We start from the raw sequence: 63,820 nt of genomic DNA on the forward strand, positions 1-63,820 counted from the left end.
CAGGGGGTCACCATTCAACCAAATCAAATGTTATTGGTCGCATACACATATTTATTTAAATGTTATTGCGGGTTTAGCGAAATGCTTATGTTCCTAGCTCCAAAAGTGCAGTAATATCTAACAAAACACAACAATACACACAAATCTAAAAGTTAAATAATGGAATTAATAAATATATACATATTAGGACGAGCAATGTCAGATTCCATTCACTCACTGCCAGCTGCCAGCCAGGTACCGCAGGCCCGTATACAAGTGGTCCTTCTGGGCCTCTGGCTGTCCTCACAGGCCAGATCCAGCTTAGTCTCAGAGAGCAGTATCGTTCTCCTTACAGTACTCCAGAGCCTCCTCCCACGTCTTATTCTCCTTCACCAGACTGAACCAGGTTTTCCTCTAGGATTTTGTCTGTGCTTACATGCAGCTCTATTTAGATCATTTTTTTATCAACAACAACAAAAAACTCCCTAGTCCTTGCCGATAAGAAGCATACCCATAACATTACGCAGCCACCACTATGCTTAAAAATATGAAAAGTGGTACTTAGTGATGTGTTGTGTTGGATTTGTCCCAAACATAACTCTTTGTATTCAAGACTAAATGTAATTTCTTTGCCACATTTTTTGCAGTATTACTTTAGTGCCTTATTGCTAACAGCATGCTTGTTTAGGGATATGTTTTATTCTGTACAGGCTTCCTTCTTTTCACTGTCATTTAGATTAGTATTGTGGAGTAACTACAATGTTGTTGATCCATCCTCAGTTTTCTCCTATCACAGCCATTAAACTATGTAACTGTTTATGTACAAAAGTCAACAAGAAGCAGCAGCAAAGAAATTCTTTTGATGAAACACTCATCATGATCATGCCAATATGTAAATGAGAGACTGTTCATTTTTCCTGTGTGTGTTTTGTACGTGTGTGTGTGTGTGTGTGTGTGTGTGTTTTGTACGTGTGTGTTTTTGGAATAGACTGAGAGGAGTATTTTTGGTGTTTTGTACGTGTGTGTTTTTGGAATAGACTGAGAGGAGTATTTTTGGTTATTTATTTTTTGACCGGGGGTGTCCTCGGATGGGGCCACAGTGTCTCCTGACCCCTCCTGTCTCAGCCTCCAGTATTTATGCTGCAGTAGTTTATGTGTCGGGGGGCTGGGGTCAGTTTGTTATATCTGGAGTACTTCTCCTGTCCTATTCGGTGTCCTGTGTGAATCTAAGTGTGCGTTCTCTAATTCTCTCCTTCTCTCTTTCTTTCTCTCTCTCGGAGGACCTGAGCCCTAGGACCATGCCCCAGGACTACCTGACATGATGACTCCTTGCTGTCCCCAGTCCACCTGGCCATGCTGCTGTTCCAGTTTCAACTGACCTGAGCCCTAGGACCATGCCCCAGGACTACCTGACATGATGACTCCTTGCTGTCCCCAGTCTACCTGGCCATGCTGCTGCTCCAGTTTCAACTTCCACCTGACTGTGCTGCTGCTCTAGTTTCAACTGTTCTGCCTTATTATTATTCGACCATGCTGGTCATTTATGAACATTGAACATCTTGACCATGTTCTGTTATAATCTCCACCCGGCACAGCCAGAAGAGGACTGGCCACCCCACATAGCCTGGTTCCTCTCTAGGTTTCTTCCTAGGTATTGGCCTTTCTAGGGAGTTTTTCCTAGCCACCGTGCTTCTCCACCTGCATTGCTTGCTGTTTGGGGTTTTAGGCTGGGTTTCTGTACAGCACTTTGAGATATCAGCTGATGTACGAAGGGCTATATAAATAAATTTGATTTGATTTGATTTGATTTAAAATCACCATTGGCCTCAAGGTGGAATCCCCGAGCAGTTTCCTTCTTCTCTGGTAACTGAGTTAGGAAAGACCCCTGTATATTTGTAGTGAGTGACTGGATGTATTACTACACCATCCAAAGCATTTTTAATTACTTCACCATGCTCAAAGGATATTCAATGTCTACTAATAGGTGCCCTTATTTGCGAGGAATTGGAAAACTTCCCTTGTCTTTGTTGTTAAATCTGTGCTTGAAATTCATTGCTTGACTGCAGAGGGACCTTACAGATAATTGTGTGTGGGGTACAGAGATTGGATAGTCATTCAAAAATCATGTTAAACACTTTTATTGCACACATAATCCATGAAAATGTATGTGACTTAAGCAACATTTTACTCCTGAACTTATTTAAGCTTGCCATAACAAAGGGCTTGAATACTTATTGACTCAAGATATTTCAGCTTTTCATTTTTAATTAATTAGTTAAAATTTCTAAAAACATAATTTCACCTTGACATTTTGGGGTATGATGTGTAGGCCAAAATCTAAATGTAATCCATTTGAAATTCAGGCAGTAACACAACAAAATATGGAAAAAGTAAAGGGGTGTTTGTGTTCTTTTGCCCATCTTAATCTTTTATTTTTATTGGCCAGTCTGAGATATGGACTTTTCTTTGCAACTCTGCCTAGAAGGCCAGCATCATAAAGTCAACTCTTTTCTGTTGACGTTGAGACTGGTGTTTTGCGGATACTATTTAATGAAGCTGCCAGTCGAGGACTTGTAAGGCATTGTCACGCCCTGACCATATTAAGCTGTTTATTCTCTGTGTTGGTTGGGGCGTGATAGTGACTAGGGTGGGTCATCTAGGTTTTTTGTATGTCTATTTTGGCCTGATATGGTTCCCAATCAGAGACAGCTGTTTATCGTTGTCTCTGATTGGGGATCATATTTAGGTAGCCATTTCCTCATTTGTGTTTGTGGGATCTTGTCTACATTGAGTTGCCTGAGTGCACACCAGTAGCGGCACAGTTCGTCTATGCGTTATTGTTTTGGTGAGTTTCAGTTTATTAAAAATATGTGGAACTCTATTCACGCTGCGCCTTGGTCTACTCATTATGACGAACTTGACAGGCGTCTGTTTCTCAAACTAGACACTTTAAAGTACGTGTCTTCTGTGAGCAAAATTTAACGATTACGTTATAATACTTTTATTGCATGGTTGTTTTATGCATAAGAATAGAGGGTTCTTACAACTCTTGTGTCTGTGTGAACTGAAAGTGGGCCTTTGGGAGATGACTGACAGGAGATTTACGATGTCCTTTGGGTGTTAAAACCTAAAGAGACCGCATCCCAGAGCATGAGTAAATGTTTTTGTTGTATAAGGTACCAGGGAGAGATGACCCCAGGGCCAGACCTTAGTCTCTACACAAAGAGAACTGTTTTTACAGCAGATACTGTCTGCTGTGAATTATAAGTATCTTTCATACAAATCTTAACCTTGGGGGGGCCTCCCGGGTGGTTAAGGGCGCTGTACTGCAGCGCCAGTTGTGCCACCAGAGACTCTGGGTTCGCGCCCAGGCTCTGTCATAACCGGCTGCGACCGGGAGGTCTGTGGGGCGACGCACAATTGGCCTAGCGTCGTCCGGGTTAGGGAGGGGTTGGCCGGTAGGGATATCCTTGTCTCATCGTGCACCAGCGACTCCTGTGGTGGGCCGGGTGCAGTGCGCGCTAACCAAGGTTGCCAGGTGCACGGTGTTTCCTCTGACACATTGGTGCGGCTGGCTTCCGGGTTGGATGCGCACTGTGTTAAGAAGCAGTGCGGCTTGGTTGGGTTGTATATCTGAGGACGCATGACTTTCAACCTTCGTCTCTCCCGAGCCCGTACTGGAGTTGTAGCGATGAGACAAGAGAGTAGCTACTAAACATTTGGATACCATGAAAATGGGATAAAATTTAAAAAGATAAAAATCTTAACCTTGTGACCCACTCCATACATCTGTTGTTCATCATGTAGACTGAAAGGGGTGTATCTTGGCTCTAAAAGACCTTTGTCTCGGGGCTCTCAATGACTCATCTGAGGGTGATTCATCGACCAGCCATCATTATCGTAGAGCACTCAATCGATGTGTGTGTTGTATTGACCTGCTCCTTTATTAATAAGTGAATAAAGATTTTGTTTAAATATTACTCTGACGTGTGATACGTTTGTCTCCTCATTTGATTGTAAAGAAATTAACCACCACACCTCTTGCTCAGTTGTGCACCGGGTCCTCCCACTCTTTCTGTTCTGGTTAAAGCCAGTTTGAACTGTTCTGTGAAGGGTGTAATACACAGCGTTGTACGAGATCTTCAGTTTCTTGGCAATTTCTCGCATGGAATTTCTCAGAACAAGAATGGACTGACGAGTTTCAGAAAGTTCTTTGTTTCTGGCCATTTTGAGCCTGTAATCGAACCCACAAATGCTGATGCTCCAGATACTCAACTAGTCTAAATAATTGCTTCTTTAATCAGAACAAAAGTTTCCAGCTGTGCTAACATAATTGCAAAAGGGTTTTCTAATCAATTAGCCTATTAAAATTATAAACTCTGTGCCATTGGAACACAGGAGTGATGGTTGCTGATAATCGGCCTCTGTGTGCCTATGTAGATGTTCCATAACAAAATCATCTGTTTCCAGCTACAATAGTAATTTACAACATTTACAATGTCTGCACTGTATTTCTGATCAATTTGATATGTTAATGGGGGAAAAAAATGCTTTTTTTTTCAAAAACAAGGACATTTCTAAGTGACTCAACTTTTGAGCGGTAGTATATAAAGAAAATGGCAAGCATCCAATCAGTATTAGCCATGGTACAAGGCCTATTGTAATTTTTAGAAGACAAAATAAGAACATACTTTTGTATATATAGTGTATGTGGACAACCCTTCAAATTGGTGGATTTGGCTATTTCGGCCACCTGTTTTAAATATATTTCACCTTTATTTAACCAGGTAAGCTAGTCGAGAACAAGTTCTCATTTGCAACTGCGGCCTGGCCAAGATAAAGCATAGCAGTTTGACACAACAACCCAGAGTTACACATGGAATAAACAAAACATACAGTCAATAATAAAGTAGAAAAAATAAAGTCTACAGTGAGGTCAAATAGGGGAGTTAAGGCAATAAATAGGCCATGGTAGCGACGTAATTACAATATGGCAATTAAACTCTTGAATGGTAGATGTGCAAAAGATGGATGTGCTAGTTGAGATACTGTGGTGCAAAATAAATACAGTATGGGAATGAGGTAGATGGGCTGTATACAGATGGGCTATGAACAGGTGAAGTGATCTGTGAGCTGCTCTGGCAGCTGGTTCTTAAAGCTAGTGAGGGAGATGGGAATCTCCAGCTTCAGTGATTTTTGCAGTTCGTTCCAGTCAGTGGCAGCAGAGAACTGGAAGGAAAGGCGACCAAAGGAGGATTTGGCTTTGGGGGTGACTAGTGAGATATACCTGCTGGAGCGTGTGCTAGCAGAGACTTGTAGATAACCTGTAACCAGTGGGTTTAGCATTGATTATGAAGCGAGGGCCAGCCAATGAGAGCGGACAGGTCGCAGTGGTGGATAGTATATGGGGGTTTGGTGACAAAACGGATGGCACTGTGACAGACTACATCCAGTTTGCTGAGTAGAGTGTTGGAGGCTATTTTATAGATGACATCGCCGAAGTCAAGGATCGGTAGGATGGTCAGTTTTACGAGGGTATGTTTGGCAGCATGAGTGAAGGAAGCTTTGTTGCGAAATAGGAAGCCGATTCTAGATTTAATTTTGGATTGGAAATGCTTAATGTGAGTCTGGAAGAGAGTTTACAGTCTAGCCAGACACCTAGGTATTTGTAGTTATCCACGTAAGTCAGAGCCGTCCAGAGTAGTGATGCTGGATGGGCGGGCAGGTGCGGGCAATGATCGGTTGAATAGCATGCATTTAGTTTTATTTGCGTTTAAGAGCAGTTGGAGGCCACGGAAGGACAGTTGTATGGCATTGAAGCTTGTCTGGAGGCCAGAAGTATACAGAATGGTGTCGTCTGCGTAGAGGTGGATTGGAGAATCACCAGCAGCAAGAGCGACATCATTGATGTATACAGAGAAGAGAGTCGGCCTGAGAATTGAACCCTGTGGCACCCCCATAGACTGCCAGAGGTCCGGACAACAGGCCCTCCGATTTGACACACTGAGCTCTATCAGAGAAGTAGTTGGTGAGCCAGGCGAGGCAATCATTTGAGAAACCAAGGCTGTTGAGTCTGCCAATAAGAATGTGGTGATTGACAGAGTCGAAAGCCTTGAACAGGTCAATGAATACAGCTGCACAGTAATGTCTCTTATCAATGGCGGTTATGATATCGTTAAGGACCTTGAGCGTGGCTGAGGTGCACCCATGACCAGCTCTGAAACCAGATTGCATAGCGGAGAAGGTAGGGTGGGATTCGAAATGGTCGGTCATCTGTTTGTTAACTTGGCTTTCGAAGACCTTAGAGATGAAGGGTAGGATAGATATAGGTCTGCAGCAGTTTGGGTCTAGAGTGTCTCCCCCTTTGAAGAGGGGGATGACCGCTGCAGCTTTCCAATCTTTGGGAATCTCAGACGATACGAAAGAGAGGTTGGAAAGGCTAGTAATAGGGGTTGCAACAATTTCGGCAGATAATTTAAGAAAGAAAGGGTCCAGATTTAGCCCGGCTGATTTGTAGGGGTACAGATTTTGCAGCTCTTTCAGAAAATCAGCTATCTGGATATGGGTTAAGGAGAAATGGTGGGGGCTTGGGCGGGTTGCTGTGGAGGGTGCCGGGCAGTTGACCGGGGTAGGGGTAGCCAGGTGGAAAGCATGGCCAGCCGTAGAGAAATGCTTATTGAAATTCTCTATTCTCGTGGATTTGTCGGTTGTAACAGTGTTTCCTAACCTCAGAGCAGTGGGTAGCTGGGATGAGGTGCTCCTATTCTCCATGGACTTTACAGTGTCCCAGAACTTTTTTGATTTTGTACTGAAGGATGCAAATTTCTGTTTAAAAAAGCTAGCCGTAGCTTTCCTAACTGCCTGTGTATATTGGTTCCTAACTTCCCTGAAAAATTACATATCACGGGGGCTATTCGATGCTAATGTAGAACGCCACAGGATGTTTTTGTGCTGGTTAAGGGCAGACAGGTCTGGAGTGAACCAAGGGCTATATCTATTCCTGGTTCTAAATTTTTTGAATGGGGCATGCCTATTTAAGATGGTGAGGAAGGCACTTTTAAAGAATAACCAGGCATCCTCTACTGTCGGGATGAGGTCAATGTCGGTCCAGGATACCCCGGCCAGGTCGACTAGAAAGGCCTGCTCACAGAAGTGTTTTAGGGAGCGTTTGACAGTGATGAGGGGTGGTCGTTTGCTCGCAAACCCATTACGGATGCTGTTGCTGACAGGTGTATAAAATCGAGCACACCGCCATGCAATCTCCATAGACAAACATTGGCAGTAGAATGGCCTTACTTAAGAGCTCAATGACTTTCAATGTGGCACTCCCAAACTGCCTCTGGAAGCAATGTCAGCACAACAATTGTTCATCGGGAGCATCATTCAATGGGTTTCCATGGCCGAGCAGCCGCCCACAAGCCTACGATCACCATGAGCAATGCCAAGCGTCGGCTGGAGTGATGTAAAGTTTGCCACCATTGGACTTTGGAGCAATGGAAACGCGTTCTCTGGAGTGATACATCACACTTCACCATCTAGAAGTCTGACAGACTAATCTTGGTTTGGCGGATTCCAGGACACTGATGTTGGCCGATTAGGCCTGGCTTGCAGTCAGCGTTCCAATTCAACCCAAAGATGTTTAATGGGCTTGAGGTCAGGGCTCTGTGCAGGCCAGTCAAGTTTTTCCACACCGATCTCAACAAACCTTTTCTGTAAGTACCTTGCTTTGTGCATGGGGGCATTGTCATGCTGAATCAGGAAAGGGCCTTCCCCAAACTGTTGCCACAACGTTGTAAGCACAGAATTGTCTGGAATGTCATTGTATGCTGTAGTGTTAGGATTTCCCTTCCCTGGAACTAAGGGGCCCAGCCCAAACAATGAAAAACAGTCCAAGACCATTATTCCTCCTCCACCAAACTTTACAGTTGACACTATGCATTCGGGCAGGTAGCGTTCTCCTGGCATCTGAATAAACGTCCGTCGGACTGCCAGATGGTGAAGTATGATTCATCACTCCAAAGAACACATTTCCACTGCTCCAGAGTCCAATGGTAGCGAGCTTTACAGCACTCCAGCCGACACTTGGCATTGCTCATGGTGATCTTAGGCTTGTGTGCGTCTGCTCAGCCATGGAAACCAATTTCATGAAGCTGGCGAACAGTTCTTGTGCTGATGTTCTGTGAGCTTGTGTGGCCTACCACTTTGCGGCTGATCCGTTCTTGCTCCTAGAGGTTTCCACTTCACGATGAAAGCATTTACAGTGGACTGGGGCAGATCTAGCAGGGCAGAAATTTGGTGAAGTGACTTGTTGGAAAGGTGGCATCCTATGACAGTGCCCCGTTGAAAGTCACTGAACTCTTCATTAAGGCCATTCTGCTGCTAATGTTTGTCATTGAGATTGCATGGCTGTGTGTTCGATGTTATACACCTGTCAGCAACGGGTGTGGCTGAAATAGCCAAATCCACAAATTTGTCCACATACTTTTGTGTATATAGTGTACCATCTGTGCATAATTGGCTATACTCTACATATAAGCATCTTATGGCGATGACTATCTCAGATGACCATGAAAGTGTGTGTGTGTGTGTATTGGCATGCTTAAACTACAAAGGGATATTGTAGATGATGCCTAATTAGGTAGTTAGGTGTCAGAGCTGTGACCTGAGTTATGAGAGGGAGACTCCTCTGCCCTCCTCGGGGTGACTTTGGCACCTCTACTCCACAGAGCCCACAATGCTCAGTAGAGTGACAGGTAACCCGCCTAACCCCAACACACACACCCCAGGACAGGAACCGATGTCAGCCATGTGGGAGTCTCCTTCCAGTCCCCAACACGTTTTTTTTCTGACCTTAAAGTTATAAGTTGAATTCACATCCCATGGCATTGGTATGGTATTTCTGCCTAAACCTCAAATGAATAGAAAAGATCAGAGCTGAATAAAATCCTGAATTTGCACTGCTTATCTTTACCATTCTCTTTGGATTGAATCATATGGATCTACATAACAGGTTGCCTGGGACATGGACTTATTTCATAAGTACACTACAGTTTTGATGTTGAAAACATCTCAAAGTGAGCAGCACCTCCAACGTTTGGTAAGGCACCTCAGTTTGGTAAGGCACCTCAGCACCTCTCCGACTCTGTCCAAGCACAGTTCAACAGTGACACCTGTCGGGAAAAGTCTAATCTGTTGCCCAGAAATTGTTTTTACTTTCCTGCGTTTAGTAAGTGCGCACAATTGTACAAACCGCATATGTAACAACTTTGTGACATAATATTATTAAATATAAATATAATTTAATATATATATTTTTTAAATAACGAATTATGTGACTGAAAGTCCAATAAAGATACAGCAACCTTTCGTATCATATACCAGTGTGTTTTTACATGGCACATTTTACACAACAGCTAATTTCATAATATACTATGAAACCGCTTAGCTATTATTATCTTCTGTGTATATTATCTGTCTAATCGGATCACAAGGAACTGCATGTTGCACGGGTGTTCTGCACGGCCATAGTTATCTTCCGTACACAGACACAGACCGGCAGAGCGATGTGGGCAGCGTCTTGTTGTAACGAAGTTCGGCATCTGCAAGGCATATGACGGATTCTGCTTCATAAACAACACACGTAAGTGCAATGAATATGCGCCTCGAATAACAAACTATTGGCATAAAATACTTATATTATTCCCTTGTCGTCAGTGGCGATTTTAGAATGGAAATCTTGGTGGGGCACAAAACAACAACATGTGGGTTGCAATTCCAGCAAAGCCACTACACAACCCAAAACAACACTAAACAATACATGAATTGCACTATAATGGTGACAAATGTTTCCCACAAACTGTTAGAGCCTACATACAGCTGTCCCAACAGCAGAGTCCCAACAGCAGAGTCCCAAAACCTCACAACTGCTACACCTGGCTATCAACGGAGCCTTGTCTTGGAGCGAAATAATTAATTCTGTCTCTTTTGCGGCCTTTAAAAAAAACATAACTGATATGTCTGACTTGGTTAATCCTCCTGTTGTGTTCGTTTCATGTTAATTAATTCTGTGTTCCCGGTCGAAATTGCCGCCCAATTATAGCTGTTTATAAATCCATAATAATACATATATGATCACCTAATGTTGTGTTAGATATTTTTATAAACTTAAGTTCTTGTGAACATTACACGTTTACAAGAACATTACAACTTCTATTTGCTATTTATGGCCTGTAGGCCTCATTGACCTGAGCTCATACAACTCGTTTTTGAATAAAAGAAACACATAATGTATGGACTATTTTGACTTTAACAAATTCTCAGATGAAACATATTGTGATATTTATCACAGACTACTTTGTGTCCAAGTTTAACAAGGACTCTCCTCTTCTCCAGTGTCATGATCAAAGATATGATCAAGAGCCTCACATACAGTATATCGTTTGGTCATTGTGTTGCCACAGAATGAATTGTGAGCAAGACCCCCCAAAAAGCTTTATATACAATAGCTGCAAGAAAAGTTCTATACATTGTTGAAACAATGTTGCGATTGCTTGTGAGAATGCCATAGGTGTGTTTCCCTGGGGGAAAGATTCTATTGGGAAAAGGTTCCCCTGGGGGTTGCCATGGAAGCCAAGAAGGGGAGTGTGTGTGCTCAAACACATCCATGTGGGGGCTGGGAGGAGAAGTGTGTCCATCTGATGAATGGGCATGTGCCAGAACTAAATGTTATACACTAATTGTAGTCTCACCCATCTAATGACTGGGAACACCATAGGTGTACAAAGGTTAAATAAAACACCCCGAATTTGATAAATCATCCAAATGTGTTTTGTGTGTTCAGATGCCCTGTGTGGACAAAGTCATGGAACCATATGACAATTAAATTAACTACATTTTTCAGAGAGAGAACTTTAAATCGGTCCAATTAGACTGGAACACAGCAGGAGGGTTAAACAAGTGTGGTTTCTACTGACAATTGATATACAAACTATGGCATAAGTGGACGACAAGCAGAAAAGAGGCAATCTGTCATTTCGATTAAGACATTAATGAGCGAGCTAGGACGGACGTAGTAAATATAACTGTTTGTTCAGCACTTTTGAAATGTACAACAACAGAATTCAGAACATGGGCCATTCTTACAGTGTTCTCCCTGTACACCAAGTCAGAACCATAGGATAAATAAAGGTGGCATGTAAACAATGAAAGCGCTTAGAAGTTTCAATGATTACATTTCTCTTAAACAGGTTATAGGCTACATGTGCACCACCAAGTCAGAACAGTAGGCAAAATTAAGAGGGGAAAATATACCAAATTATTAGGGTGAGGCACATGGGCTACTAAAAGCTTACTACACAACATACACTTAGTATACATATCTCCCTGGCATATTACATCATTTATGCAGCAGCATACAAGACATTAGACTCACCTTGTTGTGCTGTGCTCACTTGAACAGGAAGGTGGCGTGGCGGTCCTTCGTGGGCAAATTTGATCATCAAACTTTGTCATCAATGTCTGGCATTCTCTGGATTTATGGTGCTTTCAAGACAACTGGGAACTCAGGGGAAGAAATGGTAGAATCATAATGACGTCAGTAATGTTCAGGTTGTAGCTCTAGAAAGAGGCCCGAGTTCCGAATGTACAATTCCGAGTTGGATGAAAGTTCAAAACGTTTTTCCCCGAGTTTCCAATTGTCTTAAACTCACAAAAGTCTGATTTTGCAGTTCAGAGTTAACAGTTGTTTTGAGCGCGGCACAAATCATGCTTCATTGACAGCATGGCCAATGTTGAATGTTTATAATTTTAAAACTAGGGAAAGAGCCACTCCACCACACAGCCACTCCACTCAATAGCAGGCTAATGATTGCTTTGTAATAATTGCAGTTAGCCACTGATTCCTTCCAAACCACTCATTGTTGAATTTGAGATTTCCAACATTTCCAATGTTTATGTCCGATGGCCAATGAGCCCCAATACATTTTATCTATAATTTCTCTTCATATGACAAGGATTAAAAATCATTTGCCAGTAGATTGTCGACTTGATTCATTGATTCATGATGATGACGGCTAGCGTTTAATGCCAAAATAACATGCAAAACAGGAAGGGCCCCCTCCCCCCAAAAACATACTAAAATGCAGGGCTCAAAACAGGTGTGACTCTGCTCTGAATGACAAGTCGCCACTGCTTGTCGTGCTGTTTGGCAGTGTTAAATAAATGCATTTCTTACACATAAGTATGTGGACACCTTCAAATAAGTGGATTCGGCTATTTCAGCCACACCCATTGCTGACAGGCGTATAAAATCAAGCACACAGCCATGCAATCTCTATAGACAAACATTGGCAGTAGAATGGCCTTATGGAAGAGCTCCATGACTTTCAACGTGGCACCGTTGTAGGATGCCACCTTTCCAACAAGTCAGTTCGTTGAATTTCTACTCTGCAAGAGCTTCAGTATGACAATGCCCCTGTGCACAAAGCGAGGTCCATACAGAAATGGTTTGTCTAGATCGGTGTGGAAGGAGTTGACTGGCCTGTGTAACAGTATAACTTTAGACCGTCCCCTCGCCCATACCCGGGCGCGAACCAGGGACCCTCTGCACACGTCAACAACAGTCACCCACGAAGCATCGTTACCCATCGCTCCACAAAAGCCGCGGCCCTTGCAGGGCAAGGGGAACCACTACTTCAAGGTCTCAGAGCAAGTGGCGTCACCGACTGAAACGCTATTTAGCGCGCACCACCGCTAACTAGCTAGCTATTTCACATCCGTTACACCTGCACAGAGCCCTGACCTCAACCCCATCAAAAACCTTTGGAATGAATTGGAACGCCGACTGAGCCAGAACTAATCGCCCAACATCAGTGCCCAACCTCACTAATGCTCTTTTGGCTGAATGGAATAAAGTCCCCGCAGCAGTGTTGCAACATATAATGGAAAGCCTTCCCAGAAGAGTGGAGGCTGTTATAGCAGCAAAGGGGAGACCAACTCCATATTAATGGTCATGATTTTGGAATGAGATGTTTGACAATCAGGTGTCCACATAGTTTTGGCCTCAGTCTATAAAAAAGTGGTCAGATGAAGCAGATGCTAAACTACAGGACTGTTTTGCTAGCACAGACTGGAACATGTTCCGGGACTCTTCCGATGGCATTGAGGAGTACATCACATCAGTTAACCAGAAGCCATGGATTACAGGCAACATTCGCACTGAGCTAAAGGGTAGAGCTGCCGCCTTCAAGGTGCGGGAAGCCCCGGAAGCTTACAAGAAATCCTGCGAAGAACCATCAAACAGGCAAAGCATCAATACGGGACTAAGATTGAATCATACTACACCGGCTCCAACGCTCGTCTTATGTGGCAGGGCTTGCAAACTATTAAAGACTACAAAGAGAAGCACAGCCGCGAGCTGACCAGTGACACGAGCCAAATCACTTCTTTGCTCGCTTTGAGGCAAGCAACCCTGAGGCATGCATGAGAGTATCAGCTGTAGCACTCACATCCGTAGCCATGAAGTGCTTTGAAAGGTTGGTAATGGCTCACATCAACACCATTATCCCAGAAACCCTAGACCCACTCCCATTTGCACACCGCCCAAACAGATCCACAGATGATACAATCTCTATTGCACTCCACACTGCCCTTTCCCACCTGGACAAAAGGAACACTTATGTGAGAATGCTATTCATTGATTACAGCTCAGTGTTCAACACCATAGTACCCTCAAAGCTCATTACTAAGCTAAGGATCCTGGGACTAAACACCTCCCTCTGCAACTGGATCCTGGACATCCTGACAGGCCTCCCCCAGGTGGTGAGGGTAGGTAGCAACACATCTGCCACACTGATCCTCAACACTGGAGCTCCCCAGGGGTGCGTGCTCAGTCCCCTCCTGTACTCCCTGTTCACCCACAACTGCATGTCCAGGCACGACTCCAACACCATCATTAAGTTTGCAGACGACACAACAGTGGTAGGCCTGATCACCGACAACTACGAGACAGCCTATAGAGAGGAGGTCAGAGACCTGGCCAGGTGGTGCCAGAATAGCAACCTATCCCTCAACGTAACCAAGACTAAGGAGATGATTGCGGACTACAGAAAAAGGAGGACCGAGCACGCCCCCATTCTCATCGACGGGGCTGTAGTGGAGCAGGTCGGGAGCTTCAAGTTCCTTGGTGTCCACATAAACTAGAATGGTCCAAACAAACCAAGACAGTCGTGAAGAGGGCACGACAACGCCTATTCCCCCTCAGGAAACTAAAAAGATTTGGCATGGGTCCTGAGATCCTCAAAAGGTTCTACAGCTGCAACATCGAGAGCATGGTTGCTGGTTGCATCACTGCCTGGTACGGCAATTGCTCGGCCTCCAACCGCAAGGCACTACAGAGGGTAGTGCGTACGGCCCAGTACATCACTGGGGCTAAGCTGCCTGCCATCCAGGACCTCTACACCAGGCGGTGTCAGAGGAAGGCCCTAAAAATTGTCAAAGAACCCAGCCACCTCAGTCATAGACTGTTCTCTCTTCTACCGCATGGCAAGCGGTACCGAAGTGTCAAGTCTAGGACAAAAAGGCTTCTCAACAGTTATTACCCCAAAGCCATAAGACTCCTGAACAGGTAATCAAATGGCTACCTGGACTATTTACATTGTGTGCCCCTCCCCCCACCCCTCTACTTAAACTGCTGCTACTCTCTGTTTATCATATATGCATAGTCACTTTAACTATATGTTCATGTACATACTACCTCAATTGGGCCGACCAACCAGTGCTCCCGCACATTGGCTAACTGGGCTATCTGCATTGTGTCCCACCCACCAACCCCTCTATTACGCTACTGCTACTCTCTGTTCATCATATATGCATAGTCACTTAAACCATATCTACATGTACATACTACCTCAATCAGCCTGACTAACCGGTGTCTGTATGGAGCCTCGCTACATTTATAGCCTTGCTACTTTTATAGCCTCGCTACTGTATATAGCCTGTCTTTTTACTGTTGTTTTATTTCTTTACCTACCTACCTATTGTTCACCTAATACCTTTTTTGCACTATTGGTTAGAGCCTGTAAGTAAGCATTTCACTGTTGCATACACCTGTTGTATTCGGCGCACGTGACATAAACTTTGATTTGATGTTGTGTAGTTAGCAGAGGACACTACATCATTTGATATTTGGACAGGGAAAAGGGCATGTGATATTTGAATGGTTGCATGATGAAAATGTAAGGCCATTCCAGAATTTAGTGGCAGTATTACAGCAGAGATGTAGGCTACAAGTAGTACTCATATATTCAATTTGTCAAATCAAATATTATTTGTCACATACACATGGTTAGCAGATGTTAATGCGAGTGTAATGAGCATAATGTGAAATGCTCCAAGAATGATATGGCTATTTCATGTGGATATGGCTCTTGTTTGCATTATAGTGCCATAGTTGAACTTAATATAGTTACTATGAATATATGAATATATGAAAAAACTATGTAATTACAATGTGTAGTATTAATAGTATGTAATAACAGCCTCAGCCCCCCTATCCCCCTATCCACATCGATGGAACAGTAGTGGAGAGGGTAGTAAGTTTTAAGTTCCTCGGCATACACATCACAGACAAACTGAATTGGTCCACTCACACAGACAGCATCGTGAAGAAGGCGCAGCAGCGCCTCTTCAACCTCAGGAGGCTGAAGAAATTCGGCTTGTCACCAAAAGCACTCACAAACTTCTACAGATGCACAATCGAGAGCATCCTGGCGGGCTGTATCACCGCCTGGTACGGCAACTGCTCCGCCCACAACCGTAAGGCTCTCCAGAGGGTAGTGAGGTCTGCACAACGCATCACCGGGGGCAAACTACCTGCCCTCCAGGACACCTACACCACCCGATGTTACAGGAAGGCCATAAAGATCATCAAGGACAACCACCACCCGAGGCACTGCCTGTTCACCCCGCTATCATCCAGAAGGCGAGGTCAGTACAGGTGCATCAAAGCTGGGACCGAGAGACTGAAAAACAGCTTCTATCTCAAGGCCATCAGACTGTTAAACAGCCACCACTAACATTGAGTGGCTGCTGCCAACACACTGACTCAACTCCAGCCACTTTAATAATGGGAATTGATGGGAAATGTAAAATATATCACTAGCCACTTTAAACAATGCTACCTAATATAATGTTTACATACCCTTCATTATTCATCTCATATGTATACGTATATACTGTACTCTATATCATCTACTGCATCCTTATGTAATACATGTATCACTAGCCACTTTAACTATGCCACTTTGTTTACATACTCATCTCATATGTATATACTGTACTCGATACCATCTACTGTATCTTGCCTATGCTGCTCTGTACCATCACTCATTCATATATCTTTATGTACATATTCTTTATCCCCTTACACTGTGTATAAGACAGTAGTTTTTTTGTTGTTGTTGTTAGTTAGATTACTTGTTGGATTATTACTGCATTGTCGGAACTAGAAGCACAAGCATTTCGCTACACTCGCATTAACATCTGCCAACCATGTGTATGTGACAAATAACATTTGATTTGATTTCAAGCTCTACAGGTCCAACATGCCTCTTGGCGACATGAGGACACCCCTGCTGTCCAACTCATTTGACACCCCAGAGGAATCCCTGCCCTGTGACCCGGGAAACCCCACAGTGGGCATCCTAGGCTCAGGTGATTACTCCCGCTCCCTGGCTGTGCGATTAGTTGCCTGTGGTTATAGGGTAGTGGTCGGCAGCCGTGACCCAAAGCATATAGCCACCGGACAGTTTCCTGATGGGGTTCGGCTTCTCACACAGCGGGAGGCGATGGTTAGCACAGAGAAAGTTGTCTTTGCTGCTCTCTACCCTGAACACTACCACACCCTGGTGGGGTTGAGGGATGTGCTGGCTGGGAAGGTGCTGGTGGATGTGAGCAATGCCACCAAGCTTAACAGTGGAGAGCCGTCTAACGCTGAGAGGCTGGCAGAGCTGTTCCCAGAGAGCAGAGTGGTGAAGGGCTTCAATGTGGTCTCAGCCTGGGCCCTACAGACTGGAGCTCATGACGGCAGCAGGCAGGTAAGAGAGAAATCATGTATATACTGTACATACAACTCCACACATTGTATACAGTGGCAATAAAAAGTATGTGAACCCTTTGGAATTACCTGGATTTCTGCATAAATTGGTCATCACATTTGATCTGACCTTCATCTAAGTCACAACAATAGACAAACATAGTGTGCTTAAACCAATAACACACAAACTATTGTATTTTTCTTGTCTATATTGAATACATATTTTAAACATTCACAGTGTAGGTTGGAAAAAGTATGTGAACCCCTAAACTAATGACTTTTCCAAAAGCTAATTGGAGTCAGGAGTCAGCTAACCTGGAGTCCAACCAATGAGACGAGATTGGAGATGTTGTTAGAGCTGCCTTGCCCTATAAAAAACACTCACAAAAAGCATTGCCTGATTGCTATTCACAAGAAGCATTGCCTGATGTGAACCATGCCTCGAAGAAAACAGATCTCAGAAGACTTGCTGTTCATCAAAGCCTTGATGTTCATCAGTCCACGGTAAGAGAAATTGTCTGTAAATGGAGAAAGCTCAGCACTGTAGCTACTCTCCCTAGGAATGGCTGTCCTGCACAGATGACTGCAAGAGCACAGCGCAGAATTCTCAATGAGGTTAAAAATTATCCTAGAGTGTCAGCTAAAGACTTACAGAAATCTCTGGAACATGCTAACATTTCTGTTGACGAGTCTACAATATGTAAAACACTAAACAAGAATGGTGTTCATGGGAGGTCACTACGGAAGAAGTCACTGCTGTCCAAAAAACCCATTGCTGCACATCTGAAGTTTGCAAAAGAACACCTGGATGTTCCAGTGAGCTACTTGCAAAATATTCTGTGGATAGATTAAACTACAGTTGAGTTGTTTGGAAGGAACACACAATACTATATGTGGAGAAAAAAAGGCAGAGCACACCAACATCAAAACTCATCCCAACTGTAAAGTACGGTGAAGGGAGCATCATGGTTTGGAGCTGCTTTGCTGCCTGAGGGCCTGGAGAGCTTGATATCATCAACGGAAAAATGAATTCCCAAGTTTATCAAGACTTAGCACACCGACAGGCACTCACCCACACAATGTGAGCCTCAATTTCTCCTAATCAGTCCTCTCCCCCTGCCCCTCCCAGGTCCTGATCAGCAGTGACTGTCCTGAGGCCAAGAGAACTGTGATCCAGCTGGCTCACTGTATGAGTTTCCTGGCGGTGGACATGGGAGGCCTTGCTAGCTCTAGGCACGTTGAGGACGCCCCCTTGCGCCTCTTCCCATCCTGGGGCGGCCCCCTAATGGTCACCTTCCTCCTCATCCTTTTCTTCTACGGCTACAACTTCCTGCGTGGTGTTCTCATGCCCTATCTTTCCCGGGGGCAAAACAACTTCTACCAGCTACCCCTGGAAACGGTGAACGAGACGCTGCCAGCAGTGGCCCTGGTGATCCTGGCGCTGGTCTACCTCCCGGGACTGTGGGCTGCAGCACTGCAGCTGGTCCGGGGAACAAAGTACAGCCACTTCCCCGGCTGGCTGGACCACTGGATGGGGAGACGCAAACAGCTAGGCCTGCTGAGCTTCCTATGTGCCGGGCTGCATGCGGTCTACAGTATGTGTCTGACCCTGCGCAAGGCTTCCCAATACAGGCTGCTGGATGCAGCGTACAGACAGGTGAGTGGTTGGAGTCAGTTGAACAGGTTGAATTCATAGCTAGTTGAACATCTATAATCCATCAGTAGGGGACTATCCAAATAAAATGTTACCAACCGTGGTTGGTGATGTCACTGCTGTGGAGCAGTAGGCCGGGGCTGCATTTTGAACTCTCTGAGTGTGAACTAGACGTGACAGAGTGTGGCTGAGGCCTAATTAACAGACTGACTCCGTTAAGAGCTGCTTCTTGGGGGCAGGATGCTCTCACGCATCCAGCTCTCCCATAGAGCGTTGTTCACAAGTGGGAGAAGGCAGTGCGCGCTCATTAGTTGATCCACAGATTAAGTGTTCCTCTCTCACTTTTCTCACAGTCTCCCAGTGTTTTAATGCATCAGCGAATCATTTGGTTTTCCACTAACCGGTCTTTGTGCCCCTTCAGGTGAATGCGGGAGTGGAGCATTCCTGGGAGGAGCCTCAGGTGTGGAGATCAGACTTTTATCTGTCCTCTGGCATTCTGGGACTTGGTGTTCTGACTCTTCTGGCCATCACATCTCTACCCTCGGTGGGTAACGCTCTCAGTTGGAGAGAGTTCACTTTTGTACAGGTGAGTAGCTAACAGCACGATACTTGACACTTTTGTACAGGTGAGTAGCTAACAGCACGATACTTGACACATTTGTACAGGTGAGTAGCTAACAGCACGATACTTGACACTTTTCTCCAGGTGAGTAGCTAAGAGCACGATACTTGACACTTTTGTATGCACCCGTAGTTTATTGCAACATTTTGAGCGGTTTTCTGTCATCTGTCTCCAGTCAGGGTTGGGGTACGCTGCCTTGACTCTCTCCATCATGCACACCCTCTTCTTCAGCTGGGACTTTGCTTTCTTCTCATTTGCTTACCCTTACTACATGCCCCCCACATACCTGCTGGCACTGATCCTGCCCTGTCTGGTCCTGGTGGGTCGGCTCTTCCTGGCACTGCCCTGCCTGGCGTTCAGACTGGCAAAGATACGTCGAGGCTGGGAGAGTCCATGCCACCACCCTCCTCAGACCCAAGAGGACACAGCCAATGGTGTGCTGCCCAGGGACTTAAGTGGTGATGTGTGACGGTCCAATCAAGTAGAGACTCAGTGCAAATCCATTTTCTAGCTCTGATGAAAGGGATGGTTCGTTGTACATATTTTGTCTGACACACACTATGGCACTTTTTAATGCAACTTCATTTTAAAATCCAAATAAGAAACAAACTCAAGAAAAGTGTTACTATTTTTCTAGAAACTGAAATACTGAAAGGTTACCTCACAAGTCCAATATACAACTACCTTCTATTATGATAAATGATGTACGCGCTTTGTTTAACTGGGTTAAGAAACATGAACAGGAATATGTATCACTTTCACTGAGTATCATAGCAAGACATTTCATATTTGACTAGACCTCTAAGCTTCTCTTGGGTAAAGTGAAGAAGGATGTGACCACTTTCTGGTCAATTTCAGCATGTTCAAATCTCCAAACCCACTATTTGACAAGATTTACCAACCAGAAGTGCCTGAATTGAGCCTCAACTGAGAAGCTGCACTTGACCCTGAAATAGGAAAAAATATTATAGACAGAAGTCTGTATAAGGATTAGTGTTAAAAGACCTAGTTAATACAGTCCGTCTTTGTTGTTCAGCTGTGTGTTACTGCGCTTTCGCTTCCAGACAGACAGTCTGTGTGCAGTGTTGTGGAATATCTTGAGTCAAATATTTGCACAGATACCGGAACTTGTGAATTCAATTTAGACTTTATTACAAATGTAACAGAGTTGAGCCTTTCCATGGAAAATACTAAATTCTCTAATCACAGAGTTCTGACTTGATAGTTTTTCCCGTCTTCACATTGCACATATAGTCACTCCTTGTATGTACATGAACAACTCCTATTGGCCTTATAGTTCTCCCATCTGGGCATTACGTATAGAATCCCCTCCCTCTATACGAAAATAACTCCTCTTGACATTTCTCCACCATTATCTTTCCATCTCAGTTCTTGCTTGTTAACGCCCACATCTGACAGCTGAATAGGTTATAATGGTAGCAGGCCCTGTTCATTTTTGTTCCATTCGTTATATAGCCACTCTGTCTTAGCACTTCAAAGTGGACAGTCTAAACACTGCCTACTAATATTGGAGTCATGAGTTTTGCTACCACAGCAGCTCCATTCCTAACAACACCATTATGTAAGGAGACTGGACACATCAGTCACAAAACACACAACTACTGTCAACCTGGGAAATGAACAATTAACTGAAGGAAAGTGTCTTCAGCGCACACATAAGGTGCGATATACACTCACCAGCCAGTTTATTAGGTACACCACCCAGTTTATGAAAATGGAGACGGCATTGAGCCAGTCAGTTACAGTTCGATTGAATGTTAAAATGGGCAAAACGAGTAACCTAAGCAACTGAGTGTGGTATGATCGTCTGGGCCAGGTGCGCCGGATCCAATATCTCAAAAACAGCCTCACTCCTGGGATTTTCACATACGACAATGTCTAGGGTTTACTGAGAATGATGCGACAAACCAAACATACCCAGTCAGCGGCATTCCTGTGGGCGAAAACAGCTCGTTGATGAGAGGTCGAAGGAAAATGTCAAGAATCGTGCACAGGCAGACCAAAAACAGACAAATAACTGCGCAGTACAAGTGGTGTGCAGAAAGGTATCGTGGAAAGCACAATTCGTCGATCCTTGTCCATACTGGGTTCCACTCCGATCAGCTAAAAATAAGATGCTCCATTGGGCACGCAATCACCAACAATGGACAATTGAGTGGAAAAACATCACCTGTCCTGACAAATCCCGGTTCCTGTGGAGTCAGAACTTGGCATGAAGCAGCAGGAGTCTATGGACCCATCTTGCCTGGTACAGTGTATAGCTGTGATAAAGGGCCTTTTTGTGATTCATTTGTGTGTGTGTGTGTGATGCAGTACCGTATTTACTTGTAAAAACTAGAATGAGCAAAGCCAGTGGTTTCTCCTTGGGTAAGAATACATTTCTTTTTTCTATTGAATATTAAAGCTTATGTGCCATATTTGGACCCATCTCAGCAAGGGGAAAATACTTCACTGTACTTATGCAATAAAGCTTTTTAGATGAATAATTTCAAAGCAGTGATTTAATTTGGAATCATGTTTACAGTAATAAAACAGGTCTTACAGGAAACTAATAAGTACAAAGAAAATCCATGTACAACCATAATCATATTCAACACCACCAAATAAATGGAAAGTGCATTTCAGTGGAGATGTATAAAAGAGGCAAAAACATGTTTTTTATATATATATGGTATGTTAAATTAAAAGACTTAGGTCTGAAGGCACATGTCACCCCCCCCAATCTTCCATCCATGTGTATCCTCCATGTCAGATCAGAATCCCCTCTTCCGTGGGGGATGAAGGCCAGTAAACACCCTTACCACCAGGCTGGTTGGGGGTTGGCTTTAAAGAGCTTATAATCCTCTTTCCTGAAGAAGGCCAATTCTGTTTCATTTGCTGAAACAAAAAAACAGGAATAAAATAAGACCCTTCACTTTGACAATATTTAATTACCAGGATGTTGCCTGAATGCAGTTCCAACTCATAAAATACACAAACGGTCTGAATACTTATGTAAATAAGGTATCTTTTTTATTTTTAAAACACTTGCAAAAAAAATAAGTCAAGGGGTCTGAATACTTTCCGAATACACATACAGTACCAGTCAAAAGTTTGGACACCTACTCATTCCAGGGTTTTACTATATTTTGAATAATAGTGAAGACATCAAAACTATGAGATAACACATGGAATCATGTAACCAAACAACAACAAAAAATTGTTAAAATATATTTGGATTTGTTTATTTGAGATTCTTCAAAGTAGCCACCCTTTGCCTTTGACAGCTTTGCATTCTCTCAACCAGCTTCATGAGGGAAGGGGACTATTCCTAGAGCTCCCCGCCCAGCCAAGCTGAGCAATTGGGGGAGAAGGGCCTTGGTTAGAGAGGTGACCAAGAACACGATGGTCACTGACAGAGCTATAGTTCCTCTGTGGATAATCTTGTTTCTCATGGTCTAAGAGTCCTTCAGGTGCCTTTTGGCAAACTCCAAGCAGGCTGTCATGTGCCTTTTACTGAGGAGTGGCTTCAGTCTTGCCACTCTACCATAAAGATCTGATTGGTGGAGTGCTGCAGAGACGGTTGTCCTTCTGGAAGGTTCTTATACCTCCACAGAGGAACTCTGGAGCTCAGTCAGAGTGACCATGGGGTTCTTGGTCACCTCCCTAACCAAGGCCCTTCTCCCCCGATTGCTCAGTTTGGCCGGGCGGCGAGCTCTAGGAATAGTCTTGGTGGTTCCAAACTGCTGCAGAAATGTTTTGGTACCCTTCCTCAGTTCTGTGCCTCGACACAAACTTGTCTCAGAGCTCTAAGGACAATTGCTTCAACCTCATGGCTCAGATTTTATTTGTATTATTCCATTTTAGAATAAGGCTGTAATATAACAAAATATGGAAATAGTCAAGGGGTCTGAATCATTTCCAACGGCACTGTATAGTCTTTTTATAATGTAGATGTATAGCGGTTTCCCCCAGGAAGACCCCATCTAACACACACCCCCCCCCCCCGTAACTCTTCTCCTGTGTACAAAAACAAGATGACTATACCAATGCCCGCATCTCTTAGGGTTAGTCCATCTTGCAGAATAAGCTTGTCATCATCCTCCAAACTCATCACCAACTCATTTGTCTGCAAACAGGACATTTATCATTTTGATTGGCTTAGTAAAACACAATTATTTAGAATAGACAATGGGAGAGATTCAACAGGCTTATTGATATAACTACTGAGTGTATATGTCAGGTGTCAAGGAGGATACCTTTGCTCCATGTGCCTGGTGGATGATCTTCATTGTGTCTTCAAATGATACATTATGTAGAAGTTAAGACATATCAATATACTGCATGTATATCAAGAATGCATGCCAAATGGGTCCAACAATGTTTAGTGAAGGATAACCTTGAAATGTTGCGGGCATCATTCTCAGAACATAATTGACTCCTAAACCCTACCATCAATATTAAATGTCTATGGCACAGGTGTCAAACTCTTTCCACAGAGGGCTGAGTGTCTGCAGGTTTTCACTCCTCCCTTGATTGATGCATTAAGGTCACTGGAACTCTCCACACCTGGTTGTCTCTGGCTTAATTGAAAGGAAAAACCTGCAGACACCAGCCTCTCCATGGAATGAGTTTGACACCCCTGGTCTAGGGGCAGCACCATACGGGGCAATGCCAATGGTAGGGTAGCCGATAACTCAAAGACGTCACAAAATTAAGTTATAAAAAATTGATTTCAGCACCCAAAGAATAGCCAGCAATTACAAATGACATTGTTCTTTGTAATTGCGTGCTATTCTTTTGATGCTGAAATAACTAATTTTTTAAATAAAAAACGTAATTGTATGTAACGTCGGAGCTCCAGTCTGCCCACACTAATCATAGCTATTTGGAAGTGAGTAGCAGAAGCCACTACTAAAAATGCAGCCATAACTTACCGTAGCCAAAATTCTTGAATGGGGGCGGTAAACCGGCTCTTATGCTAACTTCTAAAAGGGACAAATCAACATGTATGGAATCAGAAATGCAGATGATGGAATGTTGAGTAATAGTTTTCATAATGTTGGGCGTTCACTCACGGCAATTCGGGGCAATTCAAGAGGGTGGTAGAGATTGGCTCTCGAAATGAATGTAAACGCAATTTTCTTTGCCCTATGTCATTATAAATGACAACTAATCAGACTTTTCTACAATATAACTTTAATATACTTGTACTTGATAGTTTTGAAATAAGAACGTTAATTTGCTGTAACCATTGCTAGTTTAGACTGCATCGCTCTTGGATGCATCTCATATTTGGTGTTGTGATCCTTGACTTTCATTGCCTGTAACCGCAATCAATCTACGTTGAGAGGAGCCGCTTCTATGGCATTTTAATTGGAAATAACACACATATACACAATACACACACATCATTTTAATAGCGGATTTCATTTAGAAAAATGCCATGTTTTCAGTCACTAGCCGGTCAGTTGAGGTTCGAAGTTAGCCGCGGAGCAGCGCCACAGAGTTATATTGAGCAGTTACCACTTTTTGATCATGCATCTAATGACATTCCATTCACTCTAAACATACTAAATTCTCAGAGTAAATCGTCTGTAACTTTTGAACCATATATGGTAGAGACATGGTGTTTGGCCTATTATTTTTCTGACTGAATGTTCTAGTGCATTCACATATTTATATAAACCTTGAATTAATTAATAATGTTATGGGTGAACACCCTACATAATGTTTAGCTAGCTACCAAAAAGATAAATCATACTTACCATTTTTCACAAACTGGATAAATTCCTGGACCGTTTGATCTAAATTCACGCCACTAAATACAACTGGCTTGAAATTTCGGTGCTCAAAAGACCTTACCAAGCGAACAGTTAGGACTGCCTCGCTTGACATACTGTAGCTGGCAAGCTAACGTTAGGTGACTGTTTACTTCTAGCTAGCAAATGTATCTTTACAGTGAAATGTCGACACTGCACTCCTTTAAGCATATATTGATGCTCATACTAATTTAGAACCCGAGCCGAACCTTTATTGCTAGATACTGGTAAAGATTTGTCTGTTCTTAATAAAGTTTCAACAAATAAACACGCGCTTCCGGGATGACGGCCCTTCCGCAAGAGAAGAGCAAACGAATTTGTGCTCAAAATGCTCAGACTCGATGTGTTGATATGTCTATAATTTCAATATATATATTTATTTACATAACCTCTGATTAAAGCTACGGTTGTGTAAAATACTTAAATATGTTCTTGATAAATATGAATACATATTTTACTTGCCAGTAAATCGTTTGTCTATGTTTTGTGTCATACTATTCAAATAGTTAAAAGATCTGAATATACTTAGTTTTCTTTATGTCCACTCTATTATAGGGACCCGAAGGACTACTTAAATCGTCTGTAAATTGGATACAATGCTTTTCCGTTAATGCAGTTAATTATATTTTACTTCTTGTGAAAACTTTATACAAAAAGTACATCTTCATCTGGTACTTATTAAGAGCAACCACATGGTGTGTACGACATCATCCTAAACCTGCAGCTGCTAGGTTACTTTCCTGGCCAACCTGACAACAACAATTCATCCCTGGTTTATCTAACGTTCCCTCGTGACTGTTATGAGACTCAATAGATAAGGAATGTTCAAATGCTATGGCAGCACCTGCTTGCCAAAAGCACATGATATGGCATATGATATAAGGCTGCCTGAGGGGGAAAGGGAAATAATGGGGAGGAGTAGATCCAAAAATATATCTGCTTGGCTTTGATAGCGGGAAATACAGGGACAAAGGGCATACCAGTTTGTAATATAGGCCAACGTGGCAGACACCATAGTAGAGATAAATATTTAATTATGTGGCAGACACACACATCCCCATGCCCTACTTTAGTGGGACCACTCGTAACAATGAATTGAGAGCTTTGATTGGTTATCTTTACTCACCCCAACCAACGGAGATGTTGCGTGAAGTGCCACTCATTGAATCTACCAATGGAATTGAGGGGGCGGTATAGCCTCAAGCAGTAACGAAAAGCGAGCATGAACAGTCTACCACAGAGTTTCTAAACCCAGAGGACCAACATCAGGATACTTCCGGGAACGCTTCACGAACCAAACTCGACAGACCAGACCGGGTTCTGTAAGGTCAATGAGATAAGTGCAACATTCTTCCTTAGTTGTTCATTTTCTCAATTTCTAAAAGGCACAACCTAGATTCTAGCCAATGTCTTAAGTAGCTGAACATGTTATTACTCCAACCTCGTGAATGTGACAATCTGACACGTTTTCCTTTTGTATACAAACAAAAAAGTAAAAATTTAACACAAATAAACAGAAACGCAACATAACCACCATACTTGATACACAACACAATATGGCCACACCTGTCCACGAACACACAAAAATACACAGTAGCTTCCACTTACAATACACAAACATACTGTACATTAAATTCCCCTCACATAGAAATGTCATACTCCTCAAGATGGTCAAAATAAGGCTTCCAGACTTTATCGAACACATCCATTCTCTGCACAACCTTATAAAACACTGAATCTAGTGGAATGTAACTACAACTCAGGAGGCTGCTGAGGGGAGGACATCTCATAATAATGTCTGGATACCATTTCCCCGATTCTACTCCAGCCATTAATTAAGCCTGTCCTCCCCAATTAAGGTGCCACCAACCTCATGTGAACTACATAGTTCAGCCCTCCAGTTTGTTATTGAAGGTGAGTATGATGCTTTCCAAATTATAGCTATACATTTTGGTGCAGCAATTAGACCTAGGTTACAAAACTATCTTTGATATTGGTCACCAATATTTACCTTTCTCAACAGACATAGTCATGGAGATGGATGGATATACATTCCTAAACACAATGATGTGATAGCACAGACATTAACCCAAAATGGTGTCACAGGTCCACAGCATATGTAATAGGGTTCCTTTTTGGGTTTTTTTGCATCTCCAACAGAGATATGACATTTCTGGGTGCATTACATGCATTCTGACAGGAATGTAGTAAATACTATGGATTATCTTTAGTTGCAATCATTTATGTCTAAATGTAACAGTGTCACATCCATCCCTGTCCTCGCCCAACCTGGGCTTGAACCAGGGACCCTCTGAACACATCAACAACTGCCTCCCACTAAACATCATCACCTATCGCTGCACAAAAGCTGCGGCTTTTGCAGAGCAAAGGAAATGGAAGTTACGAATGTAACTATGGTTCTACGAATACCTGGAGGTCATCTCTACTTCCCGGAATTGATCCGAGAGGGGCATCTGTAGTCAGGTAGGTTCTCTTCCTCCACGGCTGCAGAGTAGAGTAGCACACACTTGTCACCCAGATTTGGGTGTTTCTGTCCCGCTTGGAGTCCAAGCGGAGGTCATTGAACCACACGCGGTGGTCTTAAAGACAGCATAACAGTGTCACCATGGAGGCCGCCGCGTGCATGCCCATTAATTGTTGGAACGTTCATACCCTCACCAACGCGTTCAACTGGAATTGTTGCAGAAGAAAAATAATGATGTCCACTCACATGCCCTCATAGTGCGGGAGTTCAGAGCCATGCCAATAAAGGTGACCTTTTGGCTTGGTGTGAAGTTACTCTTCGTTGTTCACGGTAAGACCCAGTGCGGTCAGCGCTGTGCTCTCGGCTGCACACTTGCAAGAGGGGGCGCAGATAAGCCCGTCGTCGAGGTAAGGAAGGATCTTGATCCCCTGTAAGTGGAGAGAGCTCAGGGCTGCTCTCACGCATCTTGTGAAGACACAAGGAGCCTAGGGAGAGGCCGAAGGGTAATACCATGAACTGGTATGCCTGGCCTTGGAAGGCAAACCGAGGAAAATGCTGCATCCCTGTCTGGGGCTGGCAAGCACCTGAGTTTGGCTGGTGTTAGGGCCAAGGGCGTGTATAGGGCTGGGCCGAATGAGAGAGGCCAGGTTCACCCGTGTCAGGCCTCCCTATGACATGACTCTGTGATGCCTGTTTTTTGGGCTGTGGGATCCATAGCAGTGTAGCCTGACTCAGCTGTGTTCGATGGCCCGTTCATCCACAGGGCCAAAAAGCAGTCCGGGGACCACTGGTAGCTTTCTCAGCATCTGTCTGGAGTCACCGGACATTGGGACTTTGGCGAGCCAGACCTGATAACGATAACTATGGTGGACATCCGTCTGCCTAGCTCTCTGGTTATAACGCAAACGCTTGAAGAGATGCATCTTTCAGGTTTCAGAGGTCGAGGTCTGCATGCCGGCTGGAGCATTCTGTTCTAAGGGTCATCAAGCTCTAGTCTAGCTAAGGCCGCACACAAGACAGCACATGGTGAGGCAGAGCTTTCTTCTGACTCTGTGTGATCAGAGCCTCGGAATGACTCCTCTGACCCATATTTAGCGTTGAAACTGAATAGGTCCACAACACTGGTTGGCACCTCCTTCGCCATGTTGGGCGTGTCATCATCCTGGTCAGTAAAGTGCCGGTTGGATGCCCGAGTGGAGAGCAGTTCATCATCACGGCTATTTGAGTCCTATGTTGCGTCCCATATGCTGGAGGGAGTGCTAGAGGGCCATGACTAGGGGGCTTGAAGGAACGCAAAATAGTTTTTTGCTGCCTTATCTCAGAGGATAAGGAATCAACCTTTCTAGTGAGGCTCTCAACTTTTTCACAAGGGGGCCAGCATGGGTTTTGTGGGCTTTCCCTCTTTTGGTGGCCCTGGATGGATCCTGGTGAACAACGCCGGATGCTGGTAAATTATCTGTGAAAACCAGGCCCTCAACTCTGGCTAGCTGCGCTTCACTCACTTTCATAAGGCAGGATGGCACAGTTAATGCAAGTCTCAGAAAGGACCTCACGCAGCTGGCCAACACCTAGGCAGGCGGGGCACAGGTCATGACCATCTTCTACTTGTAATTCAGCTCCACAAGAGGAGCAGCCATGCATGGCCAGCATCATGGAGATATGGTGATCTCTCAGCTCAGAATGTAAAAGACTAATTATTTTACAAATAAATATTTCTTATGCCATAAACAAATTAATCAAATTGACTAATCTAATACTAACCGGTGACTGTATTACAACAGCTACCATAATACACAGTAAAGGTAGAGAGCTACAATAATATGGCGGGAGTTGTACAGCCCCGCAAAATAATTTTGGGTGAGCCTAGCTCCAACCACAGGGCTGGAGCAGGAAAGATATAATATGTTTAAACGTAGGCTTATTTCTGAAACACGCACATATGGCCGTTGATTAGTAAGCCAAGCTGACAACACACAGTGGCAGCTAGGTTGAGTTGGTAAACTAGCTACAGTTGAAGTCGGAAGTTTACATACACTTAGGTTGGAGTCATTAAAACCTGTTTTTCAACCACTCCACAAATGTCCTGTTAATAAACTATAGTTTTGACAAGGCAGTATGGACATCTACTTTGTGCATGACACAAGTAATTTTTTCCAACAATTGTTTACAGACAGATTATTTCATTTATAATTCACTGCATCACAATTCCAGTGGGTCAGAAGTTTACATATACTAAGTTGACTGTGCCTTTAAACAGCTTGGAAAATTCCAGAAAATTATGTCATGGCTTTAGAAGCTTCTGATAGGCTAATTGAAGGTGTACCTGTACCAATTGGAGGTGTACCTGTGGATGTATTTCAAGGCTTACCTTCAAACTCAGTGCCTCTGCTTGACATCATGGGAAAATCAAAAGAAATCAGCCAAGACCTCAGAAAAAAACATTGTAGACCTCCACAAGTCTGGTTCATCCTTGGGAGAAATTTCCAAATGCCTGTAGGTACCACGTTCATCTGTACACACAATAGTACGGAAGTATAAACACCATGGGACCACACAGCCGTCATACCTCTCAGGAAGGAGACGTGTTCTTTCTCCTAGAGATGAACGTACTTTGGTGAAAAAAGTGTGAATCAATCCCAGAACAACAGCAAAGGACCTTGTGAAGTTGCTGTAATAAACCAGTACAAAAGAATCATAAAACACGGGACGAGATGTTAAAAACGGTCCATTGTGCCAATAGATGGTATGCACTCACATGAGATTTGCCGTGATGTTGACAGAGTGGCATGGGAGGTTTATTTCTTATACTGGGTTAAGATGTCAATTTTGGGACACATCCTCAGTAGTGTGCCTTCGAATCAGTGGGTGTTTTGGCCTTTAATCACTAAACACCCTCACCAAAGGTGGCCAGCTAAAGGGTAATCAAGCCTTAGCTTGTGTCCCATGCCCAATTAAGATTTTCCACGGGACTATGCAAGGCAGGGGCGTCCACTTCCCTGAGCCAGCCCTACAGCTGACCGCATACCTCATATGCCCTCCTCAAGTTGGAGGGATCTGAATTGGGTTCTCAGGTGGGGGTGGGGGGTCATGAAGTTATAGCCCAGCAAGGGTCCTTCCGTTTGATCCAGATCCACTGGCTGCCTCTTTCAGCTGCTTGAGAAACTTCTCTGACGGTCTGCCGCAGAGCAGGTCCATGGATTCCAAGTTCTTTCAGCAACCTGATGGTGGAGGAAGCCACGAATCCTCTGCATCCCACTTCAACTGGCCAGACTTTTATATTCCAGCCACGCTGAGTTGCGTCTGCTGCCAACTCTGTGTAACGCAGTTTCTTACGCTCGTAGGCCTCTTCAACATAGTTTTCCCACGGGACTGTGAGCTCTATGATGTACACAGCCTTTTCGTGAAGGGGACCAGGGTACCATGTCTGGCCTAAGGTTGGTAGAAGCAATCTCAGGTGGAAAAGAGTTGCTGGCCAATATCGACAAGCATCTTCCAGTCCCGGGCCATGGCTAGGGTGTCCAGTTTCTGGCTTCGTAGGAGGATGCTTGGGCCTTTTCTGTCCCTACCGGATGAATGTTGTTGTTTTGACGGGATTGCTTGTTTTTGGAGGTAATGAATTGGTTGCACTCCTCTTGGTCTCGAGTGCTGCAGCCAGGCTCTTGAGGACCTGATTGTGCCTCCAGTTGTAGCGGCCTTGTGAGAGGCTGGTCTTGCAACCTGTCATTATATGCCTGAGAGTCGCTGGAGCTGGGCCGAGGGGACCGGTCGAGTCCTCACCATAATATTGATGTAGGTTTTTTGGTGATGGAAGCACATCATAAACAACTCTTATGATGAAGCTGATGTTGCTTGCCTCCATTTGCCAAAGCTCACTCCAGTTGATCTTTCTCCTCTCCGGGCCTTCCCACCGCGTCCATTGCCCTTGTTTAGCAAGAGAGACAGCCTTTGCACTTCTTGCAGTCTCCTCCTCTCTGCGCACCTCCTCGACCACCAGCTTCCTGCGTTCAGATGTTGTTGCCTTCTGGAACGTTGGTTTGCTTGCTGCCAGGCCAAAGAATCCTCTTCCATGCTGGATATTCCCCACAATGTCTTTGTGTCTCAGGGCTGATGTTGCTTGCTGCACAGCCTTGGATGATGTCCATTTCCGTCCAGTTTGTAGGGGAGGTGCAGCCTTGCTAATGGTCTGGTCTTTGGAGTCCTTCAATGTCATCTGAAGTCTTAAAGTATCTATATCCACAGTAAAACGAGTCCTATATCGACATAACCTGAAAGGTCGCTCAGCAAGGAAGAAGCCACTGCTCAAAAACTGCCATGAAAAAGCCAGACTACGGGTTGCAACTGCACATGGGGACAAAGATCGTACTTTTTGGAGAAATGTCTTCTGGTCCGATGAAACAAAAATATAACTGTTTGGCCATAATGACCGTTGTTATGTTTGGAGGAAAAAGGGGGAGGCTTGCAAGCCGAAGAACACCATCCGAACCATGAAGCACGGGGGAGGAAGCATCATGTTGTGGGGGTGCTTTTCTGCAGGGGGGACTGGTGCACTTAACAAAATAGATGGCATCATGAGGTGGAAAATTACGTGGATATATTGAAGCAACATCGCAAGACATCAGTCAGGAAGTTAAAGCTTGGTCGCAAATGGGTCTTCCAAATGTACAATGACCCCAAGCATACTTCCAAAGTTGTGGCAAAATGGCTTAAGGACAACAAAATCAAGGTATTGGAGTGGCCATCACAAAGCTCTGACCTCAATCCTATAGAAATTTTGTGGGCAGAACTGAAAAAGCGTGTGTGAGCCTCCTACAAACCTGACTCAGTTACACCAGCTCTATCAGGAGGAATAGGCCAAAATTCACCCAATTTATTGTGGGAAGCTTGTGGAAGGCTACCTGAAACATTTGACCTAAGTTAAACAATTTAAAGACAATGCTACCAAATACTAATTGAGTGTATGTGTAGTAGAGTTAAAATGGTTATTCCATCAAACTTCAAATTATTAGAATAGTACACAAAGCAAACAGAACGACCAGGTTGAGGGTCAGTGGCCAAAGCCCGTGAACAGGAATATTCCAAGTTCAGACAGAAGGGGGGAGTCAGATCGCTATGATCGCCAGGAACTTCTTTTTTGGTTTCTATTCTTAATTGTTGCGCTACTGGTGCTGCCTGTTGATGTTAGGTAGGCAGCTACAGTAGCTGAATGTTGTTAACATCTTCGGGTTTTGTTTCATTAAATGTATTTTATTTCATCTGGGTGTTTGTGTCACCTACTAACACCCTGGTACTACCCGTAGCTCCCGTTCTCCTCAGTCCGAGAAAACACTGAGAAAGGTATGTGTTGCAGAATACTCCTTTGTAGAAGTCCATAACGTGAAATAAATAAATCATCCCAAGGTTAGTGCTGTATATATTGTTATAAGGAAGTGTGAGACTATTGAAACATGTAACTTTCAGAGTTTTATTGTTGTTATTAATATAGTTTACAGAGTGTTAAAAGTGCTGCTGTTGCTAGCCAGCATGCCTTTCTGTGATGCAGTGTTTTTGTACATGAGTTGTTGTATTTTGGTACTGTCAACACTGAAAGCACCTGGCAATGTATTGGGGATGTGAGACAGGATATGTGTTTTACCTTTCTTCATGCTCCTGTGTAGAACAACTTGTCAGATGGTGCATTGGATACTGATGTGTTCCTGTCCTGTCTTTTCACAATACTATTGCAGGTATGGTTCTATTGTCTAAGAATTAAGATTATACATACTTTGTATTAAGGATTGGTTATTATTTTATAGTATACATTATGGCTTTATGTATGAGTGTGATTGTGTGAGTCCGAGAAAACACTGAAAGAGAAAGAACAACGTGTCAGATGGTGCATTGGAGACTGATGTGTTCCTGTCCTGTCTTTTCACAATACTATTGCAGATCAACATAAAAGCCTAAAAGACAGCTGTGGTGTCGCTCTTCATTTCTTGGTTTTCCTGTGGTACATCAGAAACCCGCTACATATGTAAACTCCTGATCCACTGGGAATATGATGAAAGAAATAAAAGCTGAAATAAATAATTATCTTCGCTATTATTCTGACATTTCACATTCTTAAAATAAAGTGGTGATCCTCTGACCTAAGGCAGGGAATTTTACTGGGATTAAATGTTAGAAATGGTGAAAAACTGAGTTTAAATGTAATTGGCTAAGGTGTATGTAAACTTCCGACTTCAACTGTAGCTAGCTTGTAGCGTGCTAGTAATACCTGGGTAGAGGGATGCCTCATGGAGGCAGTCCAAATCTCACGTCATATAGCTGGATTGGCTAACAGCCTTCCTAGACACGGTTATCTAGGGAAAGTGACCCGTTCATGCTCTGACCCACAGGTCACAGGCTGTTGCTGACAGACTGACAGTACACACAACTCACACAGAGCTTAGTTTACGCTACCGGGACCTGGGAAGATGAGATGCGAAAAATGGGAGGAATATGGCTAAGCTAACTTTGCGAGAAGAAATAAGACGTATGGTTTTATATGAACCACAGGGGCACATCCTCCCACGCTGTCACGTCACTGACATTACTTTATTGTTATTGTTACTCAACCTGCGTGGAGCGCGAGGGATATAATCCTTGCATTCAACCGTGCTGATGGTCTGAAAGGTATGAGTCTCAGAGCAAGTGACGTCACTGATTGAAACACCACTAGCACCATTTCACACCGGTTACATAAGGATGCACGAGTAAATATGAAATTTTTCACATATCTGTGACATAGCTCTCTTCAATTTCTTCCTTGAAATCAGTTTCCCATTTTATCTTGATTGCTTCTGAGCTATCAGGTGGAGATTCAATCAACTATTGATAGAACTTGGCAATCAACTTCTTTGGTGTTGCAGCTTCTTTCAGTATTTTTTCAATGTTACATGGTTTAGGTTCATCCTTACTTGTTAATGATTGAATGACAGAACCATCATAGTACATATGCTCAACATTCAAATCCAATTTTATTGGTCAGATACACATGGTAAGCAGATGTTAATGCGAGTGTAGCGAAATGCTTGTGCTTCTAAGTTCCAACCGTGCAGTAATATCTAACAAGTAACCTAACAATTTCACAACAACTACCTTATACACACAAGTGTAAAGGAATATAGAATATGTGCATATAAATATATGGAGGAGCGATGGCCGTGCAGCATAGGCAAGATGCAGTAGATGCCACTTTGGAACCAGGGCGCTTTGGAACTAGGGCACGGTTGCATAAAACATCTTACATTCAAATTTCCTTAACCTTAAGTCAGTTTTTTAAGGCAAATTCCTAATTAAATATGGAAGGTGCACAATCCATGGCTACAAAGCAAGCTAGCTGTTTTTAACCAGGCAAGTCAGTTAATTCTTATTTACAATGACTGCCTACCACGGTCAAACCCTAACACAGACGACGCTGGGCGAATTGTGTGGACTCCCATCCACGGCCAGTGGGAATCAAACCAGGGTCTCTTGTGACGCCTCCAGCATTGAGATGCAGTGCCTTAGACCGCTGCACCACTCGGGAGCCCTAGCTACCTACTCTGTAAGTTAGCTTGACGTGCTAGAAAGTAATAGCAACGAGTTGAGAGAATAAAAGTAACTAAAAGAAACGTGTTTTATTAACTGGGTTATAAAGTCTGTGGTGTTACGCCTCACCTAGTAGACTGTCGTGTGTCCACCAATCGCGTTAATGTGGTCATGCTTTAAATTAAATTTAAAAAAATCTAAATACAGGTCAACAATTTACATTCTTACATCATACAAAACAGAACGCAGGTGAGAAAATACTGAAACAAACAAAAAATATAACAAAAAAAATAAACAATTCTAGTGCAATTGTAATCACTGAAAAAAACGTATTGTAATGATTTAGGAACATTTTATTCTTGTTATTGTTCACAAGGGTTAATGTTTTAATAAAATAGTTAAATTCAATCAAAAATAATTGTAATTTTGGTATAGAATTTTGTCATTTTTGTTTGTGTATGAAGTATTTGGCAACAATAAAATTGTAAAAAATCACATTTCAAAATAATTTTAGTGGTCTTGTTATCATTGCAATAGTAACATATATTTCATGCCAAAAATATAGGTAGTGTTCATAATGGTAAATAAGTATTTTGCAAGGTTTTCCCAAAATTCGGACACAAATGTACATTTACATCATCAATTGCCACAAATTTGGATATCATAGAATTACATGGATATATCTTATGTAAAATGTTAAAGTGCACTTCCTTAACTTTGTTTGGTATACAATATTTGTTAATGTGGTGCAGCACGCGGTTGCTAAAATTATATTCACACAATACCTTCTTTCAAAGTCAGGGCATGATCACAGAGTTTCAAAAAGTAGAGACGGGAATGCTTGTGAAGCAGACCAGGTTCAGGGTTTGAGAAGTCAAATGGTGAAGTGAAAAAGTATTCCTTAGTTGTTAGTTTTCTCGAAATCTAAAGGCACAACCTATATCCGAGACAGTTTCTTACGTATTTGAACATGTTAGTAGTCCAACCTCGTGAAAGTGACAAACGTTATTATTTTCTTCCAAAACGACTTAATATCGAAGGAGTGCCTTTTGATTTGACGGCTTGCACATGCGCAGTTCGGCGCAAGACGACCGTTAGACCTGAAGGCGTTTCTCTGCGCATGAGTTTAGCTAGCCAACGTAGCCATGACATGACCTTACAACCGTGATCGGGGAATTATATTGGAGAAGCAGTTTCTACCTGCCTGCGGTATCACGGTGCTTTCAAGACAACCGGGATCTTCAGTTCGGAAAGTCGGAGCTCTAGAAAGATACCCTAGTATCCGACTTGGAATTCCGAGTGGGTGACCGTTCAAAACGATTTTTCCCATTCGGAGCTCGTTTTTTCCGAATTCCCAGTTTTTGTAAACGCGGCATTAGTCAAGAAACCTGCCTATTTTCCTCGAAAATACGAAATGTAATGATTCCAAAGCTATACGATATCACAGAAAACAAGTTAATTATCTCACATCTCGGAACAAATTTGTAATGTTTCTTGTTGAGTAAATTCATGCTATTTTTCTTTTCTTTAGCTAGCGCCAATTGACTCCCATTCACTCCTTGAAGAGCGCGCGTTTCCCAAAATCGCCCAAAATGCACCGCGCGTCCCATTGACAACGCATGGGCAACGTACACAATATGCGTTGGAGTTTCCCATCTCCTCAAAAGTATCTCTGGCCCGATCGGGGATTTCTATTGGAGAAGCAGTTTAGACATCTTAATACTAAAGCATATTTTTTTGTCTACTCCGTTATTTCTGATCTGTGGACTCCAGTAGTGTTCTAGGACTATACGAAGGGTCTTCAAAAGGAATTTTAAATCATGTCTGAGGTATGTATCGAATTTGTATTGTTTTGGGTATTATATTGTAGTTACCATGATCAATGATGGCATGCATAGCTATATTATTATGTTGATTTTCAGTTTCAAGTGCAGGTTCGCTAAAATGTGTCAACTAGGCTTTGTCGGCTAACATTACCGTTAGCACTTTTAACGTAATTGTGTTTAGCTATCTACTTAATAAGCTATAACAAAATAGTATTATTGTTTTAGCCAACCTGCTTTGAATTGAGTATAACAAATTCTAAGGAGCTGGCACTTGACTTGGCACCACTAGTTGTCCCCGTCAGTCTTGTATCAAGTTTGAATTAAACTCCGCTAACTCGGTTATTGCCTTTTTTTAAACGGAGCCATTCCCATGCTCCCACCCGATGCAATGTATATCATTGCTTGCCTATATATTATAATGGTGAGAAGAAGCATGTTAAAGTTATTATAGCAAACGTTGACTCGCGTATAGCTTGTTTGGAGTTATAGGATGAAGGAAAAAGTGTTGGCGTTTTGCTCAATTATTTCATCATAACAGTATAACTCTAGGCAAGAAGCGCCCTGAACGAAGGTTTTGAGGCCAGTTTCTATGTTCTGCCATTCTGGGCTCAAGTTGCTCAATATAATATAATGTCATCATGACTTTGATGTGGTTTTACTGCCTGTAGGCTAAGAAAAATGGACCCAGATGAGATCAAAGTTCAATTTATGCCAGCACTGACTATCAATTGCTCCAGTGATTATCTGGCTCAGGGATGGGCAACTGAAGGCCCACGGACCGCCCTACTCGAACCCCCTCCCCTCCTCAGTCGGGGTCTTAGCTTACTGTTGCGAGGTAGAATAGTAAACTAAACAAAAATATAAACGCAACATGTGAAATAAAAGATCCCATAAATTGTTCATATGCACAAAAAGTGTATTTATCTCAAATTTTGTTAACACATTTGTTTATATTCCTGTTAGTGAGCATTTCGACTTTGCCAAGGTAGTCCATCCACCTGACTGGTTTCGCATATCAAGAAACTCATTAAACAGCATGATCATTACACAGGTGCACCTTCTTCTGGGGATAATAAAAGACCACTCTAAAATGTGCAGTTTTGTCACACAACACAATGCCACAGATGTCTCAAGTTTTGAGGGAGCGTGCAATTGGCATGTAGACTGCAGGAATGTCCATCAGAGCTGTCGCCAGATAATGTAATGTTAGTTTCTCTAATCATAAGCCACCTCCAATGTTGTTTTAGAAAATTTGGCAGTAAGTCCAACTGGCCTCAACTTCAGACCACGTGTAACCACACCATCCCAGGATCTCCAAAAAACATCTTCTTTACTTGCGAGATGGTCTGAGACGAGCCACTCGGAGGGCTGATGAAACGGGGTTTGTACAAACAAACAATTTCTGCACAAACTGTCAAACAGTCTCAGGGAAGCTCATCTGCATGCTCGTCATCCTCACCAGAGTCTTGACCTGACTGCATTTCGGCATCGTAACCGACTTCAGTGGGCAAATGCTCACCTTCGATGTCCACAGGCACGCTGGAGAAGTGTGCTCTTCACGGATGAATCCTGGTTTCAACTTTACTGGGCAGATGGCAGACAGCGTATGGTGTCGTGTGGGTGATAGGTTTGCATCGTTGTGAACAGAGTGCCCAATGGTGGTGGTGGGGGTTATAGTTTAGGCAGGCAAAAGCTACGGACAACAAACACAACTGCATTTTATCGATATCAAGTTGAATGCACAGAGATACCATGATGAGATCTTGAGGCCCATTGTCGTGCCATTCATACACCGCCATCACCTCATGTTTCAGCATGATAATGCACTGCCCCATGTCACAAGGATCTGTACACAATTCCTGGAATCTGAAAATGACCTAGTTCTTCCATGGCCTGCATACTCACCAGACATGTCACCCATTGAGCATGTTTGAGATGCTCTGGGTTGATGTGTACAATAGCGTGTTCCTATTCTAGCCAATATCCAGTAACTTCACACAGCCATTACAGAGGAGCGGGACACAATTCCATAGGCCACAATCAACAGTCTGATCAACTCTATGCGAAGGAGATGTGCCACACTGCATAATGCAAATGGTGGTCACACCAGATACTGATTGGTTTTCTGATCAATGCACTTACCAATGAGCAACTGCGGACTCTCATGATGACTTCAGATTTTTTGTGGCCCCACTCCCATTAAAGTTGCTTATCCCTGATCTAGCTCAATCTTTTTGGGATAGGGGGCAGCATTTTCACTTTTGGATGAATAGCGTGCACAGAGTGAACTTCCTCCTACTCTGTCCCAGATGCTAATATATGCATATTATTATTAGCATTGGATAGAAAACACTCTGAAGTTTCTAAAACTGTTTGAATGATGTCTGTGAGTATAACAGAACTCATATAGCAGGCAAAAACCTGAGAAAAATCCAACCAGGAAGTTGGACATCTGAGGTTTGTAGTTTTTCAAAGCTTGGCCTACCGAATACACATTGAGATATGGATAAAGTTGCACTTCCTATGGCTGCCACTAGATGTTAACCGTCTTTAGAAACTTGAATGAGGATTCTACTATAAAGGAGGGGCTCATGAGACCTCTTTGAGTCAGTGGTCTGGCAGAGTGCCTTGGTCTCATGACGCGCGCTCCCGACAGAGTTACCTCTCGTTCCAGTGCTTTTCTTCAGACAGAGGAATTCTCCAGTTGGAACATTATGGATGTTTTATGTTAAAAACATCCTAAAGATTGATTCCATACATCGCTTGACATGTTTCTAAAGAGCTGTAACGGAACTTTTCGAGTTTTTGTCTGGACGATGTGCCTGCGCCTCATGAAGATGGATTACTGGTCTGAACACGCTAACAACAAGTGGCTATTTGGACATAAATTATGGACTTTATGGAACAAATCAGTCATTTATTGTCGAACTGGGATTCCTGGGAGTGCCTTCTGATGAAGATCATCAAAGGTAAGTTAATATTTATGGTGTCATTTCTAACTTTGTTGACTCAAAAATGGCGGATATTCCTCTGGCTGTTTTGGGTTCTGAGCGCCGTTCTCAGATTATGCTTTTTCCGTAAAGTTTTTGTGAAATCTGACACAGCGGTTGCATTAAGGAGAAGTCTCTTTAATTCTGTGAATAACACTTGTATCTTTTATCAATGTTTATTATGAGTAAAATCAAAATCACCGGATGTTTTGGAATCAAAACATTACTGCACGTAACGCGCCAATGTAAACTGAGATTTTTGGATATAAATATGCACATTATCGAACAAAACATACATGTATTGTGTAACATGATGTCCTATGAGTGTCAATCGATGAAGATCATCAAAGGTTAGTGATTCATTTTATCTATATTTCTGCTTTTTGTGACTCCTATCTTTGGCTGGGAAAATGGCTGTGTGTTTTTTTGACTTGGCTATGACCTAACATAATCATATGTTGACACGATGGGTAGATTAACAAGATCTTTATCTTCATTTGCTGTATTGGACTTGTTAATGTGTGAAAGTTACATATTTCAAAAAAAAAAAATTGAATTTCGCGCACTGCTTTTCGCGCGCTGCCTTTTGCCCGCTGCCTTTCCGCTAGCGGAACCCCTGCCCTAGAAAGGTTAACCCTTTTCAGACATAGATCTGCTCATTCTACTGTAAAGGTTGCTGACATTTTCTAATGACACTGTACAGGAACCTGTCCATCATGTAACTGATTTAACTTGGGAGCAGCAATTTTCATGTGCATGTTTAGCTGACTTTAACTGCATATTTTGCTTCCCCTCCATCCAGGTGGATTTTGATAAGGCTGCAGAGGAGGTGAAGCAGCTGAAGGCTAAGCCAGCAGATGTGGAGATGCTCAGGGTCTATGCTCTGTTCAAACAGGTCAAAGTGGGCGATGTCAACACCAGTAAGCCAGTCGGCGTCCTTCCAGTGCTTTGTGATACCCCTCCATTCCAGAAGTCTCATTGTATAGTCAGTTGATTGTGTGTGTTTTTCTTTGTTTCTGAAGCTTGTCCTGGGGTGCTGGATTTCACTGGGAAAGCCAAATGGGACGCCTGGGAGAAGGAGAAAGGTGTGTTTCCTGTAGCCCTTCCTCATTTAGCCTGTAGAGGGCACTGCTCAAATCAAACTTTATTTGCCACATGCGCTGAATACAACAAGTGTAGACTTTACCGTGAAACGCTTACTTACAAGCCCTTAACCAACAGTGCAGTTCAAGAAGAAGAACATATTTACAAAGTAGGCTAAAATAAAAAGTAATAATAAAAAGTAACACAATAACATTAACGAGGCTATATACAGGGGGCACCGGTACCGAGTCAGTGTGCAGGGGTACAGGCTAGTTGAGATAATCCGTACATGTAGGTGGGGTGAAGTTACTATGCATAGGTAGCAAACAAACCGAGTAGCAGCAGCGTACAAGAGGGGGGTCAATGTAAATTGTCCGGTGGCAATTTTTATGAATTGCTTGGGGGTAGAAGCTGTTGAGCCTTTTAGTCCAAGACTTGGCACTCCGGTACCTCTTGACGTACAGTAGCAGAGAAAACAGTCTATAACTTGGGGGACTGGAGTCTCTGACAATTTTATGAGCTTTCCTCTGACACCGCCTATTATATAGGTCCTGGATGGCAGGAAGCTTGGCCCCAGTGATGTACTGGGCCGTTTGCCCTACCCTCTGTAGCGCCTTACGGTCAGATGCCGAGCAGTTGCCATACCAGGCAGTGATGCAACCGGTCAGAATGCTCTCGATGTTGCAGCTGTAGAACCTTTTGAGGATATGGGGGCCCAGGCCAAATCTTTTCAGTCTCCTGAGGGGGGAAAAGGTTTTGTCGTGCCCTCTTCACGACTGTCTTGGTATGTTTGGACCATGATAGTTCGTTGGTGATGTGGACACCAAGGAACTTGAAACTCTCAACCCGCTCCAATACAGCCCCGTCGACGTTAATGGTGGCCTGTTCGGCCCGACTTTTCCTGTAGTCCACGGTCCGCTCATTTGTCTTGCTCACATTGAGGGAAAGGTTGTTGTCCTGGCACCACACTGCCAGTTCTCTGACCTCCTTCCTATAGGCCGTCTCATTGTTGTCAGTGATCAGGCCTACCACTGTTGTGTCATCAGCAAACTTAATGATGATGTTGGAGTCGTGTTTGGCCACGCAGTCGTGAGTGAACAGGGAATACCGGAGGGGACTAAGTACACACCCCTGAGGGGCCCAAGTGCACACCCCTGAGGGGCCCCAGTGATAAGGATCAGCGTGGCAGACGTGTTGTTGCCTACTCTTACCACCTGGGGGCGGCCCGTCAGGAAGTCCAGGATGCAGTTGCAGAGGGAGGTGTTTAGTCCCAGAGTCCTTAGCTTAGTGATGAGCTTCACCCAAATTAGGGGATCAGTGTTACAAAGCTGTGGATCTCCTCAGCTCAATGCATTTACACTGTCATAAAGTATACTGGTTGAGACAGACAGTTCTTAAACAGTAACTCATTGTTAACTAAATGGGTTTTCCTTTTCTTACTTGACTCCCATAGGGAAGAGCAAAGAGGATGCCAGGAAGGAGTACATTGCCTTGGTAGAGGAACTGAAAGGGAAGTACGGAGTCTAAGAAATGACTGACTGACCGGGCCGACCGCTGGCAGTGTAGAACCTTGACCTCTGTGGTCAGCCCACACCTCGTCCCTGTGAAGTGCCTTAATCCCAACGAGTATGCCCGTTTCTACAAGACCTGGGGAAAATGCATATGTCAAATCCTTTGTAATTCTAGCGGTGCACTTGGTTTAGCTGAGGTAACTGGGTTTAGCTGAGGCATGTGCAAGGGTGGTTGGAGTTAGCATTTTATGGACTATTCAAATGGTTCCATTGTACAGAACTACTTAAATCAAGCACACCTCAAATGACATATGCGTTTTACCCAGGAATGTTTGCTACTGTGCATTGCACTAAGACTACAGGACCAACAAGACGCTGCTACGTACAGAGACAAACCGTCCTCCACCATCAACTTCCTAGTTAATGTTCTCAACTGGTTGTTCAGCCCACAACCTCCATAAAGTTTACATTTGTTTAAACTTTTCTGTTGTCAAGCTTGGTTATTTTATGAGAGGAGATTATATAATTTGCCTTGCATCACATACCCAGTAAACTACAAAATGTACACTTTGTCACTCACAACTGTGCCCCTTTGCACATTCAAAACATTTGTATATTCAGAAAATGTATAAGGGTCAGACGTATAAGGTTTTCAAAGTAGCAAAAAAATAAAACCGCAATTACAATTCCTTAAAAGGCTTTTTTTAATGTTCAGTGGAGTGTCACCTATGCCGTTATATTCAAGAATAAAGCCAATAATTCATTTGTATTGTGATTCATATGAATGTACCCTAGTAAAATGTAATTCAGTAAATCACTAAGTGTTTAAAAATAATAATAATAATAAATCTTCATAATCACAAGGTTCATGCTTAGACTGGCAGGAATATAAACTACCCAGAAAAAATGAAATTTTATTTTGAACACCACATATTTGATGTGTCACGGGTACAACTCCAAATTTGATGAAGGTTTTTCACAAAACCTTCCTGCCTTGCACTGAGAAAAAGTCTAAATCTATGAAAATATCTTTCACTTCATCCTATGAGATTTGTTTTGTCTCTGAGTCAACAAAACAAAGTTTTTGTATTTTAATATAAAATACTGGTGTTATACTGTATGACGCTATTTTGTTACACTGAATGACACTCATAGCAACACTTTGCACAAACACGGTACATGCATTGCTTGTTCTTGAGATCACATAATGGAAGACAGTAACTCGGAAACGCTTGAGGTTTTCAGCAACTCTCTTTGGCTCAACCTGTCAACTAGGTGTTTCACATTCTCGTGATCGAGACACGCACAGGTGTTGTGGTCATGTGCCTTCGGCTTTGTAATGTAAAATGGCCACAGTTGTAAAAACTCTGTATGACAGTGAGTGTCCCATCCACCTCTGAATTGTACTCTGCATGGAGTTCTTTTAGAGATTTCATGAGTATGCGCCTCTGAACCTTCTTCATTTGCGTGTCCGTGTCTTCCCTGAGAGAAAGCAACTATTTTCATCTCCACTGAGAAATGCAATGACCTGTGTTTTCCTCACTAAAGATATGTATTTTTTCCTTCGTGGCCTGTATTTTTTACTTGGATTGTGTTTTAATTTATTTGACCTTTGCATGCCCTTTTGTAATTTGTTGCTTTTTTGTTGTGATTGTTTTAGTTGCATTTCCAGTTTAAGAATTTTCTTCTTTAGTTTTAGTTTTTCCTTTTGCAGCCGCTTACAACGCTTTGATACCTTTTTCACTTTTTATGGAGTGGAGGAAGCAAGTGGTTGCTCCAGTGTTTGAGATTGAGGCTCAAGGGATTTCTCTAGTTCTGGAGTCAAGGACTCAGATGGTTGTTCTAGCTCTGGAGGTGCAAATTAATGTTGTACTTTTTTAAGTTGTTCAGGGGGCTGCTCAAAAGCGTTTCCGTCAGTGGATACAGGAGTTAAGTTCAGCACCACATTAATTTGTTAGATTTTTTTCACTTGCGCCCCCTCTTATTTAATCTAAATTTGTCCCTCTTTTTTTCTCCTCATTCCAAGGTTTGACATCCTTCTTTCTTCTCTGATAGCTAGAAACGAAAATGTAATAGTTATGACACTGGCACAGAATAGAATTTGCATCCATTAAATGTTATTAGAAGTCTATTAATAGTAGGCTATACAATGATAACACTTAATCAAAGTTTAAAAGTTAAATCAACTCCCTCTCCCTTTCTCAAACATGACATGTTTTGTTACTATTTCATTGCTAATGTTAATAATAATCACTTTACTGTAATCTGTGGCAGCACTTGACGTTGCATTAAGTTGCATTATTACACGATTATTACATGATAGTTCATATTGTAATTATGCATTGTTACACTGTAACTGCTCAATTTCTATTCAATGCAATTTACACAAATGTACACAAATGCAATTTCAAGATACCTACACAAAATAGCTACATCAAATGCCCATCATACTACTTCAATTCAAACTTGTACAGTCTTGATTTTTCATAAAGGGCCCCAAATGTGAAGCAGCTATTAACTAATATAATTCACAATCCATTTTTTATTCATAATTATGTGTGTGTGTGTGTGTGTAATATTATATTAACTAATATAATCCATCAGTTATATCTTAACTGCAGTGCAATAATAAAATAACTACAGTGTAATAGTGCAACTTAATGTTGCGTTAACCACCCAGCTTTATATCCTATTATATCCTATTCTGTTGCTGACAGTAGCGTGAAACCATGAAAACAGTACCTTGCTTTTCTTCTGGCTAGTCTTTCCTCCCAAGCAACTGGATCTGCGTTAATCTTTTGTCTGTGCCGTGCAGCCCTCTCCTTATTAGACGACGGCATCTACAGTATAAAGATAATGTGCCTTGAAATACCTTAAAATTCCATAAAATAGTTCAATGATAATATTCAGTATGCATACAACAAGTAAATATGAATTGCATGATTAAATGTTGTAAACTAGTGAAAACATGGGATAGCAATGCTACTGTCATTCAGCATAACGGGTGACGTGGTATAAACATGAAACTTTTGGACAAAAGCATGATACTGAAGGACAGATTTCATACATAAACATATTTAACAGGCAGTTCCTTGGCCACCTATATAAAGTAATGACTTTGATCTATAAGGATTATTCTTACTTTTCATATTGAATATAGCTTTTTATAAAATAATAACATTAAAATGATGTTTTGTAGTGTTGTACTGAAGGACATGCATTTTTGTTACAAAGGTTACTAGACGGTGAAAAGGTGAAATTATCAAATATTTGAGAGAGATTTACTCACCTCATCACATTGATAGATGGTCTTCAATGGGTCTTTTTTGTGATGTCACACCCTGTCACATGATTACCATCATGTGAAATGCTTTAAAATGGCTTTTTACCTTTGTTATACTGAATGACATTGATGAAGCACAAAAGTCCAGACAAAAGTTATTCAAGTTTTTAAATATTTTTTAGATACAGTATGTTGTCCATTATTCTATATATTGTTGCAAACACTAATACAATTATGCCATGGGTGTTCATTTATATTTTTAGGATGAATTTCTACATTTTAAAAACACTTTTGTCATTAGAATTTTAACCTGGTCAGTTACACTGAAGGACATTTTGACACTTAGAAGCTCAATATCAAATCAAATCAAATCAAATTTATTTATATAGCCCTTCGTACATCAGCTGATATCTCAAAGTGCTGTACAGAAACCCAGCCTAAAACCCCAAACAGCAAGCAATGCAGGTGTAGAAGCACGGTGGCTAGGAAAAACTCCCTAGAAAGGCCAATACCTATAGGCCAATAACTCCCTTAATTGAATAGTTTGCAACACAAATATTTCTGGGTCAAAAGAAGGGTAAGAGTTGAATGAGTTAATATTATGTTTATACATATTTATCTTTTTATGTTAAATGAATGGCCTTCGGACACCAAATGTACACGTCTCGTCTTTGACCCATAAACTCAGAAATCAAGAAGAATACTTTGTCAATTTTCCAGGTTGTTTTTTCCTACCTCGCACCATGTCCCAGGGCCAATGGTCACTGAGAAACAACACTTGGCATTTGTTCCCTTTATTTTTTTGAGCAGTGTATTAGTAATAGTGTGGGATTAGTAATCTCAACAATGGGTAGGCCTACATGTATATATTAGTAATAGTGTGGGATTGGGAATCTCAACAATGGCCACACTTGCAGCGTTTAAATCTCTGTGCTGTCATGGAAGAAACATTCTTCCTTCCTGTCTGCTACTCTTGGCGATAGCGGAGTATACCGTAACCAGACTTCTAATAACTACGGGGGGGGGGGGAGTCAATCAATTCTGTCTGAATAGCTAGAGGGAGGGGACGGTTGAGATTATTCTTAAAGGAGACTTGCATTGTTTTACGAATGATGGTTGTTAATCATACACAGGTATAAACTCTGAACACTGAACCATTGATATTTGAAGTGAACACATCTTTTCCGCTGCCAGTTTTGCCTCTCGGTCAAGTGGAGTACAACACCATGACCGCTATTCAGATAAAGGTAAATAGTCATGTTTTTTTATTATAATGACTGTTGTTAGATTTCCTTCAGTGTAACTGACCAGGTTAAATAAGTACGATACATCTGTTTTGCCAGATTGTCAATGGTATCATGTCCATTTCTTCATTGATATTCAGTGTTCTGTAATTTCTTTTTTTTTAACCTTTATTTAACTAGGCAAGTCAGTTAAGAACAAATTCTTATTTTCAATGACGGCCTAGGACAGTGGGTTAGCTGCCTGTTCAGGGGCAGAACGACAGATTTGTACCTTGTCAGCTCGGGGGTTTGAACTTGCAACCTTCCGGTTACTAGTCCAACGCTCTAACCACTAGGCTACGCTGCTACCCCAAATTATCGATGTGGTTGCTTGTGTTAGTGCACAAACAACAGACTCATTGAAACAACAGACTCAGAGACTTTCTCTCATACATTAATTTTATGATCCGCTTTTATGATCACCTCATTCCAACTCTCACATAGCCCACATAATCCTCTCAGTTCCCAAAACTTTACTCTTTGTGTGATGTGTGACAGACTTATTTGAGTATTTTATTTTATAGTATTTTATTTGACTTATTTTAACTTCAATTAAGAAAAACTCAGTAGACAAATATGTCAATGAAATATAGGCAAATAGGCTATCAAGGAGCTGACGCAAGTCACACTAATCCAATAGCCTGTTATTTGTTCCCTTTTATGCTTACAGTCTTAATTCACATGAATGAATGCACCCATTGTATTCTACACAGCTGGATCTGCTACCCAAGCCCAAGTTTCTCCTTAATCTACTGATTCAAACTCTGCTGGAGAGCAGCTTTACCAAGGTTACTGGGTTCGGGACTCCAGATAGATTTACTTACAGTGGAGTTTAAGGCATGTCCCTGTGGTCGCATATTGCCCTATGTCTTTGTCTCTGTCCAAGTCACACAGGTTGGTACTGTACTCTGTACCTGCATAGCTCTAAACCCCAAATTCACTCAATCCCCTTTCTGTAGGTCTCAGTAGGAGCACCCCGACAGAGGTGTATCTGGGGTGGCGGTGGGCCTGGTCCTGTGTCGCTCTATGGTCTCCCTGGCTGTGGTGGGAGCCATCTTTGGCCTGGAGTTGCTGGTCATATCGCAAGTGATTGAGGACCGGGACTCGGGCCGGCGGTGTGGCCTGGGGTCAGCTCTGGTGCTTGTGGCGGCGGCGCTGTCGGTAGGGGGAGTGGTGATGTTGGTGTCTCTGCTCCGGCAGCAGGCCTCTCCTTTGGGCTTCACCCTTACCTTCTGGTGCCAGTTTACCGCAGTCTTCCTGCTCTTCCTCAACGGCATGGCAGCACCACATCCATCACATGGCCCTGCAGGCACCACCTAGAGGCCACCTGGGGAAATGCTAGAGGTGAAAGAGCACAAGGAGTCCAGCAGTGTCCAGTTACAGCAGTACGGCAGAAGGCATTTTCATGTTCCGAACACGCAGACGTCACAGGAACAGTGATTTCCTGTTGGGATTAGGTTTAGGGTTTACACCCAGGGTTGAGGACTGTGGAGTATAGTGGACATCAGGACAACTCTTCATCCATTGGTGTTACAGTGCCTGAGATGTAACAGGGTCTTTTGGAATGGATCGGCTGTGTGTATGATTGTGGCATGTGCAGCTTGTTAATAGCACATACTGGGAACAGTAAACAACGACTGCTGCCTGTCTATATGCAGTCAAATCATCTTCATTGTTTTATGGAAATACAGCTCTGGATTGTGTAGAATATATATATTTTTTTACAACATATGTTATTCTTAGTTACACTGAGCGTAGTAACTAATGTGTAACTTCCTTTTAACCCCTTGGCCTCATAGCTACATGATGTACAGTGGGGCAAAAAAGTATTTAGTCAGCCACCAATTGTGCAAGTTCTCCCACTTAAAAAGAAGAGAGAAGCCTTCTTTTTAAGTGGCTTATTTTCCACCATAATTTGCAAATAAATTCATTAAAAATCCTACAATGTGATTTTCTGGATTTTTTCTTCTCATTTTGTCTGTCATAGTTGAAGTGTACCTATGATGAGAATTACAGGCCTCTCTCATCTTTTTAAGTGGGAGAACTTGCACAATTGGTGGCTGACTAAATACTTTTTTGCACCACTGTATGCCAGTGGTAACAGATTAAACAGCCCAGTAAGAGATAGGAAGGATAATGACTTTTAAAATACATTTATGACATTTATTGTGAGTGTTGATCTTCTCATTGCCATCAAGTCGTACCATCATTGATCTTGTGTGAAGCACATGTAATATAACTAACATAGCATGGTTATATTGATTCTAGGAACTGTCACCAACACATTCACACAAATTCCTTTAAACTTTACAACAGCTCTTGTTTTCATGGTTAAACATACACGTATCATATGTAACACTTGGAATATACATGTTAGAAAGCCAATAAATAAAATTAAGCATGTCCACATGGTCCTTTAGAATACCTGGTCATATGGACAATTGTACAATAGGTAGGTGCATTCCTGATAGTCATGCAGTGTGTGTGCCATGCGTGCCTGCAGGTGAGGATGAGGAAAGGTCAGAATAGCAAACCCATGCACAGAAAGGTTTCAGCGTTTTGACCCCACAACCAAAGGTCCAGTCCTGTCACTAAATGCCATGCCGGTCAAAGATCATATACACTCAACAGAAAATAAATAAAAAGGAGGCCTCATCTTTCAAGAGTCAAACAGGAATGTCAGAATGTCACTGATAGACTGTGGAACACACATGGCACCTATCCATTGACAAAGCCTCATAGGTACAGTATAGTGAGGAGTGACTGGATGTGCTACACCAGACTAGAATGGCATGTGGAGGGTCCCCGGGTCAGGAAGGAGACCTGGGTATGGGCCCCTACACTCTGACTCATTGAGCCATGTTGGCACCTGGCCTCCCCAGGTAGATGCTGCTTCAGCCTCCATCGCCTCCATCTCCTCCGAACCTCATACTGAACCTGGGGATAGGGTGTCAAAGGTCAACAGCCAGGGTCAGCCAATCCCCTCTCTCTGTCCTCAATAATCTACTACTGGACACTGAGCTGTGGTTGTCAACTTACCTCTCCATTCAGAAAACAGTATAGAATTGCTACTACAAACCCCTAGAATAGGACAGAGCACAGACAAAGGGTTAGGTAAACTAAACTAAATTGGCAGAAAATAGCATAGCGGTTAAAGTGTTGAGCCAGTAACCGAAAGGTCGCTGGTTCACACACCCTAGCTGACAAGGTGAAAAATCTGTTGATGTAACCCTAATCTTCTCCAGGGGTGCCATACTACTATGACTGACCCTATCAAACAACACATTTCACTGCACCTATCCGGTGTGTGACCATAAAACATGTTTTTTTACTCATTGTATACCAAAGAGTAGATACACTGAAAGTTTGTAGCAGGGATGTACTGTATGTACAGTACACCCACAGAGGTGGGATAAAGGTACTACAGTACCTGAGTGGAAGCAAAAGCCAGCTCGATAAAGTTCCATATTTCACTGACTTTATGTGGGAGGAATGCAAAGAGGACGTAATGCAAACCAAAGAGAGATACCAGGAGAACGGTGGACTTAGCAAGCCTCCTGAAAATAAAAATGTACAAGTACATAAGATATCATCAACATGACAAAAGTGTTTTGTTCTGTAGGTATTAAATAGCTTTTGGTCAAAAATAATCATATGTAACTCACCTATACTGGTTCAACTCATTTCTATGCATTTCCTGTGTCCTCAACTTGGCCACCAGGATTCTTATGATACTCAGAAAAAACAGCAAGTTAACCTGCGTAAGAGACAGATTTTGAGTGAGGTGCTGACTCACAGAAAATCACAAATTAGTTTATGGGGTCAAAGGTTGTGGCAGAACTCACAACGATGAAGAGGAGAACAGGAACTCTGAGAATCCACCAGATCCCCTCGTGTCCCCTCCTCTCCCAGCACCTTTAAAACCAGGGGGAGAGAGAATACACACACAATCTATATGTGAGGAGCATGTAAGCATTATCACATAGATACTTGAATACAGACATAACCTACCCTTCATTCTCCTGGGTATATTTGGCCAAACTCCAGGCTACTATAATGACCATTGGGGAACCTGTAGAGGCAAACAGTCAGACAATGGAATAGGAAAAGACAGAAAATAGATGATGTTAGAGCTCCTCAGACAGTCCAATTGAGTCGACAGAAGTACATAGCCAAAATCAATGGTATAATCTTTTACTTTAGCAAATTTGTCCTTCAGTCTTGTTAATTTAAGTTTGCTAAAGATAAACAGGCTTACCCCAGCCCAGGACGATGTACCACCTGAGGTGCCTCTTCTGGGAGAAGAGCGAGACACTGACCAGGCTGTACAGGTAGTGTCCCTCGGCCAGCAGCCAGCTGTAGTTGGCCATGATGCAGTAGTTGGAGAACGATGTTGCAATCTTACAGCTGACCTGTGGAGGGCGACAGAGGACCGAGACAGGCAGGAGGATAAGTCAACTCAACCGGAAGGAAGGGAAGGACGTGAGCCTTGTCTTCTTCTTCTAAGGGGTTTCTATATATAGATGAATGTTATATGATTAATGCATGTACGTAATAAAATTGAGATTGCAAGCTTGATTTTAATTTTTTGTTTTGATTGACTGGCTGATTGAACATAATTATGGTCTGATTGTCTGGTTTAGTAATTGGGTGATTGACTGGCTGGCAGTCAGTGATTAGGAGTCACTGGGGAATAAATGTTATGAAGGGATTAATAGTGATTGGTAGTAGGCACCGGATAGGAGTCACAGTGGAAGTGGTCATCAGAGGAGAAGAGCACAGCATCTCTGATGAAGATGAAGGTGGCTCGGAGGATGAAGGAGAGGAACAGTTGGATGTGGACGTAGTTACGGGTGCAGTGGAGCCTCCTTGGGGGAAGACCAAGGACACAGAGAGATAGAATAAAATACATATATTCATAATTTCATCCATTGACCCTTGTACATGCAGTGGACACAGTGAAGACAGGAGATTAAGATAAACAGTTGACAAAGACAAGCATTTTAGACAAATGGAGAAGTGGTAAAAGTCATTCCTAATGGGATGATCAGAACAATTTATGATCTACTACAAGTATAAATCACTTGGACGGCCCCCAACTATACCCACCTGAACAGACAGAGTGTGGCAGTGGCGATGGTAATTTATGATCTACTACAAGTATAAATCACTTGGACGGCCCCCAACTATACCCACCTGAACAGACAGAGTGTGGCAGTGGCGATGGTAAGAGACGCAGTAGAGATAGCATAGCCCACCGAGTACATGACTTGCACATAGAGGAAGTAGCTATGGGACCTGGGTGCCTGGGGATGCAGAAACAACACTGTTCATCCAAAAGGGCATATTATAAGCACTCTGAGTTTATGAATGTATGAGTTGGGACTTTTTCATTCAGAGAGAAAGATTGAAATAGAGAAAGAGAGTCACAGAGAGAGAGAAAGAGAGGGAAAGGGAAAGGGGGATACCTAGACAGAGTGAGAGAGAGAGAGAGAGAGAGAGAGAGAGAGAGAGAGAGAGAGAGAGAGAGAGAGAGGGAGAGAGAGAGAGAGAGAGAGAGAGAGAAAGATGTGTAAGGGTGGACAGAGTGTCCTGGCCTAACAGAAAAAGAGAGAGCAGAGAGCGGGGGTTTGGACCATGTCGTTACTATCTGTCCCTTAAATCACTGTAGTTAAGCACTGCTGTCCTCCCAGCAGGAAGACCACTCGGAACAGACTGGGAAGAGGAGTTTTGAGCAGAACCAGAACATTTCACACTGTGATTTACTCTTTTATTCCACCTGCAACCAGTCCAAATACAACACTGGGTCATAATCTGTTCCTAAATGACATCAAATAATAATAATAGGTTTACTTTACCCCAGGACACTGAAATGTTATAAATCAAATCAAATCATAGGTTTTATTGTGCACCCATATCCACTGACTCTCGCCCAAAAATACATGCACCACTGTAGAAGAACTGAGTGCCATCAAAATGCCAGGGGAGGAAAAACACGATTTGAGGTCATTAAAGAGTATTGGGACTTAGCACACCTGTGGATTCACATCATTCCTGAGGAGCATATCCCACAGAATTCTGCTTATATCACGCTATACCACAATAAACATAAAGTTCAAATGCAGAGACTCCGAGATCATTGAGCGCTTTTGAAGTGACAGGTTGGCGCGAAATCCATAGCCCATCTCCTCTGTGCTGTATCAGCATAAAATAATGGCCTTCTAGCAGTCATTAGGACAAAGATTCAGCAGAAAGCAGGCAGGTAGAGGTGCAAATGAGTGTTAGAGTTATTTACACAGCGCTGGTATTTCAAAGATTACGGTGAAATGTACAAATAGGATAGGCTATACAGAGTTCTGACTTCAAAATGGCAGCATTCTAAAGAAAAAGCCTCTCAACAGGCAAAACCTGTCTTAACCAATAAAGCACAGGTGGGGTCTACCAGGCTCAGATACAGCCTCCCCTTGAGTTACCCAACATTTAACTAACTAGAACATGCCCAAACTGTCACTCAATAATTTGAACGGCTATTTTTTATATAGAGACATAAAACTAAAACTGAACTGAGAGGCTAAGCTGCCTTTAGCCGCCTCGTGGAACCAGGTACGAATCACATCATCCTACCTCAAAAGGGAAGGTGAGGGTCTCAAAGGCATACTCGCAGGCTATCTCATGTGGAGGAAACGGCTCAGTCCAGCCGTGCTCTGTGCAGTTCCTGTATACTCTGCCTGTGAGAGGAGAGAACACTGGTTTGCTAAAGAATAGATCTAAATAACATTATTTTACAATCTTGACCATTAACCATCATTGTAACCGCTTTTTCCAGCTGGGATACTGTTTATCCTGTAATAATGCCTAAAGTACACAGGCATTACTTAATACCTGACATACAAAACCCATTTACAATCATCAACCTTGAACATGGATGTGTCTGATGATGTTCTAATGTGTAACTGTTAAGGTGTCTGTCACGCCCTGACCTTAGAGAGACGTTTTATTTCTCTATTTGGTTAGGTCAGGGTGTGATTTGGGTGGTTTCTTTGTTGGCCGGGTAGGGTTCCCAATCAGAGGCAACTGTCTATCGTTGTCTCTGATTGGGAATCATACTTAGGCAGCCTTTTTATCACCTGTGTTTGTGGGTAATTATTTATTTTCTGTGAGTGTTTGTGTGCGCCATGGTTGCGTCATGTTCGGTTTCTGTTTACCTGTTTTTTGTGAAGGTTTCACTTCGATTAAAGATGTGGAATTACATGCACGCTGCGCCTTGGCTCATTTATGACAGGGAGTTTGAAGACAGTGAACGTGGCAGTGTCCTTGGAATGCTTAGTCATGTATGTGGGCATACCTGTGGTGCGGAGGAATCTGGGACATGGCTGTGACACAGTCTCTCCCACATCAGCATGAGGCCAGCAGTTCAGGTGGTCCCACAAACCTCTGCACTCTACAGGAGACATAATGGGTGTCATCCACAGGTATTCTAAAGGTTCTCTTCATTCATTCCGCAAGGGAGGCTGAACAATTCCATTGCTCTCACAGTATACCACAAATCCTGACACATGTGGCTGCCAACACAATATGTGTCTTGTTACTGTTATAGGAAGTCCCTTTCTAAAATCACCATCCATTTGCCAAATCACCTTGGCTTGTCTGGCAGCCCTTAGGCCCAGGTATCATATGTGCTGTGGAACAGTGGAAGAGATAGAGCACCTGTCCTTTTCTATCTGTCTCTCTCGGGACTGCAGGTAGCCTGGCGGGTGGGAGCGTTGGAACAGTAAACCGAAAGGTTGCTGGATCGAATCTCCGAGCTGACAAGGTCGTTCTGCCCTGAGCAAGGAAGTTAACCCACTGTTCCCCGGATGCCGGCTGTCGATTAAGGCAGCCCTCTGCACCTCTCTGACTCAAATGGGTTGGATTAAACGCAGAAGACACATTTCAATTGAATGCATTCAGTTGTACAACTGACTAGGTATCGCTCTCTTAGTCTGTCTGTCCAATGTTTTATCCAATTGTTTTCTTCCTAAAGCCAATCTGAGGGCAAATCATACTCTTTCACCAAATGGAATATCAGAAATGTCAATTGTGTGATAGTGCTAACCACTTCAATCAACCACTTGCATTGTATTTCTCACAGCCTTCTCTCCTTCTCACCAGCAGGAAACCATGGTAACATGAGGTTTTCAGCATCCTAAATCCAATAAGCCAATGTATTATGCTACAAGCCTTAAAATAAAGGGTAAAAGAACATTGCTTCGCCTCCGATATTAATGACCCCGGGGCTCCCAGCACAGATGTGTGTTTATCAGGGTGTAACAGTATAACTTTATACCGTCCCCTCGCCCATACCCGGGCGCGAACCAGGGACCCTCTGCACACATCAACAACAGTCACCCACGAAGCATCGTTACCCATCGCTCCACAAAAGGGGAACCACTACTTCAAAGTCTCAGAGCAAGTGACGTCACCGATTGAAACACTATTTAGCGTGCACCACCGCTAACTAGCTAGCCTTTCACATCCGTTACAAGGGCACTAAGACCACCATATAGCAGAGGAGAGAAGTGTTTGGCTGATCTGGTCACCAGAGTGGACTCACTGCTGCCTCCAAAACTCTCCATCACTCTCCATCACTGCTCCCTCTTCATTGGATGTGATTTGTGGTGTACGGATGTGCTGTTATCTAAGCTGTTATCCTGGCCCCTCCTTGAACTTTTTTTCCTCTGTGTAGATTACATTAATGGCAATGGCCCATAGCATGACTGATTACATTAATGACTCATAGCATGACTGACTTGCCTGGTTGTTGAGAGTCAGCCTGGCTGATGTTGATCTTGAACAGATCCTTGAAGCAGCTCTCCTCATCTTGGAGTAAGATGTAGTCCGGGTCACATTCTGGAGGAATGGCCTTCACCTTCAAACATGATTTTAAACTGCATCGCATTCTGTGTTGTAGTATATTTCTTTAGATTTAGAAAGGGTATAGCCATATGCCTTTATCAAAATGTGCTGCATGCCATTCTCTCACCCTAAACTAAACTTTAAAAAATAAAATTAATAATATTTTGCAATTTCAGAGGAATTTATGTTGAGACAGCGACAATTATAGTTTAGGCTACTATCATTTTCCATTTCATGATCATGATATATACACGCATCCATTATCAAATAATTAGGAGGAATTGGAGCACATTTGAATTATCACTCACATTGGAAGAGAAGTCGAGAAGAGCTGTTATAAGCACAATCCTACTCAATTGTCTGTTTATCCTCATTGCAGCTATGCTATTGCCAAGACAAACTGAGAAATAAAATAAACAAATATATTTATACGGTATCCGCTGGGAGAGACAATTCAGGTGCGCAATGTTAACCTGGACAAAAAAATATCAATAGAAAATTCCAGGAATGTTACTTGACCGAAGCAGAGAGTTATTCGGTGCCTAAATCCTGAAAACAGGTGACAGTGTCTTGTCCTGGTTATCTCAACCCTGATTTACACAAAACTGTAAACTTCAGATGCAGCGTAAAATAGATATTCCCTTTTCTGTAGACCCCGCCTACTGCTCAATGCGCGCCGCTGTCACTGTCTGGTCACATCCATTTAGGATACAGATTTTATCATACCTGGAAATTGCTTAGTTCTAAATATTTGAATTTCCAAATTGTATAATTCGTTTTATTCTACCAGAGTTGTAGTTTATATACATTCTAAAGAACTGTTTCTGTCTCTAGCATATTCATTTAATCTCATGTGAACATTCAAATAAATCCTGAAAGTAAACTCTCAGTTGACTCTCGCCTGTCCACCGCACTCGAACTCGCTCAAACACACCTTATAGTACCCATATGACACCTCTGAGTGGTGTTTACAAAACACAACAGTGAAGTGTACGGGTAGTAAAAGTGTCACCTGGTATCACATCTCTGCAGTGTTTTCTGTTTTACATGTATGATAAGCAGCACAAGGCTTGCCAGGGGGATAAACAAGCAGGTCAGTGTTATCTAGACTCACTGGGTCAATTAAGATCAAATCGATTTTTTTCTGGCCGAATACTGGGGATGGACAGAAGGAACATGGGGCTGGGTGTTTGGTAAAGCTGTGGACCGGTATAAATCAGGTCCTTTCAGGGTCTGCCTCCACTCTTAAAGACAGGTTTAGGGTTATATCTCTGGAGACAATTAACTGAAGGGCGTTGGTTTGATTTACAGATGTATGATCTTAATTTGAGCCACTCTGCTTCAGCAAGAAAATAATCCTGCAGCAACAGGAAAAGTAAATTATTGTGTGGATTATGATTAATGGACATTTTTGTAGCAGTTGATACCGTTTTTGATAGGGCAAATCAAGTCTGACATTTGAAAGTGGAAATTAGAAGCCTTTTAAAAACTCAGATACACTACAAGTTTATATTTCCTGTTATGCAAGAACATTCCTAGCAGCAAGAGTGATTAAACTAATATTCTACATCTGTAAAAGCTGTTTGGTATGTGTGAGGTGCTGAACCTTGGATCTAAAGATCAGAATACTGAAATGTTGTGTGGTTTAGATTTAGAGGAAGAAGAAACATGGGAATATGTGTTTTAAAAAACACAAAGTCACTTAACCCTTTCTTCTACAGCCATATTGTGGACTTTTCCATTGTACAATATATAGATAATTTGCAGATCAGCTTTAAATCCATCTAGAGGGAGAGTACTGCTGGTATGAGGAAGTGGCAGCCTGGGTCTTCTGCACCTCCAAGTGGAGTATAGCCTGAGAGTTTGGCATTTCCAACATTTAATGTTTAATTAACCTGATCCTATACCTGTGGTTAGGGTCAACAACTTTTAGCATAGTGTATGAGGAAGTGTCAAAGCCTAATGACCAGTGTAAACAGAAGACAATTTCACTGTAACCATACATGCCCAACCAAACTTTTTTATTAACATAATTGGTGAAGCAAAGGGAAATTCTAAATTGATATGGGAGAATCTAAAAAAGTTAACAGGGAAAGACCATAGTAACACTGCAAAAAGACTAGAAATCATGGTGAATAACAATCTAACACAGGATGCAGTCGAAATAGCAATAGCCTTCAATTCCTACTTTATTGACTCTGTCAGGGTACTGACACAGAACCCCTCCACTTGTTTCTTGGGCTCAGTGCTAGTGAATGACACTCAACCTGTCTTCAACATAAGGGAGGTTTCTGAGTCAAAGGTGAACAAGGTGATTAGCTCACTAAAGAACTCTAAAGCCAAAGATGTGTTTGGGATGGACTCTACCTTTCTTAAAAACTACAAAGAGTCACTCATTGGCCCCATTACTAAGGTCACCAACACATCTATTGGTCTCGGTGTGTTTCCAAGGGTATGGAAGTCGGCCATAATAACGGCCATCTTTAAATCAGGAGACCCTGCTAACGTGAGTAACTACAGGCCCATTAGTATATTACCTGTGGTGTCAAAGGTTGTTGAAAAGTGTGTAGCAGAACAACTGATTGCCCACCTCAACAACAGCCCCTTCACATTACACTCCATGCAGTTTGGCTTCAGAGCGAAACACTCCACAGAAACGGCCAACTGCTTTCTTCTGGAAAATGTGAAGTCCAAGATGGACAAAGGGGGTGCTGTTGGGGCTGTGTTTCTGGACCTAAGGAAGGCTTTTGATACTGTTAACCATGAGATTCTCATCACAAAATTGTCCAAGTTCAACTTTTCCCCTGATGCCTTGAGATGGATGAAATCATACCTTGAAGGCAGAACTCAGTGTGTCAGAGTGAGCAATGAGCTGTCGCCCACTCGTAGCTATGATGTGGGCGTGCCCCAAGGGTCAATACTGGGGCCCCTCCTGTTCAGCCTGTACATTAATGATCTGCCTTCTGTCTGTACTGGGTCTGAAGTTCAAATGTATGCAGATGATACAGTGATATATGTGCATGCAAAGAGCAAACAACAAGCTGCACAAGAACTCACTACTGTAATGGTCCAGGTTACAAAGTGGCTCAGTGACTCGTGTTTGCATCTCAATGTGAAAAAAACTGTTTGCATGTTCTTCACAAAGAGGGCAACAGATGCTACTGAGCCAGATGTCTATGTGTCAGGGGAGAAGCTCCAGGTGGTATCCGATTTTAAGTACCTTGGCATCATACTTGATTCCAACCTCTCTTTTAAAAAGCATGTGAAAAAGGTCATTCAAATAACCAAATTCAACCTAGCTAATTTCCGATTTATACGAAATTGTTTGACTACAGAGGTAGCAAAACTGTACTTCAAATCTATGATACTCCCTCACTTAACATACTGCTTGACTAGTTGGGCCCAAGCTTGCTGTACAACATTAAAACCTATTCAGTCTGTCTACAAACAGGCTCTCAAAGTGCTTGATAGGAAGCCCAATAGCCATCATCATTGTCACATCCTTAGAAAGCATGAGCTCTTGAGTTGGGAAAATCTTGTGCAATACACCGACGCATGTCTTGTATTCAAGATCCTCAATGGCCTGGCTCCCCCTCCACTCAATATTTTTGTTAAACAGAAAACCCAGACATATGGCAGCAGATCCACAAGGTCTGCCATGAGAGGTGACTGTATAGTTCCCCTAAGGAAAAGCACCTTTAGTAAATCTGCATTCTCTGTGAGAGCTTCCCATGTCTGGAATACACTGCCATCAGACACACATAACTGCACCACATATCACACTTTCACAAAATGCTTGAAGACATGGCTAAAGGTCAATCAGATTTGTGAACATGGTCCCTAGCTGTGTGTTGCCACTCCATGTTGTCTGTTGTCTGTAGCTTGTGAGGTGTGGAAACACTTTGTTGCTTTTATGAATTTTGTCTTGCTGCTTTTTGTTTTATGCTGCTCTGTCTGTATGCTACGTCTTGCTTGTCCTATGTTGCTCTGTCTGTATGCTATGTCTTGCTTGTTCTATGTTGCTATTGTCTATATTGTAATTGTTTTTAATAACCTGCCCAGGGACTGCGGTTGAAAATTAGCCGGTTGGCTAAAACCGGCACTTTTACTGAAATGTTGATTAATGTGCACTGTCCCTGTAAAAATAAAAATAAACTCAAACTCAAACTCAAATGATAAATTACCTGTTGTTTAAAAAAAAACATTTAAAAAAAATGTATTTCAAAGAAACACAAGGAAGAGGTAACATTAACATATTAGAACATGAAGGACAAACAATACACCATCAAGACACTATCAAACATGTATCAGTCTCTCCGCAACAGAGCCATCCTTATGTGTGAGGGTGCGTGTGCATGATAGTGATATAAAATATATGTCATAGTTTCCTTTTTCATGATCACAATCGTGTGAATCCCGAACCCTCCAAGATTCCCCCACAGTTCCCCAATAGCTGTCCCTCAACCATTCGAGACCCCTCTCACAGCCCCCCCCCCCGGAATTAAAAAAATATAAATACAATTAATTCCATTCCCCACCCCAAAGAACCCCTCAATGCACCAACAACCAAGATAATGAACTAAAGAGAAAAAAGGAAAAGGCAGAAGAAAGCAGCAACGAACAATGAAAAAAAGAAAAGAAAAAATTCAACAGAGGACATCAAGGACAACTGAAATCACAACGGCAATGCCAACTGTATATGTTTGTGTGCATGTCTGACACTATTACATGTATGTGTGTGTTCTTGTATGTGTTTATTTGAATGAGAGTGTGTGTATATGCATGTGTACAAACACCTGCACGGCATCAGCCTCAGGCAAACCGGCATTAAAAACACTGCCACTTAGTGTCATTCAAATGCACTTTTATTATGTTTTATTTGGACTTTTTTTCCCTTTATCTTTTGACCATGATTCTCTCTCTCACACAGCAACTCCACTCCCACTTGTCTCCAATTCCACATACCAACCCTCAGCTTCCCTCAGACCATCCCATCTATCTCTGCTGGCCACCCACTTCGTGTTTAAACGCCACACATATCTTTCAACTATGCTATGATGTTTAACTTACAATTTCAATCTATCTAATCGAATAGAATCTACAGATTGCGTGTTGAAGATAAATACTTTTACTAAGAGTATATTATTATTAGTATATTAGTAATTGACAGACCCAGTCTCTCCAGATCTCCTAACAGTACTATTTCTAGGGTCAATTTTAGATCAATGCTATGCATTTTCAGTAATTCCTGAGCCTGAGACCAGAAACAGGCTACCTGAGGGCAATACCAAAATAAATGGTCTATTGATTCGGTATCCTCACAACAAAATCTGCAGAGCTTCGGTGATTTTATGTCCCAAATATTCAACATTTTGTTGGTGGCAAGAATTATATATAATAATTTTAACTGAAAAGCACTAAGTCTTGAATCTTGCATTGTTTTATATATCAGCTCATACCATGGAATCGGTACATTAAAAATCTCTTCCCAACTATTTTGCAATCTGTATGGCACAGTTGTCAACACCCTGGTCCTCAAATGAAACTGGTATACTTTCTTATTTTTATTCCTCCACCAGTTTTGATCCTTTATATTGGGCAGACAGACCAGTTCCCTACCTCCTCCCGCTGCCATCCACCTCCTCCATTTTTGAGGCAATGCTGTAATCAATTGGTTGTACTCTTTGATTGAGCAGACCTTCCCGTACAATTCTGATAACTCCATGAAGGACATAACTCTACCATTACAATATCATTGAAGAACAAAATACCCTTTTTAAACATCTTTCCCATAAATACAGGTATTTTATCAACCAGCACATTTGAGTTCAGCCATAATATTTGTTCTCTCTTTTCAGGGGGATGAAATTGAAATTACCTGTTGTTACTCACAATGCTTAGAGTCCACTGGCCATCCGATCATAACATCATTTGATTGTGATCTGTGTGTTGGTTCAGTGTCCTGATGATAATCTTGAATGTTTGAGAACACATAACAAACTTCCTGAGTGATTTCCTACAGTTGGTATAATTCACTTTATTAAACAGGTTGTTGTTTTGCTTCTGACATTTCAGTCCAGCTGAGACCAGTTATGGGTGACTTATAGGTGACCTGTAGATGACCTGCACCAGCCTGACTGCTGAGATGAATGATAGAGGGTAAACCTGCTACTGTAAACCTGCTACTGACTGCTGGTACCATTGGTACTGGCAAATAATCTGCCATTAAAAAGGCCTATGGCTTTTAAAAAGTATGACCATATATTCATAAAGAATAGAAATGTAAAGGGCAAATTTAGGTCTGGTAGGCCTAGTCTGTTGGACAGTATAATTAAGATGCAGGTGTTATTGTCAGTGGCTCGTGAAGGCAGTGTGGACCCATAAACACATCATGGGGTGTGTAATGCTGCGCTCACGTGCATTACGGAGTTATCGGAAGTTCAGTGGGAAATTTCACTTGAAAGACCCTCCAAGTTGGAAACTCTGAGAAAATGTTGTTGCCCGAGTTGTCGAGTTGTGACGTTTCACCACTGACCTTTTACCTTTTCAACCAAAAAATGACAACAAATCAGTTTTGGACAACTACAATGTAGCTTGTTTGAACATATATTGTACATTTTAAGCAAGTTAGCTAACTTTAGCTTATTTAGCTAGCTAAAATCTTATTGGTTGAAGAATTGGTCTGACCAAAAAGCATATGAACAAAATTAAGTTGTATTTCTGACATCACTAGGAAATAGGAAGCTCAGATGAGCATGTGAATGCAGCATAAAAAAAGACCAAAGGAAAATCTCAATTGCATACTCTTTGCGTCCTCTCCTCGCACTTCGTCTCCTTCTCAAAACTCATTGGATGAGAAAGCCAGAGGTCCCGCCCCTCTGACCTTCTCCTCCAATGAGTTTTGAGAAGGGAAGGGGAATAGAGGATGTGAGGAGCATGCAATTGAGATCTTCCCGATGTTGAAGTTGCAGGTTAGGAGAGCATTTTAGCTAACCCAAACCCTTTTTGGGACATCAAATCAAAGTTTATTTGTCACGTGCGCCTAATACAACAGGTAGGCCTTACAATGAAATGCTGGTGTGTTTGGACCATTCTAGTTTGTTGGTGATGTGGACACCAAGGATCTTGAAGCTCTCAACCTGCTCCACTATAGCCCCTTCGATGAGAATGGGGGTGTGCTTGGTCCTCATTTTCCTGTAGTCCACAATCATCTCCTTAGTCTTGGTTACGTTGAGGGATAGGTTGTTATTCTGGCACCACCCGGCCAGGTCTCTGACCTCCTCCCTATAGGCTGTCTCGTCGTTGTCGGTGATCAGGCCTACCACTGCTGTGTTGTCTGCAAACTTAATGATGGTGTTGGAGTCGTGCCTAAGCCATGCAGTCGTGGGTGAACAGGGAGTACAGGAGGGGACTGAGCACGCACCACTGGGGAGCTCCAGTGTTAAGGATCAGCGTGGCAGATGTGTTGCTCCCTACCCTCACCATAACCATAATTATCCTAACCTGCTACGTTAATTCTCCTAACCTGCTGTGTAAGTTCTACTAAGCTGAAAGGAAAAGTTGTCTTAACCTTCCAGTTGTAGCTATATAGCACCTAGGGGTTTTCTCATTTGGGAAAGATATTATTATGAGCCGTCCTCCCCTCAGCAGCCTCCACTGCACAAAACCCATTGGAGGAAGAGAAGGTCAGAGGGGAGGGACCTCTGGCTTTCTCATCCAATGGGTTTTTGGGAAGGAAGCAAAGAGG

The 63,820-nt window shown here is 42.6% G+C and overlaps 5 protein-coding genes and 1 long non-coding RNA gene across 8 annotated transcripts; 4 read left to right on the forward strand and 2 right to left on the reverse strand.

Annotated features, from left to right (window-relative positions):
• Window positions 1-9,505: 9,505 nt before the first annotated feature.
• steap3 (STEAP family member 3, metalloreductase) lies at window positions 9,506-21,851 on the forward strand. 2 transcript variants are annotated; one of them, XM_020458955.2, is made up of 5 exons: window positions 9,506-9,619; window positions 16,566-17,072; window positions 18,201-18,728; window positions 19,147-19,311; window positions 19,523-21,851. In XM_020458955.2, exons 2-5 carry the CDS (start codon window positions 16,581-16,583, stop codon window positions 19,814-19,816), a joined length of 1,479 nt encoding a protein of 492 aa, XP_020314544.1. In that variant the 5' UTR covers window positions 9,506-9,619; window positions 16,566-16,580; the 3' UTR covers window positions 19,817-21,851. The 2 variants fall into 2 exon arrangements, with proteins under 2 accessions (XP_020314544.1, XP_020314553.1); XM_020458964.1 differs by lacking the exon at window positions 9,506-9,619 and adding an exon at window positions 15,928-15,963 and having other exon boundaries at window positions 19,523-20,557.
• lg2h2orf76 (linkage group 2 C2orf76 homolog) lies at window positions 21,850-25,493 on the reverse strand. The gene is made up of 5 exons (XM_020458988.1): window positions 25,116-25,493; window positions 24,285-24,335; window positions 23,607-23,644; window positions 23,395-23,476; window positions 21,850-22,245 (listed from the first exon to the last, which is right to left on the reverse strand). The coding sequence occupies exons 1-5, from the start codon at window positions 25,243-25,245 to the stop codon at window positions 22,166-22,168; spliced, it is 381 nt and encodes a 126-aa protein (XP_020314577.1). The 5' UTR covers window positions 25,246-25,493; the 3' UTR covers window positions 21,850-22,165.
• Window positions 25,494-32,614: 7,121 nt separating this feature from the next.
• LOC109903042 (uncharacterized) lies at window positions 32,615-33,603 on the forward strand. The gene is made up of 2 exons (XR_004205065.1): window positions 32,615-33,051; window positions 33,309-33,603. It is a non-coding gene; the product is annotated as an uncharacterized LOC109903042 (long non-coding RNA).
• Window positions 33,604-36,617: 3,014 nt separating this feature from the next.
• LOC109869119 (acyl-CoA-binding protein-like) lies at window positions 36,618-43,095 on the forward strand. Its single transcript, XM_020459002.2, has 4 exons — window positions 36,618-37,031; window positions 40,821-40,938; window positions 41,041-41,103; window positions 42,555-43,095. Exons 1-4 carry the CDS (start codon window positions 37,023-37,025, stop codon window positions 42,626-42,628), a joined length of 264 nt encoding a protein of 87 aa, XP_020314591.1. The 5' UTR covers window positions 36,618-37,022; the 3' UTR covers window positions 42,629-43,095.
• Window positions 43,096-46,741: 3,646 nt separating this feature from the next.
• Window positions 46,742-49,149, forward strand: tmem37 (transmembrane protein 37). The gene is made up of 3 exons (XM_020501879.2): window positions 46,742-46,745; window positions 47,090-47,142; window positions 48,148-49,149. Exons 1-3 carry the CDS (start codon window positions 46,742-46,744, stop codon window positions 48,496-48,498), a joined length of 408 nt encoding a protein of 135 aa, XP_020357468.1. The 3' UTR covers window positions 48,499-49,149.
• Window positions 49,150-49,278: 129 nt separating this feature from the next.
• sctr (secretin receptor) lies at window positions 49,279-56,748 on the reverse strand. 2 transcript variants are annotated; one of them, XM_031798782.1, is made up of 13 exons: window positions 56,382-56,748; window positions 55,972-56,080; window positions 54,524-54,619; window positions 53,803-53,906; window positions 52,375-52,484; window positions 51,914-52,046; window positions 51,437-51,590; window positions 51,190-51,250; window positions 51,024-51,093; window positions 50,844-50,935; window positions 50,609-50,735; window positions 50,218-50,259; window positions 49,279-50,115 (listed from the first exon to the last, which is right to left on the reverse strand). In XM_031798782.1, exons 1-13 carry the CDS (start codon window positions 56,445-56,447, stop codon window positions 49,951-49,953), a joined length of 1,329 nt encoding a protein of 442 aa, XP_031654642.1. In that variant the 5' UTR covers window positions 56,448-56,748; the 3' UTR covers window positions 49,279-49,950. The 2 variants fall into 2 exon arrangements, with proteins under 2 accessions (XP_031654642.1, XP_020357470.1); XM_020501881.2 differs by having other exon boundaries at window positions 49,280-50,115; window positions 55,972-56,086; window positions 56,382-56,746.
• Window positions 56,749-63,820: the final 7,072 nt, after the last annotated feature.

The sequence above is a fragment of the Oncorhynchus kisutch genome, linkage group LG2 (assembly GCF_002021735.2).
Source record: "Oncorhynchus kisutch isolate 150728-3 linkage group LG2, Okis_V2, whole genome shotgun sequence".
In the NCBI taxonomy this organism is placed as follows: Eukaryota; Metazoa; Chordata; class Actinopteri; order Salmoniformes; family Salmonidae; genus Oncorhynchus; species Oncorhynchus kisutch.

What these genes read in the sequence shown, in the direction of transcription:
- steap3 (XM_020458955.2), top strand. Translation starts at nt 16,581, where the DNA reads ATGCCTCTTGGCGACATGAGGACACCCCTGCTGTCCAACTCATTTGAC. An exon ending in CTCATGACGGCAGCAGGCAG is followed by an intron (nt 17,073 to 18,200) that starts GTAAGAGAGAAA and finishes TGCCCCTCCCAG; the next exon opens with GTCCTGATCAGCAGTGACTG. An exon ending in GAGAGTTCACTTTTGTACAG is followed by an intron (nt 19,312 to 19,522) that starts GTGAGTAGCTAA and finishes ATCTGTCTCCAG; the next exon opens with TCAGGGTTGGGGTACGCTGC.
- lg2h2orf76 (XM_020458988.1), bottom strand. Translation starts at nt 25,245, where the DNA reads ATGTCAAGCGAGGCAGTCCTAACTGTTCGCTTGGTAAGGTCTTTTGAG. An exon ending in TATCCAGTTTGTGAAAAATG is followed by an intron (nt 24,336 to 25,115) that starts GTAAGTATGATT and finishes TGTCCCTTTTAG; the next exon opens with AAGTTAGCATAAGAGCCGGT. An exon ending in ATTCAAGAATTTTGGCTACG is followed by an intron (nt 23,645 to 24,284) that starts GTAAGTTATGGC and finishes TATCATTTGAAG; the next exon opens with ACACAATGAAGATCATCCAC.
- LOC109869119 (XM_020459002.2), top strand. An exon ending in AGTGGGCGATGTCAACACCA is followed by an intron (nt 40,939 to 41,040) that starts GTAAGCCAGTCG and finishes TTGTTTCTGAAG; the next exon opens with CTTGTCCTGGGGTGCTGGAT. An exon ending in CGCCTGGGAGAAGGAGAAAG is followed by an intron (nt 41,104 to 42,554) that starts GTGTGTTTCCTG and finishes TGACTCCCATAG; the next exon opens with GGAAGAGCAAAGAGGATGCC.
- tmem37 (XM_020501879.2), top strand. An exon ending in TGACCGCTATTCAGATAAAG is followed by an intron (nt 47,143 to 48,147) that starts GTAAATAGTCAT and finishes AGGTCTCAGTAG; the next exon opens with GAGCACCCCGACAGAGGTGT.
- sctr (XM_020501881.2), bottom strand. Translation starts at nt 56,447, where the DNA reads ATGAGGATAAACAGACAATTGAGTAGGATTGTGCTTATAACAGCTCTT. An exon ending in TTCTCGACTTCTCTTCCAAT is followed by an intron (nt 56,087 to 56,381) that starts GTGAGTGATAAT and finishes TCATGTTTGAAG; the next exon opens with GTGAAGGCCATTCCTCCAGA. An exon ending in GTACATCGTCCTGGGCTGGG is followed by an intron (nt 51,251 to 51,436) that starts GTAAGCCTGTTT and finishes TTGCCTCTACAG; the next exon opens with GTTCCCCAATGGTCATTATA.